The sequence below is a fragment of the Erythrolamprus reginae genome, chromosome 10 (assembly GCF_031021105.1).
Source record: "Erythrolamprus reginae isolate rEryReg1 chromosome 10, rEryReg1.hap1, whole genome shotgun sequence".
NCBI lineage: Eukaryota > Metazoa > Chordata > Lepidosauria > Squamata > Dipsadidae > Erythrolamprus > Erythrolamprus reginae.
Window position 1 is genome coordinate 35,987,869 of NC_091959.1, and position 69,787 is coordinate 36,057,655.

The 69,787-nt window shown below is 45.6% G+C and overlaps 4 protein-coding genes across 10 annotated transcripts in view; all 4 read left to right on the top strand.

Annotated features, from left to right (window-relative positions):
• Positions 1-2,674: 2,674 nt before the first annotated feature.
• LOC139173039 (solute carrier family 2, facilitated glucose transporter member 11-like) lies at positions 2,675-31,344 on the top strand. Of its 6 annotated transcripts, none has more exons than XM_070762489.1 (12): positions 2,675-2,765; positions 4,447-4,545; positions 6,522-6,682; positions 18,821-18,945; positions 20,068-20,197; positions 21,658-21,806; positions 24,339-24,526; positions 25,283-25,393; positions 26,927-27,028; positions 28,852-28,927; positions 30,581-30,708; positions 30,956-31,344. In XM_070762489.1, exons 1-12 carry the CDS (start codon positions 2,742-2,744, stop codon positions 31,151-31,153), a joined length of 1,491 nt encoding a protein of 496 aa, XP_070618590.1. In that variant the 5' UTR covers positions 2,675-2,741; the 3' UTR covers positions 31,154-31,344. The 6 variants fall into 6 exon arrangements, with proteins under 6 accessions (XP_070618590.1, XP_070618594.1, XP_070618592.1 ...); XM_070762488.1 differs by having other exon boundaries at positions 2,695-2,765; positions 4,425-4,545; XM_070762491.1 differs by lacking the exons at positions 30,581-30,708; positions 30,956-31,344 and adding an exon at positions 30,758-30,949 and having other exon boundaries at positions 2,689-2,765; positions 4,425-4,545.
• An 8,777-nt stretch (positions 31,345-40,121) lies between these two features.
• Positions 40,122-61,695, top strand: LOC139173044 (solute carrier family 2, facilitated glucose transporter member 11-like). 2 transcript variants are annotated; one of them, XM_070762499.1, is made up of 13 exons: positions 40,138-40,214; positions 44,534-44,690; positions 45,455-45,553; positions 46,204-46,364; positions 46,584-46,708; positions 48,076-48,205; positions 51,621-51,769; positions 53,988-54,175; positions 54,453-54,563; positions 57,721-57,822; positions 58,117-58,192; positions 60,267-60,394; positions 61,415-61,695. In XM_070762499.1, exons 2-13 carry the CDS (start codon positions 44,622-44,624, stop codon positions 61,619-61,621), a joined length of 1,545 nt encoding a protein of 514 aa, XP_070618600.1. In that variant the 5' UTR covers positions 40,138-40,214; positions 44,534-44,621; the 3' UTR covers positions 61,622-61,695. The 2 variants fall into 2 exon arrangements, with proteins under 2 accessions (XP_070618599.1, XP_070618600.1); XM_070762498.1 differs by lacking the exon at positions 44,534-44,690 and having other exon boundaries at positions 40,122-40,214.
• A 1,960-nt stretch (positions 61,696-63,655) lies between these two features.
• MIF (macrophage migration inhibitory factor) lies at positions 63,656-64,289 on the top strand. The gene is made up of 3 exons (XM_070762500.1): positions 63,656-63,823; positions 63,911-64,083; positions 64,161-64,289. Exons 1-3 carry the CDS (start codon positions 63,716-63,718, stop codon positions 64,225-64,227), a joined length of 348 nt encoding a protein of 115 aa, XP_070618601.1. The 5' UTR covers positions 63,656-63,715; the 3' UTR covers positions 64,228-64,289.
• DDX51 (DEAD-box helicase 51) overlaps positions 64,259-69,787 on the top strand; it is a 26,072-nt gene continuing 20,543 nt past the window's right edge. Inside the window, exons 1-2 of the mRNA XM_070762497.1 lie at positions 64,259-64,398; positions 68,483-68,847. Of these exons, the coding sequence (XP_070618598.1) occupies positions 64,376-64,398; positions 68,483-68,847 (388 nt within the window). The 5' untranslated portion in view covers positions 64,259-64,375. The remainder of the gene's footprint in view (positions 64,399-68,482; positions 68,848-69,787) is intronic.

Here is a 69,787-nt window from a genome sequence, read left to right on the forward strand (position 1 = left end):
AGCTCTGACCCTCTGGAATCAGCTCCCTCCAGAGATTAGAACTGCCCCCACCCTCCTTGCCTTTCGTAAACTCCTTAAAACCCACCTCTGTCGTCAAGCATGGGGGAACTGAAACATCTCCCCCTGCCTATGTAGTTTTCTGTGTATGATATGACTGTATGTCTGTTTCTTATATATTGGGGTTTCTTGTTTTTTAGACTTTTTAAATGTATTATTGTTATTTTAGAGTCTATTAGATTTGTCATTATATATTGTTTTTATCATTGCTGTAAGCCGCCCCGGGTCTACGGAGAGGGGCGGCATACAAATCTAATAAATAATAATAATAATAATAAATAAGTATTTCATGTTGTGAGCCGCTCCGGGTCCTCGGAGAGGGGTGCCATTCAAGTCTAATAAATTGAATTGAATTGAATTGAATTTTCCAATCTTCTGGCAGTTCCCGTGTGACCCAGGATTTTTGGAAGATGCGGTGCGGTGGTTCTGTGATGACATCTGTCAGCTCCTTTAGAACTCTGGGATGGAATCTGTCCAGTCCTGGTGATTTGTATTCATCTAGTTCAGACAGGTGTTCTCTTACTCTTCTTTTCCTGGTCTTTAATATCTGAACACTGTCAAAGTGGAAGATGCAGCAGAAGCATTCAAAATTACTCCAGAAACAACAATAAGTTTAAATTAGAAGGATGTAAATGTCCTGTCTTAAGAGTTGTTCAACAGTTTATTATTTATTTATGTATTTATTTAATTTATTTATTCATTTGTCCAATACACAAATACATAGGAAGAAAAATAGACATGTAGTAATATATATAAGGGTAAAAGTGAACTTAGAGGAGAGGATATATGAAAGAAAGAAAATATATATGATAAGTGAGAGAAAGGAAAGACAATTGGACAGGGGACGAAAGGCACACCAGTGCACTTATGTACGCCCCTTACTGGCCTCTTAGGAACCTGGAGAGGTCAATCGTGGAGAGTCTAAGGGAGAAATGTTGGGGGTTAGGGGTTGACACAATTGAGTCCGGTAATGAGTTCCACGCTTCGATAACTCGATTGTTGAAATCATATTTTTTTACAGTCAAGTTTGAAGCGGTTCGTATTAAGTTTGAATCTGTTGTGTGCTCTTGTGTTGTTCCGGTAGGATGTTGCAGCATATGATCTTGTGGGCAATACTCAAATCGTGTTTTAGGCGCCGTAGTTCTAGGCTTTTTAGGCCCAGGATTGTTAGTCTATTTTCAGTGAAGTCAATGGTCTTTCTCAGAAGCTGTTTGAAAGAAGATGGAGCGGAGCATTCTTGCAGGGGAAGGGACTGGCTCTCCAAGGACCTTTCCAATTCTTTTTTTTTTAATTAAAAATAAATTTTATTTACATAAATAAATGCAATAACAATACAAGTGACAATGCAAACACATAAGGGAAAAAAAGGCAAAGGATATACAATAAACAATAAAAGGCGGGCGGGTGTACGACAGATCTGTATTGAGAGTATGAACTATATATATTCTCTTTAGCCAGTTACACCATAGCTTAATAATCTAAATTATAAATAAATGAAAGAGAAGAGAGAATGTGAAAGAAAGAAAAGATTTAAGTAAATAAGCTTAATTTTTACATATACAGTGATACCTTGTCTTACAAACCCCCTGTCATACAAACTTTTCGAGAAACAAACCCGGGGTTTAAGATTTTTTTGCATCTTCTTCCAAACTATTTTCCCCTTACAAACCCAAGCCGCCGCCACTGGGATGCCCCGTTTTTGCGCTGCTGGGGTTCCCCTGAGGCTCCCCTCCATGGGAAGCACCACCTCCGAACTTCCTTGTTTTTGTGATGCTGCAGGGGAATCCCAGCAGCACAAAAATGGGCACTTCGTTGTCAACAGAAGTCCGGAGGTGGGGTTTCCCAGCGAGGTGAGCCTCAGCGAAATCACAGCATCACAAAAACACAGAAGTCTGGAGGTGGGGTTTCGAGGACTTCTGTGTTTTTGTGATGCTGCAATTTCGCTGAGGCTCCCCTCGCTGGAAACCCCACCTCTGGACTTCTGTTGCCAGTGAAGCACCCGTTTTTGCGCTGCTGGGATTCCCCTGAAGCATCACAAAAACACGGAATTCTGGAGGTGGGGTTTCCCATGGAGGGGAGCCTCAGGGAAATCCCAGCATCACAAAAAAGGGTGCTTCGGCTGGCAAAAGGGGTGAGTTTTGGGCTTGTACGCATTAATCGCTTTTCCATTGATTCCTATGGGGAACATTGTTTTGTCTTACAAACTTTTCACCTTACAAACCTCGTCCCAGAACCAATTAAGTTCGTAAGATGAGGTATCACTGTATCTATATCTCATTTATAGAATTAACATTGACACCAGGTCTTTCCAATTCTTATGGTCCTGCAATTCAAGAGTAGAAAACATGTTGGGTTAGCTGACAAACTCTAAGCCTGGCTCTTAACTTTGGTGGCGCTCCGTCTGTCCCAGTGCAACCAGAGGTGGCGCCCTTTGCAGTGGGGAATCCCAGCAAGGGGATGTTGCAGGCCATGACTGCAGAAGAAGAAGTCTCATGCTTCGTCACAGAGTCTACGGACAGCCTAAACCCAGCGGACAGATGTACCATTTCGTCCTTTGTTCTTGAAATCATTACAGGGAATGATTAACCAAGCAATTTGGGATTTCACCCAGAAATGAAATGAAGAGCACAAAGTCCAGGGCTGCCTTCTGTTAGAGACAAGATCCAGAAGAGCTCCAAGCAGAGATGGCAGCGATCTTCTGGGATGTGGTGAGTACAAGCCAGACGAGGCTTCCTGGCACCCCATCCCAAAGGGCAAGCAGTGGCTACTTCCAGACCCCAGCCATGCAAAACTCAGCAGGCCCCTTTGGAGGGATTTCACCCAGGCAGGAAGTTGGGCTAAATCAGAGTTCCTCAAAGTGGTCAATATTGTCCCCATGGTTGATGGGGCTGTTCATCCTATAACAGGGGTCACTGTTGCTAATAATAATAATAATGATGATGATGATGGTGATGATGACGATGATGATGGTGATGATGGTGATAATGATTAATAAGGAGGAGGAGGAAGAAGAAGAAGAAGAAGAAGATTACAGTGAAAGTGGTCCCAGTGGTACTTGTTGGTTGTTGTTGTTGTTGTTATATTATTATTATTATTATTATTATTATTATTATTATTATTATTATTATTATTATTATTATGTCAATACAACACAGCAAACAAGATCACTATGCTGGATTTCGTATTTCATCATCAGTCGGAGGCTTCCCAAGCACTTAGGATTGTGTGATGTATCGGTGAATTATGTGTGCCGATCCCAGTAAAGCGGCCTTTTGCAATTGACAGATGGAGGTTTTGTCAGTTCCGGTGGTTTTCAAATGTCCGCTGAGATCCTTTGGCACTGCGCCCAGCGTGCCAAGTACCACTGGGACCACTTTCACTGGCTTATGCCAGAGTCGTTGCAGCTCAATTTTTAGATCTTCGTATTTCACTAATTTCTCTAGCTGCTTCTCCTCAATTCTGCTGTGCCCTGGGAATGCGATGTCGATGATCCATACTTTCTTTTTCTCCACAATCAGGATGTCTGGTGTGTTATGCTTCAGAATTTGTTCAGTCTGAAGTCTGAAGTACCACAGTAGTTTTGCTTCCTCATTTTTGACCACTTTTTCGGGCTTATGATCCCACCATTTCTTTGCCACTGGTAAATGGTAGTTCTGGCACAAGTTCCTGTGAATCATCTGTGCTATTATTATTAGTAGTAGTAGTAGTAGGAGGAGGAGGAGGAGGAGAAGTAGTAGTAGTTGTAGTAGTAGTAGTAGTAGTAGTAGTAGTAGTTTGCTATCTAGGCCGCCCTTCTGCTGAGACTCGGGAGACTTTTGGGGGTTCCAGGTCAATAATCACTCGATTGCTAAAGTCATATTTTTTACAGTCAAGTTTGGCGAGGTTAATATTAAGCTTGAATCTGTTGTGTGCTCTTGTGTTGTTGTGGTTGAAGCTGAAGTAATCATTGACAAGCAGTGCACTGCAGCATATAATCTTGTGGGCAATACTTAGATCGTGTTTGAGGCGTCGTAGTTCTAAGCTTTCTAGACCCAGGATTGTAAGCCTTGATTCATAGGGTATTGGAGTGGAGGAGTGAAGGGCTCTTCTGGTGGAGTATCTTTGGACATTTTCGATGGTGTTAATGTCCGAGATGCGGTATAGGTTCCAAACAGATGAGCTATATTCAAAATATAGGAAATATATATAAAGCTATATACAGGAAATTTCTATGTATTTGTATATTTATCGAATTTCTATGCTGCCCACCTATCTGGTAAACAAATGAACCAAAAACAAATTCAATCCAGTGTTTGACCCACCCACACCCTGCTTGGTGAAAGAGAAAACATGCAATAAAAAAGGAGAAGGATACAAACCAGGTTTAGGTTGTTGTTGTTTTCCTCCCAGATTCAACATCCGAGACTCCTTTTGATGGTGGCTATTCTGGGAATCGGAGGATCGCTGCAGGTTGGCTTCCAAGGATCTATGATCACCTATGCCTCTGTGGTAAGCAATCGTTGTACCCAAAATGGGTGCTAGCCTGGTGCCAAAGCCAACCAAGACCACCTGGCACGAGGAATGGCATTTCCAGCTTCTTTTATTGTACACCAGCCAAAAGGTCTCAGCAGCTAAAAGGAGCCAAGACCTCGAACAATCACAAGCCCAAAATTTATACAGTGGAGGACCACTTACCACTAGTGATGGGCGAACTGAACCTGCACAATTCGGGTCCGTACCGAATTTTGCAGTGTTCAGTATGCCGAACACAAACCCCAACTTTTTTCAAACTTTGGGCAAAGTTTTGGGTTGTGTTCGGCATTCGCAGCTTTGACGTCACCGGCAGGTTGCTAAGGACGCCAAGGTGATCACTTCCTGGACTTCATGGAATCCAGGAAGTGATCACCTTGGTGTCCTTAGCAACCTGCCGGTGACGTCAAAGCTCCACCCCCGGAATTTCTTCGTTGGAGGGATTCCCCAGCTCCTTCAAAGGGAGGTCTTCACGTAAAAATAAACATTGTTATTTTTACGAAAAAGGATGCTGCAGCGGTGCTGCAAGCAAAGGGCAGTCCTTTCATGTAAAAATAAACATGTTTATTTTTATTCCTTGGAATCCAGGAAGTGCGTCCTTAGCAACCTGCCAGGGACATCAAAGCTCCGCCCCTGGAATCTCTTCGTGGGAGGGATTCCCCGTTCCGGTTTGAGTTCGGGTTTGGTTCAGGTTCGGCCGAATTTTGCGTAAAGTTCGTCCGAACTTGCCGAACCCAAACACCTTTGGGTTCGTCCATCAATACTTGCAACTAGAATTAAGCTCACAATTTCTGTTGCTAAGCAAGGCTTCTTGCTTGCTTATCTTATCACTTTTTTTGGCCACTGTTTTTAAGCGAATCACTGCAGTTGTTAAATGAATCATGCAGTCATTCAATAATAATAATAATTATTATTATTATTATCATCATCATCATCATCATCATTATCATTATTATTGAATGACTGCGTGATTCATTCATAATAATACTAATACTAATACTAATGATAATAATAATAATTATTATTATTATTATCATTAGTATTAGTATTAGTATTAGTATTATTATTATGAAAGAATCACGCAGTCATTCAATAATAATAATAATGATAATAATGATTATTATTATTATTATTATCATTAGTATAATTATAATTATTATAATTATAATAATAATAATAATTATTATTATTATTATTAATTAGATTTGTATGCCACCCCTCTCCTCAGACTCAGGGCGGCTCACAACAGCAATAATATCAAAGTGAGAATGTAACAAATCTGATATTTAAAAAAAACACATCTAAAAAAACCATACAACACAAGCATACCATACATAAAACTATATAAGCCTGGGGGAGGTATCTCAGTTCCCCCCATGCCTGGCGATACAGGTGGGTCTTAAGCAATTTTTGAAAGACTAGGAGGGTGGGGGGCAGTTCTGATCTCTGGGGGGAGTTGATTCCAGAGGGCTGGGGCCACCACAGAGAAGGCTCTTCCCCTGGGGCCCACCAGACAGCCATTGTTTAGTCGACGGGACCCAGATTAGGCCAACTTTGTGGGACCTAATCGGCCACTGCGATTCGTGCTGCAGAAGACGGTTCCAGAGGTACCTGGCTCCCCCCATTGATTTTGCTTGTCGGAAGGTTACAAATGGTGGTCTGGTTAGCCAGGGTCAGCGCAGCGGCCACGGGGAATTGCCAGTTGCTGAGCGCATGAATTTCCATGCTGCAACCATGAGGACGCATGAATGGAATCTCCTTCCATTGAAATCTGGCTGCTCCCAAACTCTGGCAGGTTCTCATTTACTGAGCCTGGTGGCCCCATTGACTGGTGCCCACCTTGGTCTCCTTACCGGCAGCGCCTGCCTGGGCTGTGCTGCTGTGCCTTCCCGGGGGGGGTCTTCCTGCCCTGCCCTTCCCTTCTACCTCTGCCTAACCATGTCCCTCTTTTCCAGCACATCAAAGAGTTTATCAACGAGACGTGGCTGGAGAGGTTTGGACATTCAGTTGATCCTTCAACGCTCACTTTATTGTGGTCTTCGGTGGTCTCCATCTTTGGCTTGGGAGGTCTCCTGGGCTCCATAAGCAGTGGCTTCCTGGCTGCCAGATATGGAAAGTAGGTCTCCCCATTGGAAACGGGCTTCCATCCAAGTGGTCTCGAAAGCATTGAAGAACAAGATGCCAATAGTCAAATCCTTGAGAGCCTTTCAGCAGCAGTTGGACTTTTTAGCCAGGCCTTTTCGGTTGCCCTGATAATAATCTTAATGGGTTGCTTGGTTGTTTAATTGTTGCCGTTTATTATAAGCCCCTTTGAGGGAGGAGGAGGAGAAGGTGGAGGAGGAGGTGGAGGAGGAGGAGGAGGAGGAGGTGGAGGAGGAAGAAGAAGAGGAGGAGGAGGAAGAAGAGAAGGAGGAAGAGGAAGAAGTGGAGGAAGAGGTGGAGGTGGAGGAAGAAGAAGAGGAGGAGGTGGAGGAGGAGGAAGAGGAAGAGAAGGTGGAGGAGGAGGTGGAGGAGGAGGAAGAAGAAGAGGAGGAGGAGGTGGAGGAGGAGGAGGAGAGGAGGAGGAGGTGGAGGAGGAGGAGGTGGAGGAGGAGGAGGTGGAGGAGGAGGAGGTGGAGGAGGAGGTGGAGAGGAGGAGGAAGAGGAGGAGGAGGTGGAGGAGGAGGAGGGGGAAGAGGAGGAGGAGGTGGGGGAGGAGGAAGAAGAAGAGAAGGAGGAGGTGGAGTAGGAGGAAGAGGAAGAGGTGGAGGAGGATGTGGAGGAGGAGGAGGAGGAAGAGGAAGAGAAGGTGGAGGAGGAGGGGGAAGAGGAGGAGGAGGTGGAGGAGGAGGAAGAAGAAGAGAAGGAGGAGGTGGAGGAGGAGGAAGAAGAAGAGGAGGAGGAGGTGGAGGTGGAGGAGGAGGAGGAAGAGGAAGAGAAGGTGGAGGAGGAGTGGGAAGAGGAGGAGGAGGTGGAGGAGGAGGAAGAAGAAGAGGAGGAGGAGGTGGAGGAGGAGGAGGAGGAGGTGGAGGAGGAGGTGGAGGATGAAGAAGAAAAGGAGGAGGAAGAAGAGAAGGAGGAAGAGGTGGAGGTGGAGGAGGAAGAAGAAGAGGAGGAGGTGGAGGAGGAGGAAGAGGAGGAGGTGGAGGAGGAGGAAGAAGAAGAGGAGGAGGAGGTGGAGGAGGAGGAAGAGGAGGAAGAGGAAGAGGAGGAGAAGGTGGAGGAGGAGGTGGAAGAGGAGGTGGAGGAGGAGGAAGAAGAAGAGGAGGAGGAGGTGGAGGTGGAGGAGGAGGAAGAGGAGGAGGAGGAGGAAGAAGAGGAGGAGGAGGAGGAGGAGGTGGAGGAGGAGGAGGAGGAAGAAGAGAAGGAGGAAGAGGTGGAGGTGGAGGAGGAAGAAGAAGAGGAGGAGGTGGAGGAGGAGGAAGAGGAGGAGGTGGAGGAGGAGGAAGAAGAAGAGAAGGTGGAGGAGGAGGGGGAAGAGGAGGAGGAGGTGGAGGAGGAGGAGGAAGAAGAGAAGGAGGAGGTGGAGGAGGAGGAAGAGGAAGAGGTGGAGGAGGAGGGTGGTGGTGGAGGAGGAGGAAGAGGAAGAGAAGGGTGGAGGAGGTGGTGGAGGAGGAGGAGGAGGAGGTGGAGGAGGAAGAAGAAGAGGAGGAGGAGGAAGAAGAGAAGGAGGAAGAGGAAGAAGTGGAGGAAGAGGTGGAGGTGGAGGAAGAAGAAGAGGAGGAGGTGGAGGAGGAGGAAGAGGAAGTGAAGGTGGAGGAGGAGGTGGAGGAGGAGGAGTAGAAGAGAGGAGGAGGAGGTGGAGGAGGAGGAGGAAGAGGAGGAGGAGGTGGAGGAGGAGGAGGAGGTGGAGGAGGAGGAGGTGGAGGAGGAGGAGGAAGAGGAGGAGGAGGTGGAGAGGGGAGGAGGGTGGAGGAGGAGGAAGAAGAAGAGAGGAGGTGGTGGAGGAGGAGGAGGAAGAGGTGGAGGAGGTGGTGGGAGGAGGAGGAGGAAGAGGAGAGAAGGTGGAGGAGGAGGGGGAAGTGGAGGAGGAGGTGGAGGAGGAGGAAGAAGAAGAGAAGGAGGAGGTGGAGGAGGAGGAAGAAGAAGAGGGAGGAGGAGGTGGAGGAGGTGGAGGAGGAAGAGGAAGAGAAGGTGGAGGAGGAGGGGGAAGAGGAGGAGGAGGTGGAGGAGGAGGAAGAAGAAGAGGAGGAGGAGGTGGAGGAGGAGGAAGAGGAGGGAGGAGGGGAGGTGGAGGAGGTGGTGGAGGATGAAGAAGAAAAGGAGGAGGAAGAAGAGAAGGAGGAAGAGGTGGAGGTGGGAGGAAGGAAGAAGAGGAGGAGGAGGTGGAGGAGGTGGAAGAGGAGGAGGTGGAGGAGGGGAAGAAGAGGAGGAGGGTGGTGGAGGTGGGGTGGGGGAGGAGGTGGAGGAGGAGGGGAAGAAGAAGAGGAGGAGGTGGTGGAGGGTGGAGGAGGAGGAAGAGGAGGAGGAGGAGGAAGAAGGGAGGGGTGGAGGTGGAGGAGCAGGTGGAGGAGGAGGAGGAGGAGCGAGAGGAGGAAGAGGTGGAGGTGGAGGAGGAGAGAAGAGGAGGAGGTGGAGGAGGAGGAAGAGGAGGAGGTGGAGGAGGAGGAAGAAGAAGAGGAGGAGGAGGTGGAGGAGGAGGAGGAGGAAGAGGAAGAGAAGGTGGAGGAGGAGGGGGAGAGGAGGAGGAGGTGGAGGAGGAGGAGGAAGAAGAGAAGGGAGGTTGGGGAGGAGGAAGAGGAGAGGTGGCGGAGGAGGTGGGAGGAGGAGGAGGAGGAAGAGAAGGTGGAGGAGGCGGGGGAAGAGGAGGAGGAGGTGGAGGAGGAGGAAGAAGAAGAGAAGGAGGAGGTGGAGGAGGAGGAAGAGGAAGAGGTGGAGGAGGAGGTGGAGGAGGAGGAGGAGGAAGAGGAAGAGAAGGTGGAGGAGGAGGGGGGAAGAGGTGGAGGAGGAGGAAGAGGAAGAGGTGGAGGAGGAGGTGGAGGAGGAGGAGGAGGGAAGAGGAAGGAGAAGGTGGAGGAGGAGGAAGAAGAAGAGAAGGAGGAGATGGAGGAGGAGGAAGAAGAAGAGGAGGAGGAGGTGGAGGAGGAGGAGGAGGAAGAGGAAGAGAAGGTGGAGGAGGAGGTGGAGGAGGAGGAAGAAGAAGAGGAGGAGGAGGTGGAGGAGGTGGAAGAGGAGGAGGAGGAAGAGGAGGAGGAAGAAGAGGAGGAGGTGGAGGAGGAGGAGGTGGAGGAGGAGGAGGTGGAGGAGGAGGAGGAGGAAGAAGAGAAGGAGGCAGAGGTGGAGGCTGGAGGAGGAAGAAGAAGAGGAGGAGGTGGAGGAGGAAGAAGAAGAGGAGGAGGAGGAAGAGGAGGAGAAGGTGGAGGAGGAGGTGGAGGTGGAGGAGGAAGAAGAAGAGGAGGAGGTGGAGGAGGAGGAAGAAGAAGAGGAGGAGGAGGTGGAGAAGGAAGAGGAGGAGAAGGTGGAGGAGGAGGTGGAGGAGGAGGAAGAAGAAGAGGAGGAGGAGGTGGAGGAGGAGGAAGAGGAGGAGGAGGAGGAGGAGGAAGAAGAGGAGGAGGTGGAGGAGGAGGAGGAGGAGGAGGTGGAGGAGGAGGAGGAGGAGAAGAGAAGGAGGAAGAGGTGGAGGTGGAGGAGGAAGAAGAAGAGGAGGAGGTGGAGGAGGAGGAAGAGGAGGAGGTGGAGGAGGAGGTGGAGGATGAAGAAGAAAAGGAGGAGGAAGAAGAGAAGGAGGAAGAGGTGGAGGTGTAGGAGGAAGAAGAAGAGGAGAAGGTGGAGGAGGAGGAAGAGGAGGAGGTGGAGGAGGAGGAAGAAGAAGAGGAGGAGGAGGTGGAGGAGGAGGAAGAGGAGGAGGAGAAGAGGAGGAGAAGGTGGAGGAGGAGGTGGAGGAGGAGGTGGAGGAGGAGGAAGAAGAAGAGGAGGAGGAGGTGGAGGTGGAGGTGGAGGAAGAGGAGGAGGAGGAGGAAGAGGAGGAGGAGGTCGGAGGAGGAGGAGGAGGTTGGAGGAGGAGGAGGAGGAAGAAGAGAAGGGAGGAAGAGGTGGAGGTGGAGGGAGGAAGAAGAAGAGGAGGAGGTGGAGGAGGAGGAAGAGGAGGAGGTGGAGGAGGAGGAAGAAGAAGAGGAGGAGGAGGTGGAGGAGGAGGAAGAGAAGAGAAGGTGGAGGAGGAGGGGGATGAGGAGGAGGAGGAGGAAGAAGAGAAGGAGGAGGTGGAGGAGGAGGAAGAGGAAGAGGTGGAGGAGAGGTGGAGGAGGAGGAGGAGGAAGAGGAAGAGAAGGTGGAGGAGGAGGGGGAAGAGGAGGAGGAGGGGGAGGAGGAGGATGAGAGGAAGGAGGAGGTGGAGGAGGAGGAAGAGGAAGAGGTGGAGGAGGAGGTGGAGGAGGAGGAGGAGGAGAGAAGGTGGAGGAGGAGGGGGAAGAGGAGGAGGAGGTGGAGGAGGAGGAAGAAGAAGAGAAGGAGGAGGTGGAGGAGGAGGAAGAAGAAGAGGAGGAGGAGGTGGGAGGAGGGAAGAGGAAGAGGAAGAGAAGGTGGAGGAGGAGGTGGAGGAGGAGGAAGAGAGGAGGAGGGGTGGAGGAGGCGGAGAGGAGGAGGAGGAGGAGGAGGAGGAAGAAGAGGAGGAGGTGGAGGAGGAGGAGGTGGAGGAGGAGGAGGAGAAGAAGAGAAGGAGGAAGAGGTGGAGGTCGGAGGAGGACGAAGAGAGGAGGAGGTGGAGGAGGAGGCTGGAGGAGGAAGAAGAAGAGCGAGGAGGAGGAGGAAGAAGAGGAGAGGCTGGAGGAGGAGGTGGAGGTGGAGGAGGAAGAAGAAGAGGAGGAGGTGGAGGAGGAGGAAGAAGAAGAGGAGGAGGAGGTGGAGGAGGAAGAGGAGGAGAAGGTGGAGGAGGAGGTGGAGGAGGAGGAGGAAGAAGAGGAGGAGGAGGTGGAGGAGGAGGAAGAGGAGGAGGAGGAGGAAGAAGAGGAGGAGGTGGAGGAGGAGGAGGAGGAGGTGGAGAGGAGGCCAGGAGGAAGCGAGGAGGAGGAGAGGCTGGAGGTCGGAGGAGGAAGAAGAAGAGCGAGGAGGTGGAGGAGGAAGAGGAGGAGGCTGGAGGCGGAGGAAGATGAAGAGGAGGAGGAGGTGGAGGAGGAGGAAGAGGAGGAGGAGGAAGAGGAGAGGTGGAGGAGGAGGTGGAGGAGGAGGAAGAAGAAGAGGAGGAGGAGGTGGAGGAGGAGGAAGAGGAGGAGGAGGAGGAGGAAGAAGAGGAGGAGGTCGGGAGGAGGAGGAGGAGGAGCGAGGTGGAGGAGCGCCAGGAGGAGGACGAAGAGGAGGAGGTGGAGGTGAAAATGGAGGAGGAGGAAGAAGAGGAGGAGGTGGAGGTGGAAATGGAGGAGGAGGAGGAGGAGGAGGAGGAAGAGGAGGAGGGGGAGGAGGAAGAGGACTCAGGGCTGATCTTTCTTCTTCTCTAGGCCCCAAATTTCAATGGCAGGACCGAGAAACCTTCCTGAATGTGGGGAAGAAACATCCTTTGTGGAATGCAACGACCCCAGAGCAGCATTTCTTGGGAGGGACTAAGGTGGACGTTCCCACCATCCCAGGCCTCCCTTGGAGTCACCTCCACCACCCTGGAGGTCCAGGCGACCTTCTGAACTGGGGGGCGGGGGGGCACATGTTGGGAAAAGTGTGAGCGCTGGGGCAGGAGAGGGGGCCCTTTTGATGCCCAGATGTCCTTCAGTCTGAGAAGTGGTACAACCTGCAGAGGGGACCCCGTCTCCTGCTCCAACAGCTCAACTCCCTGTCTCAGCCTCAGGAGGCCCATCCCAACCCCGGGAGCTCCAGGCTGTTCCCCTTGCCCAGGGGTGGGCAATTAATTTTGCCATGGGGCCGCATGAGAAATTGGGGTGGTTTTAGAGGGCTGGACTAACACTTCGTCAGGGAGGGGGCCTGTGGTGCGCCTGCGCAGAGGAGGCCTCCCTGGTGGCCCCTCCCTTTGGGAGCCAGCTCTTCCTAGCCCGCGGCTGCTGCTGCCACCGCTCCACTGCCACCACTGCTTCTCCCTCTTCCTCTCCTTCCTCCGCCACCGCCGTTTCCTCCACCCACCTGCACCCCAATCACCGCTCTCTCTCTCTTTTGGCCGCTCGCTCTCGCTCGGCTCTGCCAAAGCATCTCTCTCGGGCTCCTGATGTCCCCCACAGTGACCTCATCATCTAGCGCTCACCTTATTGTCAATGTCCTGAGCCTCCCTCTGGCAGAGGAGCTGCGCGGTTGCCTCCGGACCCCTGTTTCCAGGCTCCTGCCGCAGCCCCGGGGGAGGAGAACTTTTTTTAAAAGTGGGACATTTTTCACAGACAGCGGGTGGGCCGGATGTGGCCCGCGGGCCGCCCCTTGCCCCAGTCTGCCCTTGCCCAAACCTCCTTTTTTTATATATATATAACATTTTATTTACAAGGATCAATACAGTAAATACATTTAAGTACAAATAGCAGTGTAAACATGTAGAGATAAAGAAGAGGGGGGAAAAGAAACAAAAATTGTACAACAAAATATATCATAGACAATATACATTTAACAGTAAACAAGAACCAATTAAAAAAAGGCGGGTGAGTGTACAATAGATCTGTATTGAAAATATAAACTAAAAATATTCTCAGTAGCTCATTACAATATAGCTAATAATCTGAATTACAAATATGTTCTGCTGGCGTGTTTCAACCACCTGTAATTACAGGGCAATTAGTCCAGGAAGACACACACCACACAATAAAAGGAAAAGCCAAAAGTCTTTATCAACAGAAAAACAGAAACAGCTCCCTTTTTAAATGTCAAAGGGATATTCTGGTATAAATAAGGCACAGGTTAAATGCAGTCCAATTGCTCACCCAATAACTAGGAAATTGAGTTCAATTCTAAAGTCCAGAGAGTCCACACACAATCTTGAACAGCACAAAAACCACGATCTTGACAAAACAATGAATCAGATACACTGCCATGAGGCTAAAACACCAGGCTGCACTTTTATCTGTAGCACTAATCACAACAGCCCCACCCAACCACAGGTGGCCTCATTTTCTCTTGTAATAATCCTTCAGTTGTTGTCTCCTATGCATCACTCTACCCATGCGTGGTGTTATGAAGGAGTCGGAGTAGATAACAAGTGCAGTTTATTAGTCGGAACACAGAATACAAGAACGACTCAACAGGTAACTGACAGGATATTTATATACCCGGCCCCCACAATAGCTGGCCAATAGGAGGCTCCAGTTTCTCCCGCCTCCTGGCACCACCAATCACCTCACTGGGTCTGTATTGCTAGGCAAGTATACTACACCCCTTCCCCCTTACGTTGGAGACCACGTAATCTTGTAAGTAACTGGGGGTACGCCTCACCCGCTCCGAGCGGCGGGGTAGTGGAACTTCAGCTGAGGGATGCACGCCCTCCAGGCCCTCGTTTCGGATTCCGGGGCTCAAGAAATCTTGTTGTATGGACTCCTCTGAGGGGACCGGTTCACTAACATGAGGAAGCACGGGGACGTTCTCCTCCCCTACATTCTGCCCCTGGTCGCAGGTAGGGCCATTGGTGGGAGGTGTACCTGAGCGATTCCTTAATTGATCAATATGGCGATGCCACACTCTCCCATCGGGGAGTTCTACCTCGTAAGACCTGGGTCCCTTGATTCTCGTGACCTTACCAGCCACCCAGGGGGCCACACCACTGTAAGACCGAGCAAAAACGGGTGCATTAATGCCGAATGACCTCCCCGGAGCTGGCCACGGGGGCTCCCTAGAGTAAGTGGGGTTTAACCTATCCAAGGCGATTCTTAACTTACGGCCCATGAGCATCTCGGCTGGTGACTTGTTTGTAGGAGTAGTTGGGGTGGTATGTTGGGCGAAAAGGAACTCTGCAAGCTTTTCTTGCCAAGTGCCCCGGGTCATCTTCTTCAGGGCCTCCTTCGTAGTGCGCACCATGCGCTCAGCTTGCCCGTTGGAGGCGGGGTGCCAAGGAGCTACGAGGGCGTGACGGATTCCCCCCTTAGCCAAGAACCCCTCAAATTGGGCCGAAGTAAATTGAGGGCCGTTGTCGGAGACCACCAAGTCCGGGAAGCCGTGAGTCGCAAACAAAGTGTTAAGAATGTGGATAACTGCCTGGGAAGTTGTTGAATGCAATATGTTGACTTCTAGCCAGCGAGAGTACGCATCTACAGTGACAAGGAACATCTGGCCCATAAAGGGTCCCGCTAGGTCAACATGAACCCTTCCCCAGGGGCCTGCAGGCGGTTCCCAAACTAACGGGGCTTCCCGGGTCGGGGAAGGTCTCTGTTCTTGACAGGGCCAACACTGGGATACCTTTTGCTCCACGTCCTGATCGAGGCCAGGCCACCAAACATAACCCCTGGCCAAGGCCTTCATTCTCACTACCCCAGGATGTCCTTTATGCAACAGGGAAAGTACTCTTTCTTTCAAACATGGGGGAATGCACACTCGGCAACCCCGCAACAAACACCCTTGGATAACCGTGAGTTCAGCCCTACAACGAAAAAATGGGGTAGACTCCACAGAGGGGGCAGTTGGGGGCCACCCCCTTAAGACCCACTGTAGGACAGTGGACAACAAAGGATCCCGAAAGGACTCAGCGGCAATGACGGAAGCTGACAAAGACAAGGGCTGATCCGTGATGGCTAACACGGATGATGCTGGGGCTGGGTCTTCCAGCAATTGTGGCGAGGGACAACGGCTCAGGGCGTCCGCATGGGCAATATTGCGACCGGGCCGGTACCGCAGGTGATAGGAGTAGTTGGCCAAGAACACGATCCAACGGGACATCCTAGGCGACAAAATGAGGGGGCTCTGGCGGTCGCCCGACAAGAGGCCGAGTAGTGGCTGGTGATCCGTTATGATGTCAAACGGTCGGCCGTACAAGTAGTCATGAAAGCGCCGAACTCCGGCGATTATGGCCAGGGCTTCCCTATCAATATGACCGAAATTCCTCTCGGCTTTGGCTAGTGTCCTCGAGAAGAAAGCCAATGGTACCTCGGAGCCATTAGCCAGCTTATGGCTGAGCACGGCCCCGACCCCGTAAGGGGATGCGTCACAGGTTAATAATAAAGGTAAGTATGGGGAATACTGCGCTAGAACCGTGTTGGACGTGAGGACTTCTTTTACAGCCTTAAAAGCATCAGCCTCCCGGGGGCCCCACTCCCATTTCCGATTTTTGTCTAGCAGCCTATGTAAGGGCTCGGCCAAAGACGCTTTATGGGGGATAAATACCGCGTAGAAGTTCACTAACCCTAGGAAGGCCTGGAGCTCCGCTTTGGACTGTGGGGTAGGGGCCTCCCAAATAGCCCTGGTCTTCTCGGGAGTGGGATGGATTCCCTTCCTGTCTATAATGAATCCCAAAAATTCCACCTGCGGCACACCGAACATACATTTGTGCGCCTTGAGTTTAAGACCGGTTTCATGGAATTTTGAGAGGACCATTTTGACCCGTGTCAAAAGTTCGGACTCGGACTGGGCGGAGACCAAGACATCATCGAAGTATGGCACCGTGCCAGGGATGCCATAAAGCAACCGCTCCATAAGTGCTTGAAAAATACCCGGGGCCGTGGACACTCCGAACTGCAATCGTTTGCATCGGAATACCCCCCTATGAGTGGAAATTGCCTGTGCGTCAGCAGCTAAGGGGTCCACAGGGAGTTGTAGATAGGCCTGGGAGAGATCGAGTTTAGCGAAAATCGTACCCTCCCCCAAAGAGTGCAACAGATGTTGCACCACGGGCACCGGGTAAGAGTGGTGGCCCAATGCTCTATTGATGGTACACTTATAGTCACCGCAAATCCGTATTCCGCCCCCCGCTTTTACAGCCACCACAATAGGGGTCTCCCAGGTGGCTTGGTCAATTGGCTCGAGAACGCCCTGGGCTACGAGGCGGTCTAGCTCGGCGTCCACCTTGGGGCGTAATGCAAGGGGGACCCTACGTGGCTTAATTCTGACCGGGGGAACCAATGGATCCAGCCCAAAAGAAATAGGGGACCCCTTATAACACCCCAAATTATCATCAAACACATCTGGAAAAAGAGATGCTAACTCAGAGAACGCCTTCCCCCTGGTCACCTGATTAACACCAGCGACCGACAACCCCAAAGGTCCAAACCAGTCCAGGCCCAGCAAATTAGAGTAAGGTCCATCCACAATAATAAGCGGCAGTCGACCCGAAAATTCCTTGAAATGAACAAGAAATGAGCCCTGCCCAACAACCGGAATCTGGGATCCCTGGTAATCCCGAAGGTTTACAGGGCAAGCAGAGAGGGACCGTTTTGCCAGGCGAGGAAAACATCTCTTGATGGTTGACCATGGCACCAATGAATGGGCCGAGCCCGTGTCCACCTGGAAAGAACACGGGGTCCGACCCACAACGACGGACATACAGATCTTCTCCCCCGACGGGCCTGTAGCGGCAATCTCACTCGGAGCTCCCGACGGACGGCTGCGGCAGGACGAAGAAGCTGAGGAGTAAACGACATTGCAATCATACCGTCGATACGATTGGTCCCTTGGAGGCGCCCTGGATCCTGAAGGGAACTGATCCTTGGCGGAATTGGCCGAAGCGGAGTAAGGGCGGCGAATCCGGCAAGCTCGGGCGATATGCCCACGGCCTCCACAACGACGACACGTCACTTCCGCAAAGGGACAGGCGACCCGGAAATGATCGCCGCCACAGCCACGACATGGAGAGGGCGGCGGGCGGGGCCGGCCAGGAGGAGCGTCACGGGGCCTAGATGACGACAGGCGGCAAACCTCCTCCTCTTGAGTCAAAGCCGATTCCAAGTCCTGCGGTAATTGAGCGAGCTGTTTAGCTGGGGCCGCGGTAGTAGCGTTGACCACCACATCCATAGCGGCCAGGGACTGTGAGGACATTTCGAAAGCCCTCGCCTCAGCGAGGGCGACTTTGAAAGACAGACCTTGGATGGCGAGAAGGCGGCGCTTCAGGCGCCCGTCCCTCACGCCAAAGACCAAACGGTCTAGCAGGTAGTCCTCTAAATCAATAAATTCGCAGTAAAGGGCGGCACGCCGGAGAGCAGCTACAAAATCGTTCACAGACTCGCCCTCAAGTTGGTTCCGGTGGAAAAATTTGTACCGGCGGGCGCAACGGGAGGGGGCGGGGGCGTAATGATCTTGGAGGGTAGTAAGAAAAACATCCCAAGGCACGTCGTGGATGAGGGTTGGGGCAAAAATAGCCCGAGCAGTCTCGAACATTTCCGTGCCGCAAAAGCTTAAAAAATACGCCCTCTTCCTGTCGCCCCCAATTTCAGTGAACCCGTTCGAAATAAGAAAACAGTCAAACCTTGCCACGTAGGAATCCCAAGTTTCGGCTTGGGGGTCAAATGGGGCGAACGTGAGTTGAGTGGACATGTTACTCACGATTAATCTGTCCTTAGGTAAGGACAGAAAAAAAAAAAAAAGAAATCCTCGTCGCCAAATTGTTATGAAGGAGTCGGAGTAGATAACAAGTGCAGTTTATTAGTCGGAACACAGAATACAAGAACGACTCAACAGGTAACTGACAGGATATTTATATACCCGGCCCCCACAATAGCTGGCCAATAGGAGGCTCCAGTTTCTCCCGCCTCCTGGCACCACCAATCACCTCACTGGGTCTGTATTGCTAGGCAAGTATACTACACGTGGATGTGTCATTAATTCTTCTTCAGAATCCAAAGATGATACAGATGATTTATCTCCTCCTGGGCTGTCTTCCAAACTCCCCTCTTCCCTGTCACTCATGCTTCCTTGGTCAGAGGAGGCTTCGTCGGCAGATTCCATCGGGAGCAAAACAGGCCTGCGGCATGTGGATGATTCCCCCACATCCACCTGCACATTCCTTGGGGCAGGAGCTGGGCCAGAGCTAACCACAACAAAATAAATAACAGAAAGTGTTGAGTATAGCAAAGCAAAGAGATTTTGAATAGATCAATTTAATTTTTAACATATATCTTTATCCCATTCATCCAAAAAAAAAAGTTTTAGGCATCTGATATATATCTATTATATATAAAGAATTCTTAACATTTGTTAGGTAAATTGTTCTTTTTTTCTAATCAGTGGTAAAAGGGGTCCCAGCAGTTATTTAATAGAGATTTGCCCAAACTTTCTAGTTCTCTCTCGTGTGCACCCCAAACTCCCCATCCCAGACCCTGCCTGGGGAGAGCAGGGTGAGAGGTGGCAGGAAGGGCAGCTACTGGACTTCCCACGGACAGTCCAGAAATCCCTGCCCTCTTCCATGCAACGGAGCGTCTCTGCCCCTTTTTTTCGTGGACAGGAAGTACTGCTTCTTGGGCAGCAACGTGCTGATGGTGGCCAGTTCATTCCTCCTGGGCTTCAGCAAGACGGCCAGGTCTGTGGAACTCATTCTGGCAGGACGTTTTCTGTGTGGCCTAAGCACAGGTAGGACTCCCACCGCCCCCTCCAACTGCTGCCCCCCCAAGGCCTAGGCAGCTGCTGCGGCCTATCAGGGCCACGCAACGAAGCAATGAAGCATGAGGCAGTCGGGAGGGCAGAGGGAGAGAGTCCAGTGGGAGCCCCCAAGGGCAACCGGGGGGCTGCACTGCTGGATGTGGGCTGCCCTTCTCGTGCAAGGCCTTCTTGGGCCACGCCTGAGGTTGCAGCCTAGTCAAGCCACAGCAACCAGTCCTTGGCCGAGTCAAGGGACAAGTCCCACATGAAGGTGAGAGATGGTTGGGACCCAAACAGATCGAGGAGCTCCCCACCTGGCTTTCGGAGAGGGGCGGCATACAAATCTAATAAATTAATAATAATAATAATAATAATAATAATAATAATAATAATAATAATAATAATATTATTATTATTATTATTATTATTATTATTATTATTATTATTATTATTAGTGATGGGCGAACTGAACCCGCACAAATCGGGTCCGTACCAAATTTTGCGGTATTCGGTATGCCGAACACGAGCACGAAATTTTTCCAAACTTCGGGCAAAGTTTCGGGGTCGCATTCAGCATTTGGAGCTTTGATGTCACCGGCAGGTTGCTAAGGACGCCAAAGTGATCACTTCCTGGATTCCATGGAATCCAGGAAGTGATCACCTTGCTGTCTTTAGCAACCTGCCGGTGACGTCAAAGCTCCGCCCCCGGAATCTCTTCGTGGGAGGGATTCCCCAGCTCCTTCAAAGGGAGTCCTTTCACGTAAAAATAAACATGTTTATTTTTACGTGAAAGGACCGCCCTTTGCTTGCAGCGCCACTGTGGCGTCCTTTCACGTTCGGATTCGGCTGAATTTTGCGTAGAATTCGGCCAAACTTGCCGAACCCGAACATTGTTGGGTTCGCCCATCACTTATTATTATTATTATTATTATTATTCCACCCCCCCAATCCCATGCAGCCTTCACAGATCCAATCCCGCTGAGGTTCAAGCCCCTTCCCACAGTTCCCCGTTTTGTGTTCCTCCTTTTTGTAGGCAAACGTTCTTGCTTCGATGGCGCAGCAGACTTTCGCTTCCTGTAGGCCTAATCCCTTGTTTTCCGCCTTCAATTCAAGGTGTTTGTATCCTTCTTCATCCCCAGTACCTCGGGGAGATTTCCCCCAAAAAGCTCCGCGGATTTATGACGTCCACCGCTTCCATGTTTTGGTGTTTGGGAAAAGTCCTTGGCCAAGTGATGGGATTAAGGTAGAGTCACGCTTTCCTCCAGGGGGTCCATGTTACTCTTTCAGCATGGATGACTGTGGCCACGAGAGTCACAGCCAGAGACAGGATTTAGGGGTGGTGATTTCTGACAGTCTCAAAATGGGTGAACAGTGCGGTCAGGCAGTAGGAAAAGCAAGTAGGATGCCTGGCTGCATAGCTAGAGGTATAACAAGCAGGAAGAGGGAGATTGTGATCCCGCTGTATAGAGCGCTGGTGAGAGCCCCATTTGGAATACTGTGTTCAGTTCTGGAAACCTCACCTACAAAAAGATATTGACAAAATTGAACGGTTCCAAAGACGGGCTACAAAAATGGTGGAAGGTCTTAAGCATAAAACTTATCAGGAAAGACTTAATGAACTCAATCTGTCTAGTCTGGAGGACAGAAGGAAAAGTGGGGACATGATCAAAACATTTAAATCTGTTAAAGGGTTAAATAAGGTTCAGGAGGGAAGTGTTTTTAATAGGAAAGTGAACACAAGAACAAGGAGGACACAATCCGAGGTTAGTTGGGGGAAAGATCAAAAGCAATGTGAGAAAATATTATTTGACTGAAAGAGTCGTGGATGCTTGGAACAAACTCCCAGCAGATTTAGTTGGTCAATCCACAGTCATTGAATTCAAACATGCCTGGGATAAACACAGACCCATCCTAAGATCAAATACAGGAGATTATATAAGGGCAGACTAGATGGACCATGAGGTCTTTTTCTGCCGTCAATCTTCTATGTTTCTATTTATTTATTCATTTATTTTGTCCAATACACAATGAGGGTTTCAGTGGGTATATATCTATATAAACATAGTAAAATACATGATGAAGGTTATAGAGGAGAGTAAAATATATCTAAGAAATAATAGAAAAGAAGGTATAGTAATAGAACATATCAATGAAAGAATAGAAGAAGAGATATAGGAATAGAAGAAAGGTATAGGAGTTATAGGAGAGCAATAGGACAGGGGATGGAAGGCACTCTAGTGCACTTATACTCGCCCCTTACTGACCTCTTAGGAATCTGGATAGGTCAACCGTAGATAATCTAAGGGTAAAGTGTTGGGGGTTTGGGGATGGACACTATGGAGCCCGGTAATGAGTTCCACGCTTCAACAACTCGGTTACTGAAGTCATATTTTTTACAGTCAAGTTTGGAGCGGTTAACATTAAGTTTAAATCTGTTGTGTGCTCTTGTGTTGTTGTGGTTGAAGCTGAAGTAGTCGCCGACAGGCAGGACGTTGCAGCATATGATCTTGTGGGCAATGCTAAGATCTTGTTTAAGGCGTCTTAGTTCTAAACTTTCTAGGCTCAGGATTGAAAGTCTAGTCTCTTTCTATGTTTCTGTGTTTCTGTGTTTCTGTGTTTCTGTGTTTCTGTGTTTCTATGTTTCTATGAGAGACGTCTTACAAGCCTTTGGAAGCAACCCCGTTTTTTTGTCTGCTTTCCCAGGGAGCTGTTGGGGAGTGGGACCCTCTGGCCAATGTTGCTGGCCTTCAGTGGGGCTGCGGCCTTGGTCCCCTTGCTTGTACTGCCCTTCTTCCCCGAGTCGCCCCCTCACTTGCTCCTGCACAGAGGAGACGAAGAAGGATGCGTGAAAGGTAACAGGTGGCACCTATCACCGGAAAGACTCTCAAAAATGTTCCCAAAAACCTCCCCATTATGTTGGAAGTGCAAAAAAGAAAGAGGCACATTCTATCATCAATGGTGGACATGTGTACAACCAAAAAATTACTGGAATAAAATAACAGACTGGCTAAAAGAAATAACAAAAGAAGAATTTGAAAAAAAAAACAGAATTATGTTTATTGGGTATTTTTAATTTTTTAAAAATGGGAAAAGAGGTAAGATACTTAGTTATACACATATTAACAGCTGCTAGGATAGCATATGCCCAACAATGGAAAATAGATAAAGCACCAGAAGAAAATATAGTAATTTAAAAAATATTGGACTGTGCGGAGATGGACAGGTTGTCCAAAAAATTAGAGGGAAAGAAGATTCAGATTATTATAAAATATGGGGAAAAATTTACAACTGGTTAAAGGAAAGAACAGCGAAGAAATAATAAAAATTCAAGCAAAGCAACATGTCAAATACAGTGTTCCCTCGATTTTCGCGGGGGATGCGTTCCGAGACTGCCCGCGAAAATCGAATTTCCGCGAAATAGAGATGCGGAAGTAAATACACTATTTTTGGCTATGAACAGTGTCACAAGCCTTCCATTAACACTTTAAACCCCTAAATTACAATTTCCCATTCCCTTAGCAACCATTTAGATTATTACTCACCATGTTTATTTATTAAAATTTATTTTAAAAAATATTTATTAAAGGCGGACGAAAGTTTGGCGATGACATATGACGTCATCGGGCAGGAAAAACCATGGTATAGGGGAAAAAACCACAAATTATTTTTTAATTAATATTTTTGAAAAACCATGGTATAGCCGTTTCAAGAAGTTCGAACCCGCGAAAATCGAGGGAACACTGTAAAAGAATTAATATTATGTGAAAGAAGCAAAATTCTCTGATCGAACATTCAAAAAAAAAGTGGGGAAACTTTTGTCTCCCAAATGTTGTATGTATATGTTTTGTGTATGTCTTTTTTGTTATATTTGAAAAAATAAATAAATTTTATTTAAAAAAAAGAAAGAAAGGTAACAGGTGGCAACACTTTCCCCCTTTCCATGGTAACCTTAGAAGGACTCGGAAAAGGCAGCTCGAGAAACCGTGAGACGTTGGGTCGAGTCAAAGGGAGGCCACCCAGGCAAGGCTGAGTCTGGAATGGTCTGTCTCAATCACCCCACTTAAGGGAGGACCACCTGCAGAGGGTTTTTATGTAGTTTATTGTCCCCTACACTGTTGTTTTGTTTGGACCTTTTCGTGTTGCTTTTCATGCTTTTCATTACTGAAAGAGTAGTAGATGCTTGGAACAAACTTCCAGCAGACGTGGTTGGTAAATGAAGCCAGGGTGGCGCAGCAGGTAGAGTGCTGTACTGCAGGCCACTGAAGCTGACTGTAGATCTGTAGGTCGGCGGTTCAAATCTCATCACCGGCTCAAGGTTCACTCAACCTTCCATCCTTCCGAGGTGGGTAAAATGAGGACCCGGATTGTTGGGGGGCAATAGGCTGGCTCTGTTAAAAAGTGCTTTTGCTAACATGTTGTAAGCCGCCCTGAGTCTAAGGAGAAGGGGGGCATAAAAATCGAATAACTAAAAGAAAGAAATAAAAGAAATAAATCCACAGTTGCTGAATTTAAACATGCCTGGGATAAACATAGATCCATCCTAAGATAAAATACAGGAAATAGTATAAGGGCAGATGAGATGGACCAGGAGGTCTTTTTCTGCCGTCCATCTTCTATATTTCTATGGTTTGTGAGCTGCCCCCAGCCGTATAGTTGCAATCAGTAGCAATGTAAGCGGGATAATTTTTTAATAAATGTCAGAGGATTTCTCGTACAGGGCAGACCCTTCCCTGGTTCCCCAGATTGGGGGGTGGACAGAACCCATTCAAACCACATGGAAGAAGGTATAGAGCGCACAACAGGAACAACTTCCTGACTGTATGCTAGCCAGTGGAACAGACTGCCACAGGAGCCTCTCTCAAGGTCTCAAGGTCTCAAGCAAAGGCCTTGAGACTGCCCAAACTGCCTTTTATTTATTTATTTGTTTTTATTTATTTATTTATTTATTTTGTCCAATACACAATGGGGTTTTTAGTGGGTATATATCTATATACACATAGTAAAATACATGATGAAGGTTATAGAGGAGATACTCATAGTAAAATATATTTAAGAAATAATAGAAAAGAAGGTATAGTAATAGAACACATCAATGAAAGAATAGAAGAAGAGATATAGGAATAGAAGAAAGGAATAGAAAAGGAATTTTCCTACATTTCCTCCAGTTCCTCGGTTAGCGTGACCCTCCTGCCAGCCCCACGAGCCCCCCGTCTTTCACACCCAGAAGTCACAGCTGTGCCATTCCTGGACCGCCACAAAGTGGAGCTGGTGCCACCAGGAAACGGTTCTGCCTGGTTCTGTGGCCAGGCAGGGGGGCCAGATGGGAGGGGCCTGCCGGGTCGGGAGTTGTGTCCCTGCCACACCCTCTTTCTCTTTCTCCCCAGCCATGAAGACCTTTTGGGGGGAAGAGCCCCACCGGGCAGAACTGGACGACCTGCGGAAGGAGCAAGAGGCCCTGAGCAGCCCCCAGAGCAAGAGCCTCCTGGCGCTGGCCAAGGACCCTTCCGTGCGCTGGCAACTATGCATGATGCTCGTCTTGTCTGGGACCACCCAGCTGAGCGGCATCCAGGCAGTTGAGTGAGCCCTTCAGCTTTATGTATATGTGGGGAGGAGGCTACAGAAACAGGAAGACCTGCCCCCCAGTCTCCTTTGACCAGTAATGGGCAGCCAAAATTTTTACTGCCACACTGTGGGTGTAACTTAATTTGTGGGCGTGGCTTGATGGTCATGTGACTGGTAGGAGTGGCTTGCCAGCCATATGACCAGGTGGGAGTGGCTTGAACGATCCTCATCGTTCAAGTGAACTGTGAAGTCCTCGACTTACAACCTCACTAGTGTCGCTCTCTGGGGTGACAATTTGCTTCGCGTTTCCCACGCTCTCCTTCCTGGATTGTGCCCCCACCTCAATCTGGGTAGCTAGGTGAACGGGTGCCGATTAGCTGTTGAGAAAAGATGGGGGAGAAATGGACCCCCTGCAACTCCTGCCGGTGCTGGTCTCCCTGCCGCTTTCCGAGGAGGAGGAAGAGGATGGGAGTGGGGGATTGTCAGCTGGATCTGGACACACAGCTTCATTTCCGCTGGTGGAACTGTGTTCCACCCCATCCTGCCTGTTACCTACCCCTGCCTTTGACCCTTGGGAGTGAGCAGAGAGGGAGGGGCTCTTCCTTCTCTTCCTTCCCAAGCCTGTCCCGAACCCCCTCCCATTCATGGAGAACTCCCCCCTCTCTAGGACTGCTCCCAGGGGGGCAGTGGTGGCCTCTCCCTCCTGTATCAGAGTCCCCAGGTGGCTTCCCTGCTTCCTCCTCCTCCTCTTCCTCCTTCTCCACAGATTTACTCCTACACCTTTGAAGTGCTCCAGGCTGCTGGGTTCCACCTTGAGCAGATCCCCTACTTGGCCCTGGGAGTGAGCCTCTGCGAATTCCTCTCCACCATCCTTTGTGTGAGTCGGAATGGCGTGGGAGGATGCGGGCAGGAAGCAGACAGGGTAGTTGTGGCCCAAGAGAAGGCAATTCTCCCTCCAAAAGAGCCTCGGTGGTGCAGTGGTTAGAGGGCAGCCCTGCAAGCTCCTTCTACTGATCACCAGAAGAAAAGAGGAAAAGATATATGAATGGAAGAAAAGATATAAAATATATAGGAGAGACAATTGGACAGGGGATGGAAGGCACAGTAGTGCACTTATGCACCCCTTACTGACCTCTTAGGAACCTGGAGAGGTCAACCGTGGATAGTCTAAGGGGGAATGAGTTCCACACTTTGACAACTCGATTGCTAAAGTCGTATTTTTTATTTTTTTATTTTTAAAAAAATATACTTTATTTATAAATACAAAGAAAGAAAAAAGGGAAAAGGGGGGGGAGGAAGGGATGAACAGAAGGAAAAAAAGGAGAGGTAGGGAAAAATAGTAACATTATACATCATACATTATACATCATAGGACGTAAATTCCTTAGTATCATTATAATATTTCTTAAACAATGTAAATAAACAGTATCCTTATTATTACCAACTATATCTTAAATTATAGTAGTAAATCTTACATCTCGTTTCCAATAAGTTATCAATTTCTAGTGCATGTATATATCTATATATATTAGGTAATAGTAGATAAGTAAAGGTATTTTATAAAGGAAGAAAGTAAAGGGAGAGGAGTACGAAGATTTTAGAGTTTATTTACGGGCAGAAAAATTTAGAGTTGGGAAAGAAAAGAAAAGGAAAATTAGAAAGAAAAACAGAAAGTGTGAAAAACAGAAATCTGCATATGGCGCAGACGTTTTAAGGTAATACGACATTGTGTGAGAAGATAATAGGAGGTGTATATGTATAGTGTAGTAAGTATATTTTTGTATATAAAGAAAGAAAGTATAAGAGTTGACATAAGTATTAATAAGTATTTGTATTAATGTAATAAAGTCGTATTTTTTACAGTCAAGTTTGGAGCGTTAATATTTAGTTTGAATCTGTTGCGTGCTCTTGTGTTATTGCGGTTGGAGCTGAAGTAGTCGTCGACAGGCAGAATGTTGCAGCATATGATCTTGTGGGCAATACTTAGATCTTGTTTAAGGCCTCTTAGTTCTAGGCTTTCTAGTCGAGACGTTATGTCTTGAGATCTTCATGCTAGCTGGGAAGTTTCCACTCAGGTCCGCTCTTTTGAGTAGAGCAGGAGATTGCTGATTGGTTCCTTCCCAGCCAGGGCTCTCTCAGTCCAACTGCAGTTTAAACTGGGCGTTTGCTGATGTTTGCTCACTGTCACCAACAAAGAGCTGAAGTTACTCAATCTGCCTCTTCAGGTCTAGACTCCAGGTCATGGTTGTCTCAAAGGTGCTTTTTCAGGAAGCAATTGGAATTTCTGTTTTTTCTTTGAAGCTGTTTCATTTCTCGTCCAAGCAGTTTCTTCACCTGTCAGGGTCAGCCGTGGCGGGTCAAGCTGCAAGGGCCTCTTCCAAGTGCTCATTCCTCTCCCCAAATCCCTCAGAGCTTCATCATTGAACAATTTGGAAGGAAGGTGCTACTCTGGACAGGCTACGCTTTGATGGGCACCATGCTGGCTGGTATCACCTTGGCCATCTCCCTACAGGTGAGCCGATGTCCCCAGGGCTGTTCCTCCAAACAAGGGGTGGCAGCTGTTGAGTGGTCTACTGGAGGGGGCCACTGCGCGGGGTTACACTCCCCTGATCTAATAGGTCCTCCCTCCCTCTCACGCACACAAACGCACACTGCTGTGTGGTCAAAAAGGAAGGAAGCGACACAGCTTCTGTGACTGGGAGAGATTAGCTTTGAAGTCATCTCTGGGGGCTACCTTTGAAGAGTGTTCAGAAACTTCAGATCGTGCAGAAGGCAGCTGCGAGAGCTATCGTGGAACTTCCTAGATTTTCCCACATCTTGTCAACACTCCGCAGCCTGCATTGGCTCCCGATCAGTTTCCGGTCACAATGCAAAGTGTTGGTAATGACCTATAAAGCCCTACATGGCATAGGACCAGAATACCTCTGGAACGGTCTTCTGCCGCAGGAATCCCAGTGACCAATTAGGTCCCACAGAGTTGGCCTTCTCTGGGTCCCGTCAACTAAACAATGTCAATGGCGGGGCCCGGGGGAGAGCCTTCTCTGTGGTGGCTCCAGCCCATTGGCATCAACTCCCCCCAGAGATTAGAACTGCCCCCACCTTCCTTGCCTTTCGCAAATTGCTAAGGACCCACCTATGTCTCCAGGCATGGGGGAATTAAGATACCCCTAGGCATATATAGTTTATGCATGGAATGGTTGTGTTGCATGGTTTTAATGTTGGGGTTTTAAATGTTTTTTAATATTAGGTTTGTTATACTGTGTTATTTTGTTGTGAACCGCTCCAAGTCCATGGAGAGGGGCGGCATACAAATCTAATAAATTATTATTAATAATCATAATCATAATCATAATCATAATCATAATCATAATCATAATCATAATCATAATCATAATCATAATCATAATCATAATCATAATCATAATCATAATCATAATCATAATCATAATCATAATCATAATCATAATCATAATCATAATCATAATCATAATCATAATCATAATCATAATCATAATCATAATCATAATCATAATCATAATCATATTTGGTTCCCGAGGCAAAAGCAAGGCAGAGGCTGAGCAAAGTTTATTCTGCCACCAAACAAGGGCCCTGCAGATGGGGAGGCCAAAACTGGGAAGGGGGGGGCAGAGACCAGGGTGATTTTTAGGCTTTCGATAAAACTTAAACCTGCGGCTCACAAATCATCAGGAGTCGGTTGATATCCATGTTTGATAATAATAATAATAATAATAATAATAATAATAATAATAATTTATTAGATTTGTATGCCGCCCCTCTCCAAAGACTCGGGGCGGCTCACGACATAGCAACAGTACAATACAATACAAATCTAATATTAAAAAGTTAAAAAGTTAAATTAAAAAACATTAACATAACATAATCAGTATCGTAAAATCATCAACTACGCAATCATACATACTCAACCCAATTAATTGTAATACAGAGATCAGAAAAACAAAAAAAAAGTGGAGGGGCCTTAATCACCCCCACGCCTGGCGACAAAGGTGAGTCTTCAACATTTTACGGAAGGCGAGGAGGGAGAGGGCAGTTCGAATCTCCAGAGGGAGTTGATTCCAGAGGGCAGGGGCCGCCACAGAGAAGGCTCTTCCCCTGGCTCCTGCCAACCGACATTGTTTAGTCGATGGGACCCGGAGAAGGTCAACTCTGTGGGACCTAATCGACCACTGGGATTCGTGCGGCAGAAGGCGGTCCTATAGGTATTCTGGTCCGATGTCATGTAGGTCTTTATAGGTCATTACCAACACTTTGATCATAAGAAATTAATGAACTAAAATTCACTTTTGTTTATTTCAGCCCTGGCTCTCCTGGATGCCTTATTGTAGCCTGTCTTTGATCTTCTGTTTTGTGTTTGTCTTCGGAATGGGCCCAGGTAATTTCTTCAACGCAGATTTTAAATCGGTACTTAAACTTACTTTCGGTTTAAATCTTTCCAAGTAGGGGGCAGAATAAAGAAAGATGGGGGTGGGTGAGTGCTACAGCCCTCAGTCAGAGAGGCAGTTATAACTGTGTGGATGCTGCTTAAGAGATGAACAGAGTTGGAAGGGACCTGGCAGCTCATCTAAGTCCAACCCCCTGCCCAAACAGGAGACTATTATTATTATTATTATTATTATTATTATTATTATTATTATTATTATTATTATGTCAGTACAACACAGCAAACGAGATCACTATGCTGGATTTCATATTTGATCACCAGTCGGGCGCTTCCCAAGCACCTAGGACTGCATGATGTAGTGGCGAATTATGTTTGCCAATCCCAGTAAAGCAGCCTTTTGCAATTGGCAGATGGAGATTAGGATTGCCCCCACCCTCCTTGCCTTTCACAAACTTCTTAAAACCCACCTCGGCCGTCAGGCATGGGGGAATTGAGACATCTCCCCCTGGCCTATATAAGTTATGCGTGGTATGTTGGGTGTATGTCTTGCTTTTTAAATAAGGGTTTTTTAGTTACTTTTAAATATTAGATTTGTGATACATTGTTTTTATTATTGTTGTGAGCCGCCCCCAGTCTGCGGAGAGGGGCGGCCTAAAAATCTAATAAATAATAATGATAATAATGATAATAATGATAATAATGATAATAATGATAATAATGATGATGATAATAATAATAATAATAATAATAATAATAATAATAATAATAATAAATGATCAAGGAAATGGAGCCCCTCCCTTATGAAGCCAGGTTGCAACGCCTTGGTCTCTTCAGCCTTGAAAGACGGCGTTGAAGGGGTGACTTGATCGAAGTGTATAAAATCATGCATGGGATAGAAAAGGTGGATAGAGAAAAAATATTTTCTCTAACACACAATACTAGGACGAGGGGGCCCTCCCTAAAGCTCATAGGTAAGAAGCGAGGACAAATCAAAGGAAATATTTCTTCACCCAGACAGTCCTTGGTTGATGGAATTCACTTCCAGAAGAGGTCGTGACAGCTGTCAGCTTGGAGAGCTTCAAGGCAGGATTAGACAGATTCAGGGATTCCAAGTGTATCAGTGGTTATTGAAATGGATGTCCATGTGCCGCCTCTATGTTGGTTGAGGCAGGCAGGATTCCCTTGAGTCCCATTTGTTGGCGGCCAAGGGAAAGGGAGGGTCTTGCCTTCTCTTTCTGCTCAAGATCCCCAAGGACAATTGGTGGGCCACTGTGTGACACAGAATGCTGGACTCGATGGGCTTTGGCCTGATTCAGCAGGGCACTTCTTAGGTTCTTATGTCTCTCTGTCTTTCTTTCTTTCTTTCTCCTTCCCTCCCTCCCTCCCTCCTTCCTTCCTTCCTTCCTTCCTTTCTCTCTCTTTGAGTTGAAACAGGCAGGATTCCCTTGGGTACCCTTTGTTGGGGGTCAAGGGAAAGGGAGGGTCTTGCCTTCTCTTTCTGCTGAAGATCCCCATTGACAATTGGTGGGCCACTGTGGGACACAGAATGCTGGACTCGGTGGGCTTTGGCCTGATTCAGCAGGGCTCTTCTTAGGTTCTTAAGTTGTGGTTATGGCAACAAACCCCCCTTTGCTTTCTCCACAGCTGGTGCCACCGTCTCTCTCCGGATGGAAATCTTTGATCAGTCATCCAGAGCCCCAGCCTTCGCCATTAGTGGGAGCATGAGCTGGGTTGGAGTCTTTGTGATTGGAATGCTATTTCCCTTGATGATGGTAGGTGATTCTAGCACCCCTATATTTTATTCCTCCCTCCAATATGCAGGAATATGGTGGCAATCAGCTGCCTACATTGGTTGCTGCGGGATGCAATGTTGGCAATACCAGCTGAATCCCAAGACTTGGTATTTGGAAACCAGTCGGGAATATTTATGGGGAATTTGCACAGGAATCAGCCTCTGTTCCAGTAGGAAGCTGTTGCAATCCTAAATAGTTGATGGCCATTTTTTTCCCCCATCATCAGGAAAATTTCCATCAGTTCTCCTTTCTCATCTTCATGGGGATCCTTTATACTTCAGGATTTATTATTTACTGCTTCCTGCCTGAGACAAAGAAAAAATCCATCCTGGAAATCCAAGAAGAATTTGACAAACTTAATTTTAAGAAGAAACAAATTCCTGTCTTGGAAGCCAAAGACCATGAATTGTGTACCAAACTATGACAAAGTTGGACTCTCAAATCTCAGAGAAGCCACACGTGGTCCAGCCTGCAGCTTTTTGGAAATCCCTTTAGATGAACCTCCAGAATTGGTTCTCCATCCCTAAGACGTTAAAGCACTTGCAGTCACCAAACCCTGGTTGTTTTGTGATGACATGATCCAGTAAGAAATAAAGATCCTTGTATTCTTAACAATATTGCACTTTTTGATAGATCACACAAGGGCCTGGCTGTAGCCTGTCTTTTAAAGAGGAGGAATGGGACACACCCAGAGTCCCTGGCACTGGACAACAAGTTGGCTTTCACTTCTTCACACATGCTCTGAATCTGGAGAGGTGCTGGGTGCTGGACCAGAGGGCAGAGGGGTTTGGAATCCTTCTGCCACAGGTGTATGTAGCCCCACTTTTAAGGAAATTCTAGCATTGGAATTTAGTAGAGGTGGAGTGGCATGGAATGGGGTGGCGTAGCGTGGCATGGTGTGAAAAGGAACGGAATAGAATAAAACAGAACAGCTTTATTTGGCCAAGTGGGATTGTTTGTTTGTTTGTTTGTTTGTTTGTTTATTCATTCATTCATTTATTTATTGGATTTGTATGCCGCCCCTCTCCGTAGACTCGGGACGGCTAACAACAATAATAAAAGCAGCATATAACAATCCGCTATTAAAACAGTTAAAAACCCTTATTATAAAACCAAGCATACATACAGACATACCATGCATAAAATTGTAAAGGCCTAGGGGGAAAGAGTATCTCAATTCCCCCGTGCCTGGCAGCAGAGGTGGGTTTTAAGAAGCTTACGAAAGGCAAGGAGGGTGGGGGCAATTCTAATCTCTGGGGGGAGTTGGTTCCAGAGGGCCGGGGCTGCCACAGAGAAGGCTCTTCCCCTGGATCCCGCCAAGCAACATTGTTTAGTTGACGGGACCCGGAGAAGACCCACTCTGTGGGACCTAATCAGTCGCTGGGATTCGTGCAGCAGAAGGCAGTCCCTGAGATATTCTGGTCCGGTGCCATGAAGGGCTTTATAGGTCATAACCAACACTTTGAATTGTGACCGGAAGCTGATCGGCAACCAATGCAGACTGCCGAGCGTTGGTGTAACATGGGCATATTTGGAAAAGCCCATGATTGCTCTCGCAGCTGCATTCTGCACGACCTGAAGTTTCCAAACACTTTTCAAAGGTAGCCCCATGTAGAGAGTGTTACAGTAGTCAAGCCTCGAGGTGATGAGGGCATGAGTGACTGTGAGCAGTGACTCCCGGTCCAAATAGTTAGTTGGTTGGTTGGTTGGTTGGTTGGTTGGTTGGTTGGTTGGTTGGTTGGTTGGTTGGTTGGTTGGTTAGTTGGTTAGTTAATTAGTCCAATACACAATAATACACAATGAAGATAATAGGGGACACCTTCGAGGAAATAGAATTAGAGAAAGAATAGAGGAGAGAATATAGGATAAAATAAATCAATGAGAGAATAGAAGAAAGATATAGGGATAGAAGAGAAGATGTATATGGGATATAGGAGAGACAATAGGACAGGGGTCGGAAGGCACTCTAGTGCACTTAGGCACGCCCCTTAATGTAAAGGTTATTGCAATGTTTTAATATTAGATGGAGAAAAGCTATATTTGTTGAGCTCATTATTCCAAAAGGCAATGTTCTTATACAGTAATCCTTTAAGCCAAGTAGATTATATATAAAATAATTCTTCATATTGCAACAAAAAATATCTAATAAACCATAATTCTATATGTCTAATAAAGTAATTATTCCAATAAGTTCTGGTCACCTCATCTCAAGAAGGATATAATGGAACTGGAAAAGGTGCAAAAAAGGGCAACAAGTATGATCAAGGAAATGGAGCACTTCCCTTATGAAACCAGGTTGCAACACCTTGGTCTCTCCAGCCTTGAAAGACGGCATTTAAGGGGTGACTGGATCGAAGGGTATAAAATCATCCATGGGAAAGAAAAGGTGGATAGAGAAAAATTCTTTCCTCTGTCACACAATACTAGGACGAGGGGACCCTCTCTAAAGCTCATAGGTAAGAAAGCGAGGACAAATCAAGGGAAATATTTCTTCCCCCAGAGGGTCCTTGGTTGATGGAATTCCCTTCCAGAAGCTGTCAGCCTTGATAGCTTCAAGGCAGGATTAGACAGATTCATGGATGCCAGGTGTATCGGTGGTTATTGAAACGGATGTCTAAGTGCCGCCTCTATGTTGGTTGAGGCAGGAAGGGTTCTCTTGGGTCCCATTTGTTGGGGGTCAAGGCAAAGGGAGGGTTTTGCCTTCTCTTTCTGCTCAAGATCCCCAAGGACAATTGGTGGGCCACTGTGGGACACAGAATGTTGGACTCGATGGGCTTTGGCCTGATTCAGCAGGGCTCTTATGTTCTTATGTTCTTAAGAAAATATAAGAACAAGAACCAGAAAGTTGTTAAGTGAGGTTCACCGCATTTTACAAGTTTGCCATGCCCACCCGCTCACCTGACCACCAAGCATGCCCAACGAGTCACCTGACCTCCAAGCCCACAGAACCAATAGGGAAATGTTTTAGATCTCATCGCTGCTCTAAACCCCACCTGTTTTTCTCTGGTTGCAGGAGTTGGTCTTCTTTTGAAGGGGGGGGCAGCCTGCCATGCCTGGAAGCCATTGTTTCACTGGGCCTTCAGTCCTGGGAGGTGGGGCTATAAGGGAGCGTGAGAGAGAGATAGCCAAAATAACATTCCTTTCTCAGAGAGTCAAGGACATTTTGTCCTGGCACCTGGAGTCGGATGCCTGGGAGGCACCTCCAGTTTGGAGGATGTGATTGGATCGTGGGATGGACAGGTGGGTGTTGGGCAAGGTCTTGAACTTTCTTTTCAGTGGGGAAACCTGGAATTCTTTAGATTCAGGTTTTTCCCAGAAGTGCCAATATAATACCTCTAATAAAGTGGAACTTTGAGGAAAGTCACACCTCTGAGTCTTTTTTCGTTAAGGGTGTTACTTGCAACCCTGACATTGGGCTTGTTAAAAACAGACCATGCCCAACCAATCTTATTTCATTCTTCAACACCATGGCTAGATTAGTAGGCCAGCGAAATACTGTGGATAATTTAATTTAATTTAATTTAATTTAATTTAATTTAATTTAATTTAATTTAATTTAATTTAATTTAATTTAATTTAATTTAATTTAATTTAATTTAATTTAATTTAATTTAATTTAATTTAATTTAATTTAATTTAATTTAATTTAATTTAATTTAATTTAATTTAATTTAATTTAATTTAATTTAATTTAATTTAATTTAATTTAATTAATTTAATTTAATTTAATTTAATTTAATTTAATTTAATTTAATTTAATTTAATTTAATTTAATTTAATTTAATTTAATTTAATTTAATTTAATTTTTATTTTTTTTATTTTTTTATTTTTTTTATTTTTTTTATTTTTTTTGTTATTTTTTTTTATTTTATTCCAATGCACAATAATACGAAATGAAGGTTATAGAGGTTATACTCGAGTAAAATATACTAGAGAAAGAATAGAATTGAAAATTTAGGAAAAGAATATATCAATTAGAGAATGATATTATGAAAGTAGTATAAGAAGAATAGAATAGAAGAATAGTAGATATGATATTTGAAATATAGAAGAGACAATAGGACAGGGGACAGGAGGCACGCTAGTGCACTTATGCACGCCCCTTACAGACCTCTTAGAAATCTGGAGAGGTCAACTGTGAATAGTCTAGGAGTAAATATACCCTTATATTTAATATATTTAATATTCAATTCAATTCAATTCAATTTATTAGATTTGTATGCTGCCCCTCTCCGAAGACTTGGGGCGGCTCACAACAATAATAAAAACAATATAACAGTAAACAAATCTAATATTAGACATATAAGAAAAGATATATAAAACCCCAACAATTAAAACCATACAACACATACATAACAAATATAAAATATAAAAGCCTGAGGGAGGTGTCTCAGTTCCCCCATGCCTGGTGATATAGGTGGGTCTTAGGGACTGTTTTAATCTCCGGGGCGAGTTGATTCCAGAGGGACGGGGCCGCCACAGAGAAGGCTCTTCCCATGGGGCCCGCCAAACGACATTGTTTAGCCGACGTGACCCGGAGAAGGCCAACTCTGTGGGACCTTATCGGTCGCTGGGATTCGTGTGATATATTTAATGCTTAGACTTTAGCAAGGCATTCAACAAAGTAGACCACAACAAAATAGTGGGATAGATAGCATCACCCCCAGATTAATCTGTAAATGTCTGACAAGCGTTACTCGATGAGCAGTGTGAGATATGTAGCCAAAATAACATTCCCTTCTCAGTGAGTCAAGGACCTTTTGCTGTGGCTAAGGTTCCATCTTAGTCCCAGTATTCTTCAATATCTTCATAAATGGCTTAAATGGGCAGAACAGAAGGGGAGCTTACCAAATTTGCAAATTATACTAAGCTGGAAGGCATAACCTGACTACTTCAGCTTCAACCGTAACAACACAAGAGCACGCAACAGATTCAAACTTAATATCAACCGCTACAAACTTGACTGTAAAAAATATGACTTTAACAATTGAGTTGTCGTAGCGTGGAACTCATTACCGGACTCAATAGTGTCAACCCCTAACCCCCAACATTTCTCCCTTAGACTCTCCACGATTGACCTCTCCAGGTTCCTAAGAGGTCAGTAAGGAGCGTACATAAGTGCACCGGTGTGGAAACTGCTGAGTCCTAATGAAAGCAATGCCTTCAAAAGGGACTAAGAGCAACCCAGTGGGGTCACCCACGAACGCAAATCCTAGAAAGTAGAACCTGGACACATTCTCTCTCTGGGTGGAGTGACATGGTATAGAGTCATGCGCTCCTATTTATTTGGGAACATAAGGAAATGGGGTATGATTACATATACATGTCAAAATGATACATCAACCATACAGCTTCAAAGGTATCTTTGAGTTTCTTCTTTTCCCACACATATCAAGGAACGATCTTCATATCAAGGAAGGATCTTCTAGGAACTTCCTAAAAAGCAGATGTTTATTCGCACCTAGTTTCTTTTGAAGGTTTCTTCTGGCTAATCCCTCTTAATTGCCCTTTGATAGTTTGTGTGCTCCAGGCAATGAAACTTCCCCCTTTGATCCTATAATGTCCTGTCCAGAGTTGTAAAAGCTTTGAGATGTTTATTCTGAGCCCCTGTTCCCAGGGATGCAGATTAGGCGAGTTTACAGCCTTTCCTTGTCCTGGGTTTTTATCAGGGTCACACAGAGTATATATATTTTTTAATGCTAGAATTACAGATTAATAAAAATCCTATCCCAACATAACTTGCTATACTGCAACACACCGGTGTGCCTTTCGTCCCTTGTCTAATTGTCTTTCCTTTATCTCATATATCATATATATTTTCTTCCTTTCATATATCTTCTCCTCTATTTTTACATATTATCTTTATATATATTACTTCATGTCTATTCTCTTCCATATGTATCGTGTATTGGACAAAATAAATAAATTTAAAAAAATAAAAAAATTAAAAAAGGACATCCTGTGATCACATTACAAGGCAGGAAAATGGTCTGTAACCATGGCAATGTCTGATGCAAGCAATAATTAGTGGGTAATCATAGGTTTACTAATCGTGTTGCAACCTGATTGCTGGGGATTATATAAAGGTAAAATACACTCTTGCATGGGTGTGGTAGTTGTAGTGGTTACATGTAGTTGTATGATAGTATTGTGGGTGGTTTGTTATATTGGTTAATAGAGTTTGTGGTGTAGAGTAAAAGTGGTAGTTTATTTAAAGAAACACTTTTTGCTATGAAGAACAGTAGTGAGCCCCAAAAGACAAGCTTGACAGACTTGAACACTGGGCTCTATCAAACCAAATTTATTTATTTATTTTATTTATTATTTAGATTTGTATGTCACCCCTCTCCGCAGACTCGGGGTGGCTCACAGCAAGATACAACAATTCATGACAAATCTAAATATAATTTAAAATATTTTTTTTTAAAACCATTAACTAAACAAATATACACACAAACATACCATGCATAAATTGTACATGCCCGGGGGAGGTGATTCAATTCCCCCATGCCTGACGACAAAGGTGGGTTTTAAGGAGTTTACGAAAGGCAGGGAGAGTAGGGGCAGTTCTAATCTCTGGGGGGAGTTGGTTCCAGAGAGTCGGGGCCGCCACAGAGAAGGCTCTTCCCCTGGGGCCCGCCAACCGACATTGTTTAGTTGACGGGACCCGGAGAAGGCCCACTCTGTGGGACCTAATCGGTCGCTGGGATTCGTGCGGCAGAAGGCGGTCTCTGAGATATTCTGGTCCAGTGCCATGAAGGGCTTTAAAGGTCATAAACAACACTTTGAATTGTGACCGGAAATTGATCGGCAGCCAATGCAGACTGCGGAGTGTTGGCGAAACATGGGCATACCTAGGTAAGCCCATGACTGCTCTCGCAGCTGCATTCTGCACGATCTGAAGTTTCCGAACACTTTTCAAAGGTAGCCCCATGTAGAGAGCATTACAGTAGTCGAACCTCGAGGTGATGAGGGCATGAGTGACTGTGAGCAATGAGTCCCGATCCAGATAGGGCCGCAACTGGTGCACCAGGCGAACCTGGGCAAATGAAATTCAATGTGAAGAAAAGTAAATTCTTAGCCAAGAAAAACCGAAAGAGCAGGCATAGACAGGATGAAACCAGGTTTAATAACAATAACTTTTACAAAAGTTTTACAAAATTTGGGATAAATGGTATAATTGGCTACATAAAAGGGGAGAAGGAAAAAAAATAAAGAAACCAATAGGAAAAATAGTCCTTATTTTATATAGCAAAGTGAAAATATATTAAGATAACAATCAAAACCTTTTTCCTTAATTTAGACATGCTACAAATGTATATAATTTAAAACTGTTTTGAATAAGAATTTTAAGATTTAAGCAATGATTGTAATACTCGAAGCTCTTCTTCTTGTTTTTAAATAGTCTTATGATAGCTCCAGAACTGAAAAGTATAATCTCTATAGTTTCATTATTTTCTTTGGTTTTTAAGTAACACCCATTAAGTAAGCATGAAAAACTTTAATACGGGAAACGGCTAACTGAATATTAAACTGAATATTAAACATACAATAAGAAAGGAAAGAGAGAGCATGTTTAATGCTTTTGTTCTAGTTCTTTCTATATATTTTTCTTCCTTTCTTTCTTTTGTTTTTTCTGTTTTTGCTCTTTTTCTAAATGTTATTGCTTCATTTGATATTGGCTGATGGATGCTTTTTTTCACTTTCTGTACTATATACTTTCAATAAAATTTAAAAATAATTTTTAAAAAAGAATAAAAGCTTATGTTTACCCATGTTGGGAAAAAAAGATAAACAATAATCTTGGAGTCTTAGTGGACAACCAGTTAAACATGAGCCAGCTGCCACACCTAGAGTACCACATCCAATTTTGGTCACCACACTATAAAAAAGATTGATTGGTTGATTTATTGATTTATTGATTGATTTATTGATTTATTTATATAGTCCAATACACAATGAATTATAGAATTAAAGGTTATAGAGGAGATACTCATAGTAAAATATATCTAAGAAAGAATTGAAAAGAAGATATAGTAATAGAACATATCAATGAAAAAATAGAAGAAGAGATATAGGAATAGAAGAAAGGTAGAGGAGATATAGGAGAGCAATAGGACAGGGGACGGAAGGCACTCTGGTGCACTTGTACTCTCCCCTTACTGACCTCTTAGGAATCTGGATAGGTACTGGTACATGGTGGATCACATTCACTTTGAAATTATGGAAATAAGATTAAACAACTTTAATGAAAACAAACTGGAGAAACTGATAGAACGATGGGACAAGGTGAAAGATTATATGTTAAGTAAAATTTGCGACGAAAAGGTGAAAAATAAACTCCAATCACTCTTTGAATTGTAAATAAATGCAAATCACAGCTGAGGAAATAACAGAATATATACTTGTAAATATTTGAACCCCCCCCAATTGGTGGTGGGGAATGTATGTTTAGTCAGGTGATGGGAACACATTCACAGAGCACTGTTGTATGTTGTTTGTATTGTGTTATGTATGTGCAAAAACCAATAATATATATATATATTTTAAAAGGAATCTGGAGAGGTCAACCGTAGATAATCTAAGGGTAAAGTGTTGGAGGTTTGGGGATGACACTATGGAGTCCGGTAATGAGTTCCACGCTTCGACAACTCGGTTACTGAAGTCATATTTTTTACAGTCAAGTTTGGGGCGGTTAATATTAAGTTTAAATCTGTCGTGTGCTCTTGTGTTGTTGTGGTTGAAGCTGAAGTAGCCGCCGACAGGCAGAATGTTGCAGCATATGATCTTGTGGGCAATACTTAAGATCTTGTTTAAGGCGTCTTAGTTCTAAACTTTCTAGGCCCGGGATTGAAAGTCTAGTCTCGTAGGGTATTCTATTTCGAGTGGAGGAGTGAAGGGCTCTTCTGGTGAAGTATCTTTGGACATGTTCAGAAATTGTTCAGAAATTGTGCAGAGAAGGGCAGCCAACATGATTAAAGGACTGGAGGCTAAAACACACGATGAACGTTTGCAAGTGCTCGGTAGAGCCAGTGTACGTAGTAGAGAGAAGAATCAGCGGAGACAGGATACCAGAGTCCCAACATCTGAAGGCCTGCCCCAGAGATGACCTACAGAGTCCCTTCCAATTCGGCTCATCTGCTAAAGGGGGAAATTTATATAATCTGATGATAGCAGAAGCCAAGCATTTCCCAAATCTGTGGGCGTTAGCGGAAGCAGGGCGTTTTCAGATCCTTTAATTGGTCATTGTATCAACGGATGGATTATTTATTTAACCCGAAAGCTCCGACTTTGCAGAGAAAGCAAAATTAATAGATTAATTGGAAACCTGCATGGCAAACTTTAACTTTAATTACATGGGGCCAACTGCTAATTTCTGCAGTAAGAGACTTCTTTGAGAAGCAGCCCATGTGCTTCCCAGTTACAGGAAATTAATCCCTGCTCCCTCCTCGGTTAAGAGATGGCTAGCTTCTTCTCCGATCTGGTGAGTACTGGGGCTACCTATCATTTACCACCACCCACCCACCCGAACACAGACACACCCAGAGGGGGATGAACCTCCTTGGGAGTCTCCTTGCTGGTTGGTTCAATTGATATAGCCGGCTTTTCCTTTAGGGCTTGGGGAGGGGAATTGCCAGGGATGCTAAACCGCCGAGGGTGGCTTTCTATTTTATTTTTGTTTGTTTGTTTATTTATTTTATTTGTCATACAAATATAGTATTGTATTGTAGTATGTATAAAGTAGAGATAGAAAAGATAAAAAGACATTAGGACAGGATCGGTAGGCACAAAGGTGAACTTATGCACGCCCCTTATAGACCTCTTAGAAAAGGGGAGAGGTCTATTGTAGATAACGTAAGGTTGAAGATTTTGGGATTGGGGAAAGAAACAACAGAGTCCGGTAGTGAATTCCAGGTGTTGACCACTCTTGCTGAAATCGTATTTTCTGCAGTCTAGTTTGGAGCGGTTTACATTTAGTTTGTATCGGTTGCGTGCTCTTGTGTTGTTGTTGTTAAAGGTGAAGTAGTCGCTAACAGGGAGTACATTGTATTTGTATTTGTATTTATTATTTGTATTTATTAGATTTGTATGCCGCCCCTCTCCAAAAACTCGGGGCGGCTAACAACAATTTAAAAAAAACAATGTAAACAAATCTAATATTAAAAATAATCTTTAAAAACCCAATTTAAAGAACCAATCATACCTACAAGCATACCATGTATAAATTCTATAAGCCTAGGGGGAAGGGAAAGTCTCAATTCCCCCATGCCTGATGACAGAGATGGGTTTTGAGGTGCTTACGAAAGGCAAGGAGGGTGGGGGCAATTCTGATCTCCGGGGGGAGCTGGTTCCAGAGAGTCGGGGCCACCACAGAGAAGGCTTTTCTCCTGGGTCCCACCAGATGACATTATTTAGTTGACGGGACCCGAAGAAGACCGACTCTGTGGGACCTAACCGGTCGCTGGGATTCGTGCGGCAGAAGGCGGACCCGGATGTATTCTGGTCCGATGCCATGAAGGGCTTTATAAATCATAACCAACACTTTGAATTGTGACCGGAAATTGATCGGCTACCAATGCAGACTGCGGAGTGTTGGTGTGACATGGGCATATTTAGGAAAGCCCATGATTGCTCTCGCAGCTGCATTCTGCACGATCTGGAGTTTCCGAACACTTTTCAAAGGTAGCCCCATGTAGAGAGCATTACAGTAGTCGAACCTCGAGGTGATGAGGGCACGAGTGACTGTGAGCAGTGAGTCCCTGCTCACAGTCTGTGATGTATGATTTTATGAACAACAGTTAAATCAGTTCAGAGGGGGCGTAGCTGTAAATTTTCTAAACATAGTCACTGAAGTCTGGAGAAGTAAGGTAATTTGTTGCGTGAGGAGGAGTGGAGGACTCTTCTTGTGAAGCATTTCTGGACTCCTTCAATTGTATTAATGTCTGTTATGCAGTGTGGATTCCATACAGGTGAGCTGTATTCAAGAAAAGGTCTGACAAATGTTTTGCATGCTCTGGTTAGTAGATCGGTGCTTCTAGAGAAGAAGCTGCATAGAATTAAGTTTGTGACTCTTAGTGCTTTTTTGGCAATGCTGTTGCAATGGGCTCTCCCCAAACCCTTGACCACTCTTTGGAAGCTCTGTCCCAGGGAAGGGAGGGGGTGCCTTGAAAGAAGCACAGGGGGGGATGCCGAGGGCCATCCGGAATTGGGGAGAAGGCTTGGGATAATAATAATAATAATAATAATAATAATAATAATAATAATAATAATAATAATACCAGTGGCAAAGAACTGGTGGGATCATAAGCCCGAAAACGTGGTCGAAAATGAGCAAGCAAAACTACTGTGGAACATCCGACTTCAGACTGACCGAATTCTGAAGCATAACACACCAGACATCCTGATTGTGGAGAAAAAGAAAGTATGGATCATCAACATTGCAATCCCAGGGAACAGCAGAATTGAGGAGAAGCAGCTAGAGAAATTAGTGAAATAGGAAGATCTAAAAATCGAGCTGCAACGACTCTGGCATAAGCCAGTGAAAGTGGTCCCAGTGGTACTTGGCACGCTGGGCGCAGTACCAAAGGATCTCAGCGGACATTTGAAAACCATCGGAATTGACAAAATCTCCATCTGTCAATTGCAAAAGGCTGCTTTACTGGGATCGGCAAACATAATTCGCCGCTACATCACGCAGTCCTAGGTGCCTGGGAAGCGCCCGACTGATGATGAAATACGAAATCCAGCATAGTGATCTCGTTTGCTATGTTGTACTGACATAATAATAATAATAATAATAATAATAATAATAATAATAATAATAATAATAATAATTTATTATTATTATTATTATTATTATTATTATTATTATTATTATTATTATTATTATTATTATTTAGATTTGTATGCCGCCCCTCTCCGAAGACTCATTTGGGTGGAGTCTTAGACACAAGAGGTGGAATTGGGCGAGAGGGTCCCCCATAGTACTGGAGCATTGTGTCATTTTGTGTCCCAAGTATCCAGTCTCACCTGTGTCAAGAATCCACAGATCTGATTGCCATTGAGTGACCATGGGGCTGCCCCACACGCAGCAGCCGAGGGGACACATTATTGGAGTCAGGGCCTCTTCTCCCCTCGCATCTTTCATCATGCATGACAGTGGAAGTGATGTGCCGGTGTCTGGAGGCTGTTGGGGTCTGGATGGGTGCCAACAGGCTCAAGCTCAATCCAGACAAGACGGAGTGGCTGTGGGTACGGTCTCCCAAGGAAAATTCCATCTGTCCGTCCATTACCTTGGAGGGGGTATCATTGACCCCCTCAGAGAGGGTCTGCAACTTGGGCATCCTCCTTGATCCACAGCTGACCTTAGAACACCATCTTTCGGCTGTGGCAAGGGGGACGTTTGCCCAGGTTCGCCTGGTGCACCAGTTGCGGCCCCATTTGGACAGGGAGTCTTTGCTCACGGTCGCTCACGCCCTGATCACCTCGAGGTTCGACTACTGCAATGCTCTCTACATGGGGCTACCTTTGAAGAGTGTTTGGAAAGAACAAATTGTGCAAAATGCAGCTGTGCGAGCTGTCGGGCCGTAGGAAAAGCAAGTAGGATGCTTGGCTGCATAGCTAGAGGTATAACAAGCAGGAAGAGGGATTTTCCCCCCAACTAACCTCAGATTGCGCCCCCTTGTTCTTGGGTTCACTTTCCTATTAAAAACACTTCCCTCCTGCACCTTATTTAACCCTTTAACATATTTAAATGTTTTGATCATGTCCCCCCATTCCCTTCTGTCCTCCAGACTATACAGATGGAGTTCATTAAGTCTTTCCTGATAAGTTTTATGCTTAAGACCTCCCACCATTCTTGTACCCTGTCTTTGGACCCGTTCAATTTTGTCAATATCTTTTCGTAGGTGTGGTCTCCAGAACTGGACACAGTATTCCAAATGTGGTCTCACCAGCGCTCTATATAGCGGGATCATAATCTCCCTCTTCCTGCTTGTTATACTTCTAGCTATGCAGCCAAGCATCCTACTTGCTTTCCCTACTGCCTGACTGCCTCCTGAACTTTATTTAACCCTTTCACATATTTAAATGTTTCGATCATGTCCCCCCTTTCCCTTCTGTCCTCCAGACTATACAGATTGGGTTCATGAAGTCTTTCCTGATAGGTTTTATGCTTAAGACCTTTCACCATTCTTGTAGCCCATCTTTGGACCCGTTCAATTTTGTCAATATCATCTCCAGAACTGAACACAGTATTCCAAATGGGGTCTCACCAGCGCTCTATATAGTGGGATCACAATCTCCCTCTTCCTGCTTGTTATACCTCTAGCTATGCAGCCAACATTCTATTTGCTGAAAATGTGACATACAGTCTGAAATATTGACTGTTTGACTGGTTATAACCAAGTCCTCCATTTGAGGGGGAGAACGCAGACTGCTGATTGGTGGAGCCCTCTGACAGCTCCCTAAATGAATAGTTATTTCAATGATTTGTTAATGTTTTGGATGTGTTTGTGCTGTTTTTAAAATCTAATAAAATTACTTTAAAAGGTGGAGGGGTTGCTGTCAGACTGGCTAGCTGCTGGATCGAGTGCCTAGTTAAATAAAGAGCTGATTGTCTTGACACCTGTCCCAAGCCTCTTCCATCACCAGGCTCAGCGGGAAAGATGCTTCCTATTCCCTTTGAGTGCCTGTGTACATTCAAAGTGACACGTCTCTCCTCCTACCATGTCTGCACCTGCCAATGATATTTCAGTTATATTTCAGGATTGGCACATGGAGGTTCTGTTTTGTATTTCTGAGCTCTCAGAGGAAGATCCCCCAAAACGTCGCTTTGTCTCAGAGGGGAGAGTTTGTTGGGGGAGAGGCTGTGAACTCACCAGCTGGACAGATGTGGCCAGGAGGTTTGGCCGGAGGAGGAAGCGCAGTAATGGGCAGCCAAAATGTTTACTGCCTCAATGTGGGTGTGGCTTATTTTGTGGGGGGGCTTTGGTCATGTGACTGGGTGGGAGTGGCTTGCCGGCCATGTGACCAGGTAGGAGTGGATTGAACGATCATCATCCTTCAAGTGAACTGTTAAGTCCTCGACTTACAACCTTGTCAGTTGTAAGTGTCACTCGCTGGAGCGACAATTTGCTTCACGTTTCCCGCACTCACTTTCCTGGGTACTGGATAGCTAGGTAGCTAGGCGAACAGATGCTGCCGGAAGCATAAATGCTGCCAGTGCCGCTTCCACCCACGCCTTCTGCTTGCACCTCAGGCGGGAGGTGGCCGCGTGAGGCTGGAGGGGAGCCGGGCAGCAGAGAGGGAAGCTCGTCCGAGGCCAGGAAGGAGGAAAGAGGAAAAAAGCAACGAGCACAGACGCAGCAGCAGCAGCAACAGGGGGGGAAAGGAGAGCCGAACTGAGACCAGTAATCCAGGAAGTGACAGCCACCAATCATCTGGAGCTGCGCACACTTCTTCATTTCCGCAGGTGGAACAGCGTTCCACCCCGTCCTGCCTGCTGCCCACCCCCGGGGAGGTGACCTTGGCACCTTGCCCTGGAGACCCCCTAAAGTCAACCAGGGAAGCCGTGAGCTTTCTTAGACTGCAATCCAGCCATGTGGGTGCCCTTCCCATCTCTCAAGTGGTGTTCAGGGGTACGAGAGAGGGAGGGGGCGACCTTGAGTATAGAGCTGTGGTGTCCAGTGCTAGAAGAAGCCTTAACATGTCGTCTCTTTCCAGGTTCAGTATCGAGGACTCTTCCAAATGATCCTCGTGCTGGGAATCGGAGGCAGCTTCCCTTACGGATTTCACATTTCTGTCATCAACTATCCCTCCCTGGTAAGTGATCGTGCCACTCCCTTCCGGTGGGTGCTTTAGCCGGGGGGCAGAGGAGGCTCCCCATCCTGGAGTTCCAGGACGTTGGGTGCCCAGAGCCGTGGGGCAGCTGGGACATTGGGCTGGGCTGGCTGATGGTTAAACTCATGGGGGGAAAATGAAGAATCCCAGCAGCCGATTAGGTCCCACAGAGTTGGCCTTCTCCGGGTCCCGTTGACAAAACAATGCCGTCTGGCGGGACCCAGGGGAAGAGCCTTCTCTGTGGCGGCCCTGGCCCTGTGGAATCAACTCCCCCCGGAGATTTGAACTGCCCCTATCCTCCTCGCCTTCCGTAAAATGTTGAAGACTCACCTTTGCCGCCAGGCATGGGGGGATTAATCTCCCCTCTCTCCTTTTTTCGCTGACCTTTATTATGTTTAGGTTCAGTCGGACTGAGTGTACATGATTGTGTAACAGATAAGTTTTTACAACAATGTGTTTTAAATTAGTTTTAAAAAGTTTTTAACATTAGATTTGTATTTACATTGTATTGCTGTTATGTTGTGAGCCGCCCCGAGTCTTCGGAGAGGGGTGGCATACAAATCTAATAAATTATTATTAATTATTATTATTATTATTAACTGTAAAAATGAATGCCTCTTCTTTATCCACAGCATATTAAAAAATTCATTAATGAGACCTGGTTGGAACGACATGGCTCGCCACTGCCTCAAGAGAACATTGTCTTGTTGTGGTCCTTCATAGTGTCCAGTTACGGGATTGGAGGTCTCGTAGGGAGCGTCTGCTGTGGATACCTCACCACAAAATATAGAAAGTAACTTCTTCACTAGTTAGATCTGTCTACAGCAGGGTCACTAATGGTTATCTCGAAGCACTAAATGTTCAAAATGTTTGATGGTTGTCGCCCTCTGGCACCTTGTTCAGGGTGTCCACGCGGTCAAAGTCAAGACGATGGCCACAGTGTTGGCCACCATTGTGCTTTGCTGAGAAACCCCTGGAAATGCCCACCCCTCACTGCCCGCTTCTGTTGCAGAAAGAAGTGCCAGATGTTCACCAACCTGATCATGCTGACAGCTGCCCTGTCCATGGGCTTCAGCAAGATGGCCAAATCTTTTGAAATGATCCTCCTGGGACGCCTCCTATATGGAATTGGCATTGGTAGCTATATGAGATTGGCAATGGTAGTTATATGGGATTGATACTGGGAGCTATATGGGATTGGCACTGAGAGCTATATGGGATTGATACTGGGAGCTATATAGGATTGGCAATGGGAGCTATATGGGATTGATACTGGGAGCTATATGGGATTGGCACTGGGAGCTATATGGGATTGGCACTGGGAGCTATATAGGATTGGCAATGGGAGCTATATGGGATTGATACTGGGAGCTATATGGGATTGGCACTGGGAGCTATATGGGATTGATACTGGGAGCTACATGGGATTGGCATTGGGAGCTATATGGGACTGGCATTATATGGGATTGGCACTGGGAGCTATATGGGATTGGCACTGGGAGCTATATGGGATTGGCATTATATGGGATTGATACTGGGAGCTATATGGGATTGGCACTGGTAGCTATATGGGATTGGCATTGGTAGTTATATGGGATTGATACTGGGAGTTATATGGGATTGGCACCAGGAGCTATATAGGATTGGCACTGATAGCTATATGGGATTGGCAATGATAGCTATAGGGGGTGGACAAAACAATGGAAACACTTGATTTTTTTGGCATCATCATGTTTGAAAATGTTCAAATCAATCAAAATTTGACATATTTTAATGTTTTTTTAAAAAAAAATCTGTTATTTGATATGTTTTTTTAAACTACATTTTTTTAACAGAAATTTAAGGAAATTGGTTATAACCTTCTAGAAATGGCAGACCTCTCAGACTTTCAAAGAGGCCAAATCATTGATGCTCGCATGGCAGGCGCTCGTGTAACAGAAAGTGCCTGAATGTTTGGAGTTTCAAGAGGTCATGTCTCAAAAGTAATGACTGCTTTTGAAAGAGAAGGGAAAACGTCCTCAGCCAAGCACAGGTCTGGTCGAAAGTCGAAGTTGTCTGAGAGAGACCGTCGGACTCTAAAGCGAATTGTTAGAGCAGATCGCAAGATTACAGCTCCTAAAATCACTGCTGAGCTCAATAGACATGTACAGAACCCAGTCTCCACAAAAACTGTTGGAAGGGAGCTTCACAAATCTGGATTCCACGGAAGAGCTGCAAGGGGTTTCCATTTTTTTGTCCACCCCCTGTCTATGGGATTGGGACTGGGAGCTGTCTCCTAACTGTGAGCAAGTCCATTGACTCAGCAGTGGCAAAGTTTTGCTGTGATCCAGGGCCTTCCTTGGCACTTTCTCTCCTTTGGATTCACCTGCTATCACTGTAGTCCTTCTCACTCAACCACCCATAACCCAGTAGTAATGTCTCCCTGCAATGCAAGACGGTTTTAATGACATGGCCTCTTTTAATGACACGCTGACCAATTTTTCAACCTTTTTTCCTTTCTGAAGGGTTTTCTTTCAATATACATCCTCAATATGTGGGAGAGATCTCGCCGAAGAAGTTGCGGGGATTTACCAATGCCACGGTTGCCGTTTTTCTGACATTAGGCAAAGTTGCAGGACAAATCATTGGTCTTGGGTGAGTCCCTTTCCAAAACACACTCAGTGAAAGCCATTTAAATCGCCAGATGTCTCAAGCGAACACTTAATTTAAGCTTTAATTTCACAGTTTTTCATTTCAGTTGAAACTGAAGCGTTTGGCTTTGAACCTGAAGATGTGAAAATATTAGGATGCAAATATTATCTTAGAAACATAGAAACATAGAAGTCTGACGGCAGAAAAAGACCTCATGGTCCATCTAGTCTGCCCTTATACTATTTCCTGTATTTTATCTTAGGATGGATATATGTTTATCCCAGGCATGTTTAAATTCAGTTCCTGTGGATTTCCCAACCACGTCTGCTGGAAGTTTGTTCCAAGCATCTACGACTCTTTCAGTAAAATAATATTTTCTCATGTTGCTTTTGATCTTTCCCCCAACTAACTTCAGATTGTGTCCCCTTGTTCTTGTGTTCATTTTCCTATTAAAAACACTTCCCTCCTGGACCTTATTTAACCCTTTAATATATTTAAATGTTTCCATCATGTCCCCTCTTTTCCTTCTGTCCTCCAGACTATACAGATTGAGTTCATGAAGTCTTTCCTGATAAGTTTTATGCTTAAGACCTTCCACCATTCTTGTAGCCTGTCTTTGGACCCGTTCAATTTTGTCAATATCTTTTTGTAGGTGAGGTCTCCAGAAGTGAACACAGTATTCCAAATGTGGTCTCACCAGCATTCTATATAGCGGGATCATAATCTCCCTCTTCCTGGTTGTTATACCTCTAGCTATGCAGCGAAGCATCCTACTTGCTTTCCCTACCGCCTGACTGCACTGTTCACCCATTTTGAGACTGTCAGAAATCACTACCCCTAAATCCTTTTCTTCTGAAGTATTTGCTAACACAGAACTGCCAATACAATACTCAGATTGAGGATTCCTTTTCCCCAAGTGCATTATTTTACATTTGGAAACATTAAACTGCAGTTTCCATTGCTTTGACCATTTATCTAGTAAAGCTAAATCATTTACCATATTACAATCTTGATCATTGCTGTGCAATAGATCTGATCAACCACCTCTTTTATCCTCTAAAAATAAATAATCCAGATATAGATGAGGCAAAAATGTTTTGAAAATGTTATGGTAAACTCAGGAACATAAATTGTAGAATCTTAAGTTTAGGAAGTTTTTTAAGTTTGGAAGCAATTTCATTCCACAGAAATTCAAACAGTGTGATCTTGTACGACTTACGATAAGATGTGACTTCCCACTGGAAAGGAAAACCTCAAACCTTATTGCCATCTTTTAAAATAGCCCAATAAAAATATTACTTTCATGTTGGCTGATATTTAAACGAACCTGAATTATCTATTTCAGTTCAATTTTAAATTTTAAATGCCGTTCAGTCCTTGGAAGAGGGATTCCCTTCCAACCTTGCTTGGTGAAAAAGGCTGCGTCATTGTTGTCATCTTACAACAAAATACCTTACTCCGCCAGACTTGAAATTCTTGGTTTAGACAACTTACAACTCCGTCGTCTCCGTTCCGACTTAATTATAGTTCATAAAATCATATACCAAAATGTCCTATCAGTTAACGACTACTTCACCTTCAACCGCAACAACACACGAGCACGAAATCGATTTAAATTAAATGTCAACTGCTCCAAACCTGACTGCAAAAAATACGACTTCAGCAACAGAGTAATCAACACCTGGAATGCACTACTTGATTCTGTGGTTTCTACTCCTAACCCCAAAACCTTTAACCTTAGACTATCTACAATTGACCTCTCCCCCTTTCTAAGAGGTCTGTAAGGGGCGTGCATAAACGCACCACTGTGCCTATCGTCCCTGTCCTAATGTCTTCTTTTGTTATTTTTTATCATTACTTATCTAATGTTTTATTTGTACAAATTACCACCCTATAATTGTTTGAATAAATGAATGAATGAATGAATGAATGAATGAATGAATGAATGAATGAATGAATGAATTTCCCCACATCTTATCCATGCTGAGCGGCACGATGGCTCAGTGTTTAAGGCACAGGGCTTGTCGGCTGGAAAGCCAGAAGCCCAGGTTCGAGTCCCAAGTTCCACAGGATAGGATGAGCAGATAAATAGTACTCATTTGTGGTGGGAAGATGACAGCCGTTCCATGGCATCACGCTGGCCACATGGCGGTAGAGATGCCTTCAAACACCGCTGCCTCAATGGCCTTGAAATGGAGGCGAGAACCTTCCCTTCTAGTCCTCAATGATTAGCTGAGCAAAAACCAGCAGGGAGGCTCCATGATTCCTGCTGGGCGTCCTTGACTCTGCAGAGACTCACCAAGCGGGGTGACTCCTGCAGTGAGCAAATAAAGTCTGGTGGGGAAAAGCTAAGGCCACCTCTCTTATGGCACAGTATTATTATTAATATGTCAATACAACTCAGCAAACGAGATCACTATGCTGGATTTCGTATTTCATCACCAGTCGGGCGCTTCCCAAGCACTTGGACTGCGTGATGTAGCGGCGAATTATGTTTGCCGATCCCAGTAAAGTGGCCTTTTGCAATTGACAGATGGAGATTTTGTCAATTCCGATGGTTTTCAAATGTCTGCTGAGATCCTTTGGTACTGTGCCCAGCGTGTCAAGGACCACTGGGACCACTTTCACTGGCTTATGCCAGAGTCATTGCAGCTCGATTTTTAGTTCTTCGTATTTCACTAATTTCTCTAGCTGCTTCTCTTCAATTCTGCTGTCTCCTGGGATTGCGATGTTGATGATCCATACTTTCTTTTTCTCCACGATCACAATGTCTGGTGTGTTATGCTTCAGAGTTTGGTCAGTCTGAAGTCGAAGGTCCCACAGTAGTTTTGCTTGCTCATTTTCAACCACTTTTTCGGGCTTATGATCCCACCAGTTCTTTGCCACTGGTAAATGGTAGCTCTGGCACAAGTTCCACTGGACCGGAACTATCACTTACCAGTGGCAAAGAACTGGTGGGATCATAAGCCCGAAAAGGTAATAATAATAATTATTATTATTGTTGTTGTTGTTGTTGTTGTTATTAATTAGATTTGTATGCCGCCCCTCTCCGAGGACTCGGAGCGGCTCACAACAGGAAAAACAATACAACGAATACAAACCCAATCTTTAAAAACAGTTTAAAAACCCTTATAAAAAAAGGCCAAACAAAGCATGCATAAACCTCAATAGGTAAGGGGTGTGCTAATTTCCCCATGCCTGGCGACATAGGTGGGTTTTCAAAAGTTTACGAAAGGCAAGGAGTGGGGGTAGTCCTGATCTCCGGGGGGGGGGAGTTGATTCCAGAGAGTCGGGGCCGCCACAGAGTAGGCTATTACCCTGGGTCCCGCCAGACGGCATTGTTTAGTCGACGGGACCCGGAAAAGGCCAACTCTGAGGGACCTAATCGTACCAATCACGTCCTTTCTTTTTTCTGCAGGGAGATTCTGGGCTCGGAGTCCTTGTGGCCCCTGCTCTTGGCTTTCAGTGGGATCACAGCCACCATCCAGTTGGTGGCCCTCCCCTACTTCCCAGACTCCCCCCCGTACCTTCTGATCCAGAAAGGCAACGAGGAGGCCTTCCTGAAAGGTAGGAGGGTCTCCCAGAAGGGGAACGAGGGCTGCAAAATGCGGTTATGCTTGGAGGCAGCTGATTTTCTGCCTTTTTCCATCGCCATGTCAATGTTCCCGAACTCAAAATTAGTCAGAAAGTGGTGATGGGATTAAAATGCCTATTATTATTATTATTATTATTATTATTATTATTATTATTATTAATAATTAGATTTGTATGCCGCCCCTCTCCGAAGACAGACAATATACAGAGTACAAATCCAATATTAAAAACAGTATTTAAAACCCTTATAATAAACCCTTATAATAAAAAACAATCATACAACCCAAATAGACCATACATAAATCATAATAGTTGAGGGGTATATCAATTTCCCCATGCCTGGCTACATAGGTGGGTTTTCAGGAGCTTACAAAAGGCAAGGAGGGTGGGGGCAGTCCTAATCTCTGGGGGGGAGTTGATTCCAGAGGACTGGGGCCGCCACAGAGAAGGCTCTTCCCCTGGGTCTCACCAGATGGCATTGCTTAGTCGAGGGGACCCAGAGAAGGCCAACTCTGTGGGATCTAATCGGTCGCTGAGATTCATGCGGCAGAAGGCGGTCCCGGAAGTAGTCTGGTCTGATGCCATGTAGGGCATTATAGGTCATTACCAACACTTTGAATTGTGACCGGAAACTGATTGGCAGCCAGTGCAAGCCGCAGAATGTTGATGAGACATGGGCATACTTGGAAAGCCCATGATTGCTCTCGCAGCCGCATTCTACACGTTCTAAAGTTTCCAAACAATCTTCAAAGGTAGCCCCATGTATAGAGCGTTGCAGTAGTCGAACCTCGAGGTGATGAGGGCATGAGTGACCGTGAGCAATGATTCCCTGTCCAAATAGGGCCACAACTGGTGCACCAGGCGAACCTGGGCAAACAAATTAAGTTTCACCACAAAGGATACTTATAAACATCTGGGTCACTCCAGAAACCAAACAGTGTTAGACACTTCAAGGTCAATGCAGCATAACTCAGGGATATACATAAGGCATAAGGAAAGTCCTGAAATCCACCCTTAATGGTGGAAATACTGTTAAAGCCACCAACACCTGAATTACCCACTTCTTCAATCCTTTGCAGTAATTATATCCTGGACACAAAGTGAACTAGACCATGCACTAGAGCAGTGTTTCCCAACCTTGGCAACTTGAAGAGATCTGGGCTTCAACTCCCACAATTCCCCAGCCACCATTCGCTGGCATGGGAATTCTGGGAGTTGAAGTCCAAATATTTATTTATTTATTCATTTGTCCAATACACAAATACATAGGAAGAAAAATAGACATGTAGTAATATATATAAGGGTAAAAGTGAACTTAGAGGAGAGGATATATGAAAGAAAGAAAATATATATAAGTGAGAGAAAGGAAAGGCAATTGGACGGGACGAAAGGCACACCAGTGCACTTATGTACGCCCCTTACTGGCCTCCTAGGAACCTGGAGAGGTCAATCGTGGAGAGTCTAAGGGAGAAACCTTGGGGGTTAGGGGTTGACACAATTGAGTCCAGTGATGAGTTCCATGCTTCGATAACTCAATTGTTGAAATCATATTTTTTACAGTCAGGTTTGGAGCAGTTCGTATTAAGTTTGAATCTGTTGTGTGCTCTTGTGTTGTTGCGGTTGAAGCTGAAGTAGTCATTGACCGGTAGGACGTTGCAGCATATGATCTTGTGGGCAATACTCAAATCGTGTTTTAGGCGCCGTAGTTCTAGGCTTTCTAGGCCCAGGATTGTTAGTCTATTTTTGTAGGATATTCTGTTTCGAGTGGAGGAGTGAAGGGCTCTTCTGGTGAAATATCAATATATTCAAGATGGCAAGGTTTGGAAACAATGCACTAGAGTCACATGCCAGCTGATTGCCAGCCTTCCAGAGAGAGTGAAGGAGGACGCTTTCGCCCTCCCAGAGGCTTCAGGAAATACTCCAGAACCCGTGAATGGTGAAAAATAGACCCAACGGGCCTATTGGGAGTCCGGAGGCTTCAGTGAGGCCTGTGTGCATATACCAGGAAGGGTTAGCATGGGGGGGGGAGGCTTCTGCGCACATGTGGGGGGGGCATTGCATTATGGCTGGGGGCGTGCACACTATCGTTCCCCCTCGCGCCCTTTCGGCACCCAAGCCAAAGCAGGCCAGCCCTCACTGAGCTAGGCGTCCCCCGAGAGAGCCGTCACGCATGTCGTCCTTCTCTCCACAGCCATCCGACAGCTCTGGGGCGACGGGGACCACCAAGCCGAGATCGAGGACATCAAGCGGGAAAAGGCGTCCATGTCTTGCACCAAAAGCCTCCGAGTGCTGGAGGTGCTGAGAGCCCAGTCGCTGCGCTGGCAGCTGTACGTCATGATGACCCTGATGACCACCCTGCAGCTGTGTGGCATCAATGCAGTTGAGTCTTCGCCCACAGGAGCCCCACCACGGCTGCTGACCCCCATCTCACAGTGGGCCCATCCCAAAACCCAGCGTGGCAAGAGCGCAGAACCCTTTAACAGGAGAAAAACAGTTGTTTGGTACAGGCTGATTCAGACATCAATCTCCCCTCCTTAAAATAAAGTGTTATGAACTGGATACAACCCCTCTCCCCCCAAAAAATAACCTTCCCTCCTCTCCTTTTCCTTCCCTTCTAAAAACGCTGCCTGTCTCCTCATTTTTTGTTCTTTTCCAGATCTACTTCTACTCGTTTGAGGTTTTCCGCACAGCCCAGTTCGAAGAGGCCCTTATTCCCTACATTGCGTTGGGGGTTGGCATCTGCGAGTGCGTCTCATCCATCCTGTGTGTAAGTTCAAGTGGGGAGATGTGGATGCTGTCAAAGTCCCTGATGAAGACAATGTCTTCAAAGGGGCTAAGAGCAACCCAGCCGTGTGGGATCACTCACGAACGCGAATCCTAGAAAGAAGACTTGGACACATTTTCTCTCTGGGTGAAGTGACACAGTATAGAGTTGTGTACAGTACTTCTTTTTATTTGGGAGCATGAGCAAAATGGGGATAATTACACGTACATGTCAAGTGATACACAAACATCCAATAACATAACTTCAAACATGACATATCTTTGAGTCCTTCCTTTCCCACAAACCAATTTCCTAGAAACTCTTCCTCCGAGCAAATGTTTCTCACACCTAATTTCTCTGAAGCCTTCTGCCTTATCACAACTAATCTTCCTTAATCACCCTCTCCTCCTGTGTTTGCTTCAGGCAATGTAAATCTCCCCCTTTGATCGTATAAATTCCTGTCTGGGGTGATGTAAACTTGTTTATCAGTGAGATGTTTATTGACCCCATTTATGGTCAGTTGTTTCCCTGTTGTAACTCACCAGAAATACAGACTTAAGCAGTTAGTACCGTCCTATCCTGGCTATAATAGAATCAGGGTAAGCAGAGCATTTTTATGCTAGAGGTCCAGATATATATGATATAATCCTAGTCTAACATTTTATGATATACTGCAACAGGGAGACCTTATGAAAGATGGGCAGAACCCCTGTCTTCCTTCTGCCCAGTCCAGGTTGAAGATGGTAGGGACTAGGGAGTGCTGGCCCCATTGTTCTTGGCTGGCAGGTGGTTTTCTCTGAGACAGATGTGAGTGATTTGCATCCTCTGGGTGGCTGCAATTGGGTATTTTAAAGAGATCGGGTGCCTGTCCCATTTGTCTGAAATGGTCTAGGGCAGCGATAGCGAACCTTTTTCCCCTCGGTTTCCAAAAGAGCATGGGTGTGTGCTATTGTGCATAATTCACCCATAATTCAACCACAACAACACAAGAGCACACAACAGATTTAAACTTAATATTAACCATTCCAAACTTGACTGTAAAAAACTTGACTTCAGTAACCAAGTTGTCGAAGCGTGGAAGTCATTACCGGACTCCAGTGTCATCCTCAAACCCCCAACACTTTACCCTTAGATTATCCACGGTTGACCTATCCAGATTCCTAAGAGGTCAGTAAGGGGCAAGTACAAGTGCACTAGAGTGCCTTCTGTCCCCTGTCCTATTGCTCTCCTATATCTCCTATACCTTTCTTCTATTCCTATATCTCTTCTTCTATTCTTTTATTGATATGTTCTATTACTATACCTTCTTTTCTATTCTTTCTTAGATATATTTTACTATGAGTATCTCCTCTATAACCTTCATCATGTATTTTACTATGTGTATATAGATATATACCCACTAAAACCCTCATTGTGTATTGGACAAAATAAATAAATAAAATAAATAAATAAAATAATTCAATGCCTGGGGAGGGCGCAAACAGTTTCCCCCACCCCTTGGAGGCCCTCTAGAGGCCAGGAATGGCCTGTTTCCCAACTTCCCACAAAGGCTTCCTTGGAGCTGGGGGAGAGTAAAAATGCCTTCCCCCCATCCCTCCAGAGGCTCTCTGGAAGCCAAAAACGCCCTCCCAGAGCCTCTGTGTGAGCCAAAAATCAGCTGGCCGGCACACACATGCACGTTGGAGCTGAGCTAGGGCAATGGCTCACGTGCCAGCAGATATGGCTCCATGTGCTACCTGTGGCACCCATGCCATAGGTTCACCATCACTGGTCCAGGGCCTCTTGCTTGAGCAGGAGGTTGGTCCTAGAATAGGGACATCAAACTCAATTTCATTGAAGGCTGCATCAGGGTTGTGTTTGAGCTGGAGGGTGGAGGGGTGCCCAGGGGGCATGGTCAGCGCAACATCATTTGTGTCAGGTGTGCCTATGATGACCTGTGAGCACTCTTGCCAGTTTAAATGGGCTCCTTAGCTCTGTTTTTGGCTGCGATGGCCTCCTGCAACCATTCACGGCCCTCCCAAGCTCTGTTTTCGCTGGCAGAGGCCAATCCTGTGCTGTTTCCATGGGCCAGATCTAAACACCCTGCGGGTCAGATCCTGCCCCTGGGCCTTGAGTTTGATACCTAGAAGACCTCCAAGGTCCCTTCCAACTCTGTTGCATTGTTAATTAATAGATTTTGGAGAATAATTGTTAGCATTCCCACAATTAGCCTATCGAAATAGCACGAATGCAGAAGAGCCCTGCATTCTTCCTCCCGTAACAGAATACCGTACGAAACCAGACTTATAATCCTGGGCCTAGAAAGCTTAGAACTAAGACGCCTTAAACATGATCTAAATATGGTCCACAAGATTATATGCTGCAACGTCCTGCCTGTCAACGACTACTTCAGCTTCAACCACAACAACACAAGAGCACATAGAGCACATAGATTCAAGCTCAATATTAACTGCTCCAAACTTGACTGTAAAAAATACGACTTTAGTAATAGAGTTGTCGAAGCATGGAACTCATTTCCAGACTCCGTAGTGTCATCTCCTATCCCCCAACATTTAACCCTTAGACTATCCACGATTGACCTCTCCAGATTCATAAGAGGTCAGTAAGGGGCGTGCATAAGTGCTCTAGTGTGCCTCCTGTCCCGTCCTATTGTCTCTCCTGTATCTCATATATCTTCTCTTCTATCCCTATATCTTTCTTCTATTCTCTCATCGATTTATTTTATCCTATATTCTCTCTTCTATTTTTTCTCTAATTTCTATTTTCTCGAAGGTGTCCTCTATTACCTTCATTGTGTATTATTGTGTATTGGACTAAATAGATAAATAGATAGATAGATAGATAGATAGATAGATAGATAGATAGATAGATAGATAGATAGATAGATAATTATTATTATTATTTGATTTGTATGTAATAGATAGAGATAGAGATAATGTAACAAAGTTATTATTATTATATAAATTATTGTTATTATTATTTATTAGATTTGTATGTAATAGATATAGATAGATATTATTAATATTTATTAAATTTGTATGTAATAAATAGATAGATATGTAACAGAGAGAGAGAGAGAGAGAGAGAGAGAGAGAGAGAGAGAGAGAGAGAGAGAGAGAGAGAGAGATAAAAAATTTCTCTATTTCCTTCTGCATTTCAGAGTTCTCTGATTGAGCGTTTTGGGCGGAAGCTTCTCCTATGGGGAGGATATGCTGCCATGGTGCTGGTGTTGGCTGCACTCACAGTCACTCTTTCATTCCAGGTAAGGGGGGTATTTTAGTGGGGGGGGTTCCTTTCTTTCTGTGAAGCGGAAGTGTCTGCTTCTCGCATGGGTGAGATACAGTATAGCAAAATGAAAATGGGGTGGAATGCAAAATGAAGACCATTCAGATATGCTTCGTGGGCGTATTTCAGGAGCCCCGTTCTAGATCAGGAAGGCCAAGCGTCCCCTTGATCCAATTTGACACCTCAAATTCCCAGTTGCCCCAGCAACAGTCAGGAACCAGAGTGTGCGGTTGCTGTTTCCTTTAAAGGAGCCTTTTTTTTTCCATTACAGCATCGCTTCTTTTGGATGCACTACCTGAGCGTCCTTTTCATCTTCCTCTTCGTCATCTTCTATGGAATTGGACCTTGTGAGTATTTCCACCCAGGAGAGATGGCTGGATGGGGAAGAACCCTCCCCAACCCAAGATCAAGTGGCTGTGGGGATATTCCATGGCTGATCTTGAATGGGACTGCACGCCCTTCAGATGTGGTGCACAATTTGGGGATCCTCCCGGAGATTACGACTGCCCCCACCCTCCTTGCCTTTCGCAAACTCCTAAAAATCCACCTATGTCACATGGAGAAATTGATATACCCCTCGGCTGTTCCACTTTATGTATGATTTGTTTGATTGCATGGATTGCATGGTTGTTCTTAATAAGGGTTTTAAATATTGTTTTTAATATTGGATTGGTATACTGCATTGTTGTGAGCCGCTCCGAGTGCTCAGACATGGGCGGCATACAAATCTAATGGAAACTGCAGTTTAATAATAATTAATAATAATAATAATTTATTAGATGTGTATGCCGCCCCTCTCCGAAGACTCATTTCCAAATGTAAAATAATGCACTTGGGGAAAAGGAATCCTCAATCTGAGTATTGTATTGGCAGTTCTGCGTTAGCAAAAACTTCAGAAGAAAAGGATTTAGGGGTAGTGATTTCTGACAGTCTCAACATTTAAATATGTTAAAGGGTTAAATAAGGTTCAGGAGGGAAGTGTTTTTAATAGGAAAGTGAACACAAGAGCAAGGGGACACAATCTGAAGTTAGTTGGGGGAAAGATCAAAGGCAACATGAGAAAATATTATTTTACTGAAAGAGTAGTAGATCCTTGGAACAAACTTCCAGCAGACGTGGTTGGTAAATCCACAGTAACTGAATTTAAACATGCCTGGGATAAACATATATCCATCCTAAGATAAAATACAGGAAATAGTATAAGGGCAGACTAGATGGACCATGAGGTCTTTTTCTACCGTCAGACTTCTATGTTTCTAATAAATTATTATTAATTATTATTCATTCACATCAGTTCCACCTGATGTGCTGGTTGTGCCCTTTCCTAGCTCCAGGGGTGCTTGTCACTTGTACCTTGGCCACCTTTCATCTTGACTACTGCAATGCAGTCTACATGGGGCTGCCCACCAGCTTCATCACTGGGAATCAGTGATGAATAAAGAAATGGAGTTTGTGATCAAGGATTACATTATAATTCTGCTCTAAACCATCTGCTTTTTTGTTGTTAGGCATTCATCACCAGAGCTGAGTTGTGTCCCTTAATCCTCCCGAGACACCATAATGGTTTTAGGAATGATGAGTTCCTACTAATTTAATTTAATTTATTAGATTTGTATGCAGGAGAGCCTTATCTGTGGCGGCCCCGGCCCTCTGGAATCAACTCCCCCCAGAGATTAGAACTGTCCCCACCCTCCTTGCCTTTCGTAAATTGCTTTAGACTCACCTTTGTCGCCAGGCATGGGGGAAATTGAGATTACCCCCCCCCCCACTGGGCTTATATAATTTATGTATGGTACACTTGTGTTGTATGGTTTTAATGATGGGTTTTAGATGTTTTAGATTTGTTATACTGTTGTTATCTCTCTGCAGACTTGGGGCAGCTCACAACAACAATAACAACAGTATAACAAATCTAAAACATCTAAAACCCATCATTAAAACCATACAACACAAGTGTACCATACATAAATTATATAAGCCCAGTGTGGGGGGGGTAATCTCAATTTCACCCATGCCTGGCGACAAAGGTGAGTCTAAAGCAATTTACGAAAGGCAAGGAGGGTGGGGACAGTTCTAATCTCTGGGGGGAGTTGATTCCAGAGGGCCTGGGCCGCCACAGATAAGGCTCTTCCCCTGGGGCCCGCCAGACGACATTGTCTAGTTGACGGGACTCAGAGAAGGCCAACTCTGTGGGACTTTATCGATCGCTGGGATTCGTGTGGCAGAAAACAGGAATGTAATAAGGCTGCTCACCTGCTTTTAAGCATGAAGAGCAGGAGGCCAAGATGATTTAGCACATCTATCCCAGCCCAGCCCATCCATGGCTACAAGAAAACGTTTCTCTTCAGCCTTCCCACATCTGGAGGCCTCACACGAGCCGTGACACTGATTTTATGCTCCCTTTCTCTCCTTCTTTGCTAGCTGGTGCCACAATATCAGTTATGGTGGAAATCTTCAATCAAACCTACCGTCCATCTGCCTTTGTAATTGTGGGGTTTATCAACTGGATGGGGCTCTTTCTGCTGGGGATGATCTTCCCGTTCATTGTGGTAAGAGTAACTGGATTTGGTGTCACCAAAAGGACCAGATGTTGTATACACACTCGTTTAACTGCACAAATAATAATAATAATAATAATAATAATAATAATAATAATAATAATAATAATACAGTGATACCTTGTCTTACAAATGCCTCATCATACAAACTTTTCGAGATACAAACCTGGGTTTTAAGATTTTTTTGCCTCTTCTTACAAACTATTTTCACCTTACAAACCCACCGCTGCCGCCACTGGGATGCCCCGCCTCTCGACTTCCATTGCCAGCGAAGAACCCGTTTTTGCACTGCGGGGATTCCCCTGAGGCTCCCCTCCATGGGACACCTCACCTCAGGACTTCCGTGTTTTTGTGATGCTGCATGGAAATCCCAGGAGGGGAATCCCAGCAGCGCAAAAACAGGTGCTTCACTGGCAATGGAAGTCCGGAGGCGGGGCATCCCAGCGGCGGTGGTGGATTCGTAAGGTGAAAATAGTTTGTAAGAAGAGGTGGGGTTTCAAGGACTTCGGTGTTTTTGTGATGCTGTGATTTCACTGATGCTCCCTTCGCTGGGAAACCCCACCTCCGGACTTCCGTTGTCAGCGAAGCACTCGTTTTTAGAATGCTGGGATTCCCCTGCAGCATCGCAAAAACACAAAAGTCCGGAGGTGGGGTTTCCCATGGAGGGGAGCCTTAGGGGAATCCCAGCAACACAAAAACGGGCGGGCGCTTCAGCTGGCAAAAGGGGTGAATTTTGGGCTTGCACACATTAATCACTTTTCCATTGATTCCTATGGGAAACATTGTTTCATCTTACAAACTTTTCACCTTGAGAACCTCGTCCCGGAACCAATTAAGTTTGTAAGACAAGGTATCACTGTACTTGTATGCCGCCCCCTCTCTGAAGACTCGAGGACAGGGCTTGTTTAATGAAGTGAATCCACCCCTGTATTGACCTGTCCTTAAATAACACTGTAAAAGGCAACACCAGGTGCCTTTTTTAGGTTTTAATTTTCCTTTCTCTGTTTTCAGGAGTATCTTGGTCCCTTCTGCTTCCTGATTTTTATGGGGATCCTGGCCGTTTCAAGTGTAATCATCTATTTGTATCTTCCAGAAACAAAGGGAAAATCTATTCTCGAAATTACAATGGAATTTAACAAGCTAAATTATGGAAAGAAACAAGTTTTTCTCACAGAAAATGGTTCTCCAAAGGAAACTGAACTTTGTACCAAACTTTAACGCTTGAAATGCAAAACCTCTGTATTTTGAGAACTGTATAGCACATAAAATTTATTAATCCCAACACTAAAGAATTTGTTCTGAAATTTGACAGACCTTCACAAAGAGCAAAATCCATCTCTACATTTGAAGAACATTTGGATGGTCGCGCACACCATTATCCCCAGTGCCAGTTGCTATTTCTTCCCAATGCTTTTATACTCAGGCGCTCAATAGCACCGAGGAAATTCTTCCCGCTTGGCAAGCGCCAGAGCGTGAAATTGAACCGATTGAAACACTTGCTTAGGGGACGGTTTCCTTGGGGCTTTCAGGGCTCGTGAGTTCTTGTCTAGTCCAGTCCACACTTCAAAAGGGACCTTACTGCCTGCCAGGTGATACTTAGAAACATAGAAACGAAAATGAGCCGGGGTGGCGCAGCAGGTAGAGTGCTGTACTGCAGGCCACTGAAGCTAACTTGTAGATCTGAAGGTCAGCAGTTCAAATCTCACCACCGGTTCAAGGTTGACTCAGCCTTCCATCCTTATGAGGTGGGTAAAATGAGGACCAGGATTGTGAGAGCAATAGGCTGGCTCTGTTAAAAAAAGTGCTATTGCTAACATGTTGTAAGCCGCCCTGAGTCTAAGGAGAAGGGCGGCATAAAAATCGAATGGATGGATGGATAGATAGAAACATAGAAGATTGATGGCAGAAAAAGACGTCCTGTCGCTTCCACAGCTTGGAGAGCACTGAGACCGGTTTCACAGCAAAGCTTAGCGTCCCCCCCACCTACTCCAAGTGCTTCAGTCCCACTCTGACCAATAGGAGCGGTGCAGGAAATTCAATTGCATTACTTTTGGAACGCACCCTGTATATTATTTTGTTTCCTTTTATTAAGCCACTCATGCAATAAGTTTTGTAATACAGTATTCCGAAGCTCCTTTCTCTTTCAATTCTAACATCAATTTATCTAATTCTATGCATTCAAAAATCTTTTTAATTTTAACATTTTCGGTTGGTCCTCATTTCCAGGACTGGGCTAGGGTGAGTCTGACTGCTGTGAGAATGTGTCATATATTCAGCGATGGGTTCCACGCTTTCCGGCTCATTTGGACGGTCCCGCACACGCGCCCAGGCACATTTCCAGGGACATTTCCAGCTACCAGTGTGCTCCCATCAGTGGGCACAGGCGTCCATACGAGATTTGGCTTCCTACGCAGAATCTCACGAGAGGGCACTTGCGCGCAAGAGATTCCACGGATTTTCTGTGATTTCTTTGGCCCTTGCGCATGCTGAAAATCGCACTGCAGAAAATTGGCAAAATCTCAGGTGTGCGAGCATCCTCACGTAGGATTCGGCTTTCTACACATGGGCAGAAGCCGAATCTTGCGCCAATGTGGGTGCCTGCCGGCCAGTCAGTTGGAGCTGTATGCGCAGCTCCATTTTTCCAACTGCAACTGCGCACCTGACCGTGTGGGCTGCAGCCCAATACTGCACACGTTCCCTTTGGGCAATTTTCCTTCTGTACATGTGCAGGAGACAAAAAATGTGCCAAAATCTCACCAGGGAATGCTGGCACATGTACAATTTCGGCAGGTTTTTTGCTGCATGAATGGAAACAAACAAAAAAACTCACCGAAATCTCATGCGCACAAACATCCCCTCAGAAGACTTTGCTTCTGCACATGCGCAGGAAGCAAAAGCAGCGCCCCCTCAAAAAAAAAATTGTTTAAAAAAAAAAGGCGCAGATTGCACCGGAATGGTGGTGCGCAAATTGTACAATCTGGCCGCGGCTCCTGGAAGAGGGCTGCCCCGATCACGGGCTTCCTGCCGGTCTCTCTTTAGTTATTCCTTCCAGCCACGTCCGCATTTTATGCCACATTCCTCGAGTCCCGGAAGGGATGGGTTCCTTTTACCTCAGGGGAGAGACGGGGGCTGAGGGGATCCTCCATCGCCCCTCAGGAGCCCCGCCCCCCTCCTTCCCTCCCGCCAAACGAGGGGAGGGCAAAACTCCACCTCCCAGGAGGAGGGGTTAAAAGGGGAGGAGGGGGCGAGCGCCGCACAAGCCCCTCCTAGCAGCACCAGCAGCCGCCGCCGCCTCCTTCCATCCTTGCAGCCATGCCGGCCTTCGTGGTCTCCACCAACGTCTCGCGGGAGGCGGTGCCCGAGGGGCTCCTGGCGGAGCTGACCGAGGAGCTGGCCAAGGCCACGGGGAAGCCAGCGCAGGTGAGGGAAGGGGCCTGGGAGGGAGAGCGAGCGAGAACCCCCCTCCCTCTCCTGCATCCATATCGCTCTCTCTCTCTCCACCCGCAGTACGTCTCCGTGCAGGTGAACCCGGACCAGGTGATGTCCTTCGGGGGCTCCAACGCGCCCTGCGCCCTCTGCAGCCTCCACAGCATCGGCAAGATCAGCGCGCCGCAGAACAAGGCCTACAGCGCCCTGCTCAGCGCGCTCCTGGCCAAGCGCCTGCGCGTGCCCGCCGACAGGTAAGGGGCGGGGCTGGGGACGGGGCTCTCCGGCTCTTCTTTCTCCCTCACTCCCGCTTCTTCTCTCCTCCGCGCAGGGTCTATATCAACTTCTACGACATGGCCCCGGCCAACGTGGGATGGAACGGCTCCACCTTCGCCTAGCGGAAGCGCCGCGGCTGCCCAAGGGAAGGGTGGGGCGGGGCAATAAAGGCTTTCTAACGGTTCCTCCGCCTCTGGCTGTATCTTTGCGTCGAGGGTGGGGCGGGGCCTAGGTGCCTTCTGACGTCATCGGGACGTGCCGCCGGTAGACATGGCGCTCTTCGCTGTTCGCAGGTGAGGCCACGAGGCTTAGGCTCCGCGCAGGACTAGCTAACCGAGTTGGCCCTTGTGGGAGGAAGGCGACGGGGGCTTCCGGAGCGGGTGTCGGGCAAGCGGCCAGGGGCCTCTAAGCCTGGAGGACTTCAACTCCCAGAATTCCCCGGCAGAGTGCTGCTTTGCTTTGATGGTTAGGGAATTCTGGGAGTTGAAGGCTGAAAGTTGCCCAGGTTGGAGACCTCTGCCTCAGAGGAACTCTGCGGGGGCGGAGAGGGGGAAGACCACTGACGAAGATCGGGGCCCGGACGGCGCTTTCAAAAACCCCGGAGTGCCCGGGCCAGGTGGAGTGGGGGAAAGGGGGGGGTCGCAAGCGGTGTAAGCAAAAGCCCCAATTCGCCCCGGCAGTCATGAAGGCGCGGGAGTCGAGGCTAACCTTCAAAGCCAGAGCTGCTCGTTAACGGAGGAGGCGACTGACAGAAGACCATTCGGATGCTCTCTTAACGACGTCTGGAACGGAGTGTTTAAAGTGTTTTCGGACCTCGAGTGTCCCTAGCACCGATAAAAGCTCTCTTGTCTCTCATAACAGTTACAGAAGGCCACACGGCTTGGATCCTCCCATGCAACGCCTCCTATTATTATTATTTATTATTATTATTATTATTATTATTAGTCTTCGGTGAGGGGCGGCATACAAATCTAATAAATAAATTATTATTTTTATTAGATTTGTATGCTGCCCATCTCCGAGGACTCGGAGTGGCTCACAACAAAAAAACTACAACGAATACAAATCCAATATTTAAAAACAATATAAAAACGCTTATAAAAAACAATCCAGACAAACCATGCATTAACCTCAATAGCTAAGGGGTATGTTAATTTCGCCAAGCCTAGTGACATAGGTGGGTTTTCAAAAGTTTACCAAAGGCAAGGACAGTGGGGGCAGTCCTAATCTCTGCGGGGAGTTGATTCTAGAGGGCCGGGGCTGCCACAGAGAAGGCTCTTCCCCTGGTTCTCACCAGAAAGCATTGTTTAGTCGACAGGACCCAGAGAAGGCCAACTCTGGGACCTAATCGATCACTGGGATTTGTGTGGCAGAAGGCAGTCCTGGAGGTATTCTGGTCCGATGCCATTTAGGGTTTTATAGGTCATAACCAACACTTTGAATTGAGACCGGAAACTGATCGGCAGCCAGTGCAGGCCGCACTCTAGGTACAAATGAAGGCCGACACCCGCTAAAGAACCAGCGGCTGTGATTACTTTTCATGTATATAAACAGACCCTCCAAGCCAAATTAAGTGATCCCTTCTGTCATGCACAATCACCTCCCCCAGTGTTACAAAACTTCGGATGGCCCCCTCCCTCAGAGATGAATGTGTTACAATCCTCATCACCAACACTGGTAATGGTGGGAGGTGTGGTTGAACATCCTTTGGTAACTGATACAATTGCTTGATATTGCTAGTCTTTTTTCTCCTGATTTTTAATTTGGGTGGGGTTTTTTTACTTTTTAAATATACTTTTTCAGCATGTTTACGTGATGGTTGCAATGTCACACTACCAGCATCTGCAGCCATATGATGTCATAACTCACGTAATTACAGGGCACAACTTTATACATATAATACAGGTGGTCTTTGACTTACAGCCATTCATTTAGTGACGTCAAAGTTATAAAGGCACGGGAAAAAGTGACCTGGCTTCTTTACACTACCTCTGTAACATACCTGTGGTCATGTGATCAAAACCTGGATACATGGCAACTGGCCTGTATTGATGATGGTTGCAATATTCCAGGGTCACGTGATCACCTTTTGTGGCCTGATTAGCAAAGTCAATGGGGAAACCAAATTTGACAACTGCAGCAATTCACTTAATTGGCAAGAAAGTTTGTAAAATGAGGCATGACCCAACTGTCTTGTTTGGCAGCAGAATTATGGCTTCATTGTAGCCATAATTGACTACCTGCAATAATCATTCTCATACCATGGCCAGATTTGAGTAGCCTTTGATCTCGGGGACACCAAGATGCTAGAATTTGTCCTTTTTCATTCTGGATTGTATGGCACTGCCCCAGATAGACCTGCTGTGCAATCTAGGGGTCTTTCAGAATTCATGACTTGCTCAGAGTGTAGGGGGCATTCACAGCTAGGAGGGTCTTTGCCTTCAGGTGTTATCATAGACCGTAACATAGGGTTGGGAGGGCTTCTGCCCATGTCAGGATACCATTCTGCTCTAGCTAAGCCCATTCCTGGGCCAGGAGGCCCTATACTGCCCTGGTCACTTCACGTTGAATAACTATAATACATTCTGCACTGGGTTGCATTTGGAAAACAACTGGAAGCTTAAGGGGTGGTATTCATATGCACACGTTTAAAAAAATATATTTTAATAATGAACAAACAAAACAAGACATACAAACTTTCAAACAAAACAAACACAAAATGAATTAGCCTAATATCTTACAATTCTCTTCATTGATTCATTCTTTTTCTGAGATGTTAGTTCAATTCTTTTTTTTTCTATCCAACTATATAATTTCCCCCAAACTGTGTAGTAATCTTTATTTTGTTTATTCTGTAATTCATATGTTAATTTGCTTAATTTAGCACAATCTACTCTGCGACCTGTGTTAGCTATCAGTTTGCTTCTGGGTTCAATTCAAAATCCTGACGGATCTATAAAGTTCTGCTTGGCATGGTGCTTTACCTGCTTTACAAAAAGTTCTCAAAATGTTTATAAATGGTGGAAAATTAAAATGCCAGTTTGGAAGAAGAAATATACTAATCAATATCATGACATGTTTTTTAATTATGTCTCCGTCTCTGATTTCTGTGGGCCAAATCTAAATTTTTAAAAATCTTTCAGTTGTTTTCCGTGTTAGCAAAAACTTCAGAAGAGAAGGATTTAGGGGTAGTGATTTCTGACAGTTTCAAAATGGGTGAACAGTGCGTTCAGGCGGTAGGAAAAGCAAGTAGAATGCTTGGTTGCATAGCTAGAGATAAAACAAGCAGGAAGAGGGAAATTGTGATCCTGCTGTATAGAGCGCTGGTGGTGAGACCCCATTTGGAATACTGTGTCCAGTTCTGGAGACCTCACTTACAAAAAGATATTAATAAAATTGAACAGGTCCAAAGACAGGCTACAAAAGTGGTGGAAGGTCTTAAGTATAAAACTTATCAGGAAAGGCTTAATGAACTCAATCTGTATAGTCTGGAGGACAGAAGGGAAAGAGGGGACAGGATCGAAACATTTAAATATGTTAAACAATTAATTAAGGTTCAGGAGGAAAGTGTTTTTAATAGGAAAGTGAACACAAGAACAAGGGGGCACAATCTGAGGTTAGTTGGGGGGGAAATCAGAAGCAACATGAGAAAATATTATTTTACTGAAAGAGTAGTAGATGCTTGGAACAAACTTCCAGCAGACGTGGTTGGTAAATCCACACTAACTGAATTTAAACATGCCTGGGATAAACATATATTCATCCTAAAATAAAATACTGTACAGGAAATAGTATAAGGGCAGACTAGATGGACCATCAGGTCTTTTTCTGCCGTCAATCTTATATGTTTTATGCTGTGGCTTCTATTGGCTTTGATGGTGTCTAGTTACTCTGTCTTTTGAAAGCCTCGTTTTCTTTTACCACGGATAATTCTGAGCATTACTGCATATTTATCTAATAACTAACCAATAAAACAAGGAAACTCTTCAGTTGAGATTCCGTCACAGAAAATTCTTTTTGTTTGAAATCGGTAAGTCTATTATTTTGTTTAAAAGAAGCCTATACTGCTCTAAAACAAAAGCAAACATGAAAAAGGGGGAAGGTAGCGAAAAAGTTGAATATTAGAAACATAGAAATATAGAAGACTGATGGCAGAAAAAGACCTCATGGTCTATCTAATCTCCCCTTATACTATTTCCTGTATTTTATCTTACAATGGATATATGTTTATCCCAGGCATGTTTAAATTCAGTTACTGTGGATTTACCAACCACTTCTGCTGGAAGTTTGTTCAGTTGAATATTAAAGATAACTGCTTGGTTTTTCCTCCCATAACTTATGTATGTGCTAAAATGACTTTCCTTGGGAAATCCCCAGGTACGTTAGTGATGAAGAGGATAACCCAGAATGCAAATCCCAGTTGCTCTTACAACGGCTGCAGGAGCAAGCAAGGACTCGGCAGCTGCAAAAACAGGAACAGAACTGCCCCACTTCTGGGCAGCGAAAAAGACCGCCACCCGAGACCCTTGAAGGAGAGACCAGCGAGGAATTAAAGCAAACAAGCAAAAAGAAGAAAGTAAGGCAGGGATCTTTCTCAGCCCAAAGTCACAGAGAAAAAGGCCCAAAACGACATGCTGGTGGGGCAGAAAGTTTGCCCGAGAAAGAAGATGACTCAGGCAAAAGCAGAATGGAGAATGGTGGGAATTCCAGCACACCTGAAAGAAAGACAGAAGCTGTTCAAGGTAAAACAAATTTTGATTTTGGCTGGGTCCTTCTGGGAGATTCACTCAAGCAGATTTTGGTTGGATATTATGACGGACGGTTAATCTCTAGAGCTGTTATATTCTCCACTATATTTTTCATCTCTTGCGCCTCTACTTGTATTTCACTCTGCCACCATTTAGTCAATCCTTGGATCACATCCCCGTCTGACTGCACTAACATCTTATATATATTACTTGCTTGCGCCTTGGTACCCTCACTTTTTTCTCTTTTTTTATTTTCTCTAACTCTTATCTCCTTCCTAAATAGTGCTTCTTTATTTTCCATTTCATTCAGATATTTACATATTGCATTTATTTGTAGCCATCTTCCCTTACCCAACCACCATTCTATACGATTTCTACTTGGCCTTCCATCCTTCTCATATAGTTATCCCTCTTCCCTTCAACTCTCCTAAAACCCTATTTAGATTTGTTTCGTTATCTCTATTTATTACATATAATGACACTTTTGATGTATATAATCCTATTTTCCCCTGCCATTTTTTCCAGATTTCCATAGTCCCTTTCATGGGACCTATTAATTTATCTAGATAGCTCCTTTTCCACATAAAAATTAATTCTCTATTCTTCATCCCATTTATATCTTTTTCCAATTTCACCCATTTATTTTCAAATAATTGCAACTTCATTAATATTTCAATTTGAAATGTTTCCCTATACAACTCCAAACAGGGAATTCCATATCCACCCTCTTTTTCATTAGCTATTAACCACTTTCTCCTTACTCTCAGTCTCTTATTTGGTATCAATATTTCTGTTACCAACAGACTGCAAGAACCCAAGTCAGCACAAAGTAAACTGTTCTTCCTTGAGCTTTTGGGTTTGGTACTTGATAGTCCAGCACCAGGTCCAGCTGGCAGGGCACACATTGCAGGGCCTGTTCAGGAAGGTCTGATGG

Excerpts from the sequence above, each read along its gene's own strand:
- LOC139173044 (XM_070762499.1), top strand. The coding sequence starts at position 44,622 with ATGTGGCCAGGAGGTTTGGCCGGAGGAGGAAGCGCAGTAATGGGCAGC. Across the intron at positions 44,691-45,454 it reads AAAATGTTTACTGCCTCAAT|GTTCAGTATCGAGGACTCTT; the intron begins GTGGGTGTGGCT and ends GTCTCTTTCCAG. Across the intron at positions 46,365-46,583 it reads CTCACCACAAAATATAGAAA|AAAGAAGTGCCAGATGTTCA; the intron begins GTAACTTCTTCA and ends CTTCTGTTGCAG.
- LOC139173039 (XM_070762488.1), top strand. Across the intron at positions 21,807-24,338 it reads CGAAGAAGGATGCGTGAAAG|CCATGAAGACCTTTTGGGGG; the intron begins GTAACAGGTGGC and ends CTTTCTCCCCAG. Across the intron at positions 27,029-28,851 it reads CCTTGGCCATCTCCCTACAG|CCCTGGCTCTCCTGGATGCC; the intron begins GTGAGCCGATGT and ends TGTTTATTTCAG.
- MIF (XM_070762500.1), top strand. The coding sequence starts at position 63,716 with ATGCCGGCCTTCGTGGTCTCCACCAACGTCTCGCGGGAGGCGGTGCCC. Across the intron at positions 63,824-63,910 it reads CCACGGGGAAGCCAGCGCAG|TACGTCTCCGTGCAGGTGAA; the intron begins GTGAGGGAAGGG and ends CTCCACCCGCAG. Across the intron at positions 64,084-64,160 it reads CTGCGCGTGCCCGCCGACAG|GGTCTATATCAACTTCTACG; the intron begins GTAAGGGGCGGG and ends TCCTCCGCGCAG.